This window comes from Phacochoerus africanus, chromosome X (assembly GCF_016906955.1).
Source record: "Phacochoerus africanus isolate WHEZ1 chromosome X, ROS_Pafr_v1, whole genome shotgun sequence".
In the NCBI taxonomy this organism is placed as follows: domain Eukaryota; kingdom Metazoa; phylum Chordata; class Mammalia; order Artiodactyla; family Suidae; genus Phacochoerus; species Phacochoerus africanus.
In genome coordinates, this window is record NC_062560.1 from 129,988,389 (window position 1) to 130,060,477 (window position 72,089).

The following is a 72,089-nucleotide window of genomic DNA, read 5'->3' on the forward strand; positions in this document are numbered from 1 at the left end:
CAGTAATGAGTGATAAATTGTAATAATGTGATTTTGATGCCACAGTAACAGTCACTAGACTTGCTTGTCAATTACAAGATAACACATCAAGATCCAATCCTTTCAAGCAGAATGTAAAACCAGTATCTCTCAGATATGACTGGAGTTCTGTGTGACATATGTATCTTATTTTAGCCCAACAGATATTTCTTATAAGAGAGCCAGTTTCTAATGCCAGATCCATGTCGTCTTTGCTTTGATCTCTGTCATAAGTACAACTGGAAGACTAGATTAGGTTATCTAAACAATCAATTCTATAATTCCAGGATTTGTAGCTGCAGGAATTGAAATGGAAATTTAAACCTTCATTTCACAAACTCAAACTATCTAAAATCATGTATTATAAATAGATTCAATTTTTAGTAGCTTGTTGAAATAACAGAACCCCTAAATTTGAAAATTATAAAATTATAAAGCAAACTATTTAATTAGTTCTGCATACACTCTAGTGTACACATCCAGAAGCACTTCTCTTGGAAACTACCCAACATATTTTGAAAACTGTACATATTAATTTATTACCAGGATACATAATACAATGGCATGCTAAATAAGGCCAGATAATCTTTTAAAAATACATAACACTAGATCGCTCCTCAGAGTTCCCATTGTGGCTCAGCAGACATGAATCTGACTAGCATCCACGAGGATGCAGGTTTGATCCCTGGCCTCGCTCCACGTGTTAAGGATCCGGCATTGCTGTGGTGTAGGTTGCGGACGCGGCTTGGATCCCATGTTGCAGTGGCTGTGGCATGGGCCAGCAGCTACAGTTCTGATTCGACTCCTAGCCTAGGAACCTCCATATGCCATGAGTGTGGCCCTAAAAAGACAAAAAAAAATCACTCCTCTGATTGAACATACTTCCCATTCCACTTAGAATAAAGCCCAAACTCCTTTTCTGTTTTACAGTCTTGCAAGACCCTCTGGCCACAAGAATATTGGGGGAACAAAACTCCAAGCAGAGAGAGCTGGGGCAAAGATCATAAGTGAGGAGGAGCCTGACATATTTGAGGAGCAGAAAGAAGTCCTGTGTGGTCTCTCCTGCTATGCCCCCCTCACTTCCACTACCCTCCAGTCACTCTGGCTTTATTTCTGTTCCCTCCTCTTATGACCGATTCCTTCTTGACATTTAGATTTCAGCTTAAATGTTATCATTTTAGAGAGAACTTTTCCTGGTGTCCCAATATAAAGGCTTGAGCTAGAGATGCAAAATTTGGCACACAGATGAGATTACTTTAGGAGAGAATATGAAGTAAGAAGAGGGGTTTTTTTTCTTTTCTTTGTCTTTTTTTTTTTTTTTTTTTGTCTCTTTGCCTTTTCTAGGGCCGCTCCCACGGCATATGAAGATTCTCAGGCTAGGGGTCTACGCCAGAGCCACAGCAACGTGGGATCCGAGCCGTGTCTGCGACCTACACCACAGCTCACGGCAATGCCTGATCCTTAACCCACTGAGCAAGGCCAGGCATTGAACCCGCAAATTCATGGTTCCTAGTCGGATTCATTAACCATTGAGCCACGATGGGAACTCCACGAAGAGGGGCTTTGATAGAGCTCTAAAATCTCTAAATTGAAGCAAAATTTAGAGTTCATACAGCTATTAACTCAGGACTGTCTGGCTCCAAAACTCCTCTCTTTCTAAGGTACTATGCTGTCTCTCAAAGAACAGGTGTTGAATAAAATAAAATTAATATAAAGAGAGAACCTTTGCAGAGGATGAAAAGCTGAAAAAATACTTTGCTAAAAAATGAAAAGGTGATATTTGAGATTCATCTTGAAGAATAAGAAAGATTTAGACAAGGGAGACAGCCTGTGCAAAGACACTGAGGCATGAAAAAGCATGGTATTGAAGTGTTAACTCGTGGTAGGCAAGGACATTGTCTGTCTTGTTCACTGCTATATCTCCAGAATTCAGAATAGGTCTGGCTTATAGTAGTCACTTAGCACATACTTGTTGAAGAAATGGGTAGATGGATGGATGAATGTATGACACCATACAGGAGGAGGCTTGAACACAGGATGTGTTGGTGATAGAAGCAGAATATGTAGCAGGGGAGGTAGAGAGAGGTAAGATTATGGAGGGCCTTGAACTCTCTGTCGAGAATCTTAGACTTTATCCTCCACATAATGGGGAGTCAATGAAGATTTTAAGTAGAATTTTGAACTGATCAGATTTTGTTTTAGATAGAGCAATCTCAAGTGATGAGGAGTGGGTGGAAGGAGATGGTGAACAAGATACTACAGGTACAGAGATATTAATTCTGATTTCTAGTGCCCAGATCATTTTAGTCATGATTTTGTGAATGTACTTCAGTTAGTCTATAGCCCACCTAGAGCTAATACTAGTAAATAAGGTATGGAATATGCTGTACATATTAGAGCAGAACAGTTTGTATAGTGCCTGTAAATGTAAGATCCTGCAAAGTTGAAGTATGGTTATAGTTGAAAATTGTCTTTATTTTAACAACATGGTTGAGAATTTTTTTGAATCTCAGTACTTAATTGCATTTGATTATCTTGAGATTTACATTTTCTACATACACATATTTATCATTCAATATTTATTATTCTGCAAGTTGTCTATATATGTATGTCCATTCTCTGTGTTCAATAGGATCAAAGATTATACCTTAGGAAAATTACATTTTATTAAAGTATAGTTGATTTACAATGTTGTGCCAATTTATGCTGTACAGGAAAGTGACCCAGTCATATATACATTCTTTTTCTCACATTATCTTCCATCATGTTCTATCCCAAGAGGGTCTAGAATTTTGGCTGGAAAGGAGAGGTTAAGTCTGTGTGTGGTGAGGGGTTTTGGAGGATTGGGGTTAAGAAAACTGACTTTGGAATGTTTTAGATGAGAGAAACTTTGACAATCTTTAAATGTTGAAAATAAAGAGCAAGTCATCAGGGAGCTGTTGAGTCATAAAACGGACGAATTTATTTCAGGAGCTAGACTTAGGTTGGTAAGAAATAGGGATGTAAACGGGACGGGGGAGCTTACATAAAAGAAGTTATTATTTTCATTATCATGATTATTGCAAAAGACTGGGAAAAAGGATTGCTGAGGGAATCCAAGGAGGTTACAAAAATTTCATGGCGAGAGTAGAGGGAGTTCCTGTCGGATGAATTTATCTCCTCTGTGAAGTAACGGGCTACCTTACCTGCTGAGACTCAGCAGGGAGATGGCAGGGAAAGCTCGGCTCTTCATCTATTCTGCAGACTCAGTGCCAGTGGACTCTCTGTGGCCCTGGGTCCTCTCTCTTACTCGAGGGACTAGCGCTTGATGTTGTTTGTGACAAGAGTTGTTGATGAACCGGGTGACAGATTCCGGAGATAAGCCAGAGGAAACTACCACTCCCAGAATGCAGTGTGGCTCCGGGAAGTGCGGGGGGCTGGGAACGCAGCAGGCCCCGCCCGCCTCTCGTTCCCATTGGAGGGGTGTTCGCATTCCCAGGAGGCCGAGCGCGGGCGGGGCGCTCTATGCGGAAGCCGGAGGCGTCTGGTCTATCTTCTTCTGGGAGCGGGTGGTCTGCTCCCAGTTGTTGAGCCGGGCAACTCTGTCCCAATCCTCGAGTTCTCCCAAAGGGCCCGGACAGGTAAAAGCAGCAGGGAGGGCTGGGCGGAAGGCGGGGAGACGACAGCAGAGGGAGGGAAGAGGTGTCTGTGGGAAGGTGGAATTGGGAGGCAATGCAAGGGTGACTAGGGCTTCTCTGGTGTCGACAGTTAGAATTGTCGGGCAGCTCCAGTTTTGATGAAGTGCGTTCTATGCTGTTGAAGAGGCCTCGAGTTAAAGAGTCAGAGTGCGTCACCTAAGTTGTTACAGAAAATTTAACTTTCCCTCAGTTTGTATTCTGCAAGACCTCTCTGTAGCATTGGACTATCTTGAGATTTCTTAAGTCCTCAAAAAACTCCTCTCTACGCCCTTGTTTCGATGACGTCACTTTCTGCTTTACCTCCTACTTCTGGGCTCCTTCGTGGGTTTCTAGTTTTCTGTGTGCCCTTCCTCCAAGGCCCCGTGTTGACATTCTTCTTCTTCCTCAGTTCATATTGTAAACTCTGTATCTCTGCCCAGACCTATTTCCTCAGCTTCAGATCCGCATGATGTTCTCGTTATTACTATTGACAAATATTTAACAAACTGACCATGTACTAGGCTCTTTAGTAAATGCTTTACACCTTCCTCCTTCGCAACTCTCACAATCAGTTATCAAGTCCTTTTCTTTCTGTCTTATTAATTGTTCTCAACTACCTGTACCTCCATTGTCCTACCCTTGATCCCAGAGGATACTGTCATATTTGGGACATACTTTCCCTTTGAATAGCTGTGACTTAGAGCAGACCCACTCATATGTTTAACAAACATTTATTGAGCAGCTAATATGTGTTGGACACTCTTTTAAGTGCAAGGGATATACCTGGAAACGACATAGGAGATAGCTACGCTCAGTGGCTTACTTGGCTGTGTGTGTCGGGGGGCACAAACAAGAAGACTCAAGATGATATCATATGATGGTGTTGCTTAAGGCAAAATAGAACAGGTTTTTTGTTTGACAGGGTAGTCTCCTATCCTGAGAAAGTCGGAAGGATTGGGTTGGGTCTCATAACATCACACCAAAAAGAATATTTGTAATACCAACAAGAATAATGTTGATTTGTGACCAGACTTTAGGCTTATTATAAACACCTCTTCTTTTTCTCTCTCATATTGTTTGTTCTCTGTTCTTCTGTCTCCTCCAAGGTTATTACATCAGAATTGGTGGTTTTTCAGTTACTGGCTTATTTCTTCCCTAACAAAAGTTGAGGATTGGATTACTCTCAGCTCAACTGCTCTACTTAGGAAGATAGTTTGGTAATCAAAATATCGTTCTTGCCAGGTCCTACTGATTATGAAATTATCTATCATTTATAATATATTTAAAACAAAAACATTCTCAGTGTTTTTTAATTTATTAAATATTTGAGGGAATATTATATGCCAGGCACTGTGCTGGACACTAGGAACCTAGTAAGGATAAAGTAGACACTTTGACCTCTTTTCCAAAAGGAAATAATTATATACTGAGGAAATTCCCAATACATAGACAGACACCTACATTCTTTCTTGTCTTCACCCAAGGTAAGATAATCATAAAACCTTTAAAAAAATCTTCTAAACAGTTGTGTACCTTCTTAAATCATTCACTCTTAAAATTTATTGCATTTATTTGTTTATGTCTGTCTTCCATATTGTACTATGGCTCCGTAGATGATAGACCTTAACTGGTCTTTAGTACTTCCAGTGTCTACTATATTGGGTGTCATAAAGTAAACCCTTAGAAAACATGTTGAACTGAAATAGGAAACCTGTTTGAGCAAATCCAAATTACCTAACTCATAGAAGCCTTTCTTTTCACTTATGGCCATTAGACTTATCCCTAAACATCTACATTTGCCAAATGCAGGCCATTCCATCTCATCAGGCTAGTTTAATTTATTTTCTCTAGCATGTTCTCACTTTTATGCCTTCTCTTGTCCTATGGCTCTCTCCTAAAATGAGTTCACATCTTTTCCCTGAGTACTTTCCATGCCCCCTGCTTTTAGTTTAATGGGCTGATTTAATAATATGCCCCATGATACAAGGGTGAAAAAATTTAATTTCCATAATGTATTTCCTATGAAATATTCTGCTAATGAACTGTTGCAAGGATTTAACATAGTACATCTCCTTGCAATAATACAAATGATACAGAATGCTTTTTTTTAAATTTTGCATTGGCTATTACCATTACGCATATGAAGAGTTAATTCTTCCATTTCTTTTTTCTGTTTGAACAGTTGCACAACCTTTATTCATACAGCACATTTGGTCTCATTTGGTTTCTACTTGGTGCAAACACCTTTGAGTATTATTGTCATTTTCAGTGTGGAAGAATGTTAGATACAAGTTTCAGTTTTTAAAAGGTTTTTTTTTTCCATGCAGATATCTTTCAGTTGTAAATTATTACTGCAGAAGATAAATTTTGTCTTTTTAACTGACTGAAAAACACAACAGGCGTACAAGAGTGCTTGAGTCATGATTGCATTATGACTTTGGGATGTGCCAACCTAGGAGCACCCACACATGCTTCCAATACATTAAAAATTAAGTACTGTTATTTTAGAGAATTTCTTGGCACCTATGACTTCGTGATGTAAATGCAGCACTGAATTGTGTGCCATCACTCACTTATATGATATACATGTAGATAATCCAGGATATTCATATACATTTTAATATTATAAAAATACAGAATTTAAAAATTTCTTGGAACACATGGACTTGAATGTGAGAAAGACTGACTTGTCTTTTTTCTCTGCTCAGTTCCCTGAAACTGTTCCGTTTAAAGATGCCTCCACTGAGGAGGAGCATTTATATTGTTGCTGTGGTATTTTGTTATCATTTTTTTAAATGTAGGCAGTCCCTTATGTACAAATGTATATATCCCAAATGTTCCTTTGTAAGATTGTTGTTTAAAACTCTGGATGCACTTTCTTTTATAAACAATGCTCTCCATGACATTTTGGTTATTATGTCAAACTGTAGCATCTTACATAACCTTTAATTTAATGGACTTAAAGACCTTCACCACAATTTCTAACAATTCCTCTATAAAAAAGCTACATAAAGAATTCTCACTTTGATTCTGCTGTAGTATATCTTGTTTTGAAATCCCAGCAACTGAAACAAAATTGTTCATTCTTTCCTTGGAACTTTCTAGACAGTAGAAACAGGTCTTCTAACTCCAGGCGGTTGGAGGTTGCTCTTCTGACCCATCATTCTAAGGACAGGGCTCTTAATATGATTAAGGAAAGAGATGTGATAGAGGCTTTGGAGAAGAGAGCAAGGCAAGTTGAGGTGATATGAATATGTGAAGAGGGGAGAATATAAGTGATTTGGGAGGAACGGTGAGTTGCCAAGATAGGGGTTGGTTGTGTCCTCAAAAAAGACATGTTGAATCCTGACTCCTGCTGCCTGTGAATGGGACCTTATTTGGAAATAGTCTTTGCAGATGTAATTAAGAGGCAAGTTAAAATGAGGTCATGTTAGAGTAGGTGTCCTTATAAGAAGAGATACAGAGACTGCCATGTGAAGACATGGACACACACGGAGAATGCTCTGTGACTGTGGAGGCACAGATTAAAGTGTTGCAGCTGCAAGCCAAGGAACGCCACAGTTTGCCAGCAAACCACCAGAACCTAGGAAGAGAAAAGGAAGCATTCTCCCCTAGAGATTTCAGAGGGAGCACGGACCTGCCAACATCTTGATTCTTAGCAGCAGTGAAGTAGAATTGGGATGATGGCTGTGGGACCAAGCAAGGAGTGAGTAAACAAACGGAGGAACAGTGTTAAGATAGAACTTTATATTCCGTTATCTTTTTTTTCTTCTCCCTGGCTTGTAGTTTCATTCGTTTTCCTCTTAAATATGATCTCATATAGCACTTTATCATTTATTGGACATTCACATACTGCTAATAATTAGCAGAGCCATGTTTTCTGACTTAAAATGCAGTATTCTTTTTGCCAAAGTTGTGTCTTTTATCCCAGTATGCATTATGATGTTAGAGATTCTATTACAAGAGAATTATAGTTGGAGCATGTGAGATACAATTACAGGAGGGATTTTTAGCAGTATAGGAGAGAGTAAGAAATGCTTACTAGTGAAATCTGAGAGGAAAGTATAGTTTTTGTTGCTGTGTATTCAGTGTTTAATAGTTAGGCATTTTTACCCATTCTGTAAGTTGTCTTTTTGTTTTCTTTTGGGTTTCCTTTGCTGTGCAAAAGCTTTTCAGTTTGATTAGGCCCCATGGGTTTATTTTTGCTCTAATTTCTATTGCTTTGGGAGACTGACCTGAGAAATATTCATGATGTTGATGTCAGAGAGTGTTTTGCCTATGTTCTCTTCTAGGAGTTTGATGGTGTCCTGTCGTATATTTAAGTCTTTCAGCCATTTGGAGTTTATTTGTGTGCATGGTGTGAGGGTGTGTTCTAGTTTCATTGCTTTGCATGCAGCTGTCCAGGTTTCCCAGCAATGCTTGCTGAAGAGACTTTCTTTTTCCCATTTGATGTTCTTGCCTCCCTTGTCAAAGATTAAATAGCTCCAAATGATGCAACCGACAAGGGCTTAATCTCTAGAATATATAAACAACTTATACAACCCAACAGCAAAAAAGCCAATCAATCAATGGAAAAATGGGCAAAAGACCTGAATAGACATTTCTCCAAAGAAGATATACAGATGGCCAACAAACACATGAAAAAATGCTCAACATCGCTGGTTATAAGAGAAATGCAAATCAAAACTACCATGAGATATCACCTCACACCAGTCAGAATGGCCATCATTAATAAATCCACAAATAACAAGTGCTGGAGGGGGTGTGGAGAAAAGGGAACCCTCCTACACTGTTGGTGGCAATGTAAACTGGTATAGCCACTATAGAGAACAGTTTGGAGATACCTTAGAAATCTATACATAGACCTTCCATATGACCCCGCAATCCCACTCTTGGGCATCTATCCGGACAAAACTCTACTTAAAAGAGACACGTGCACCCGCATGTTCATTGCAGCACTATTCACAATAGCCAAGACATGGAAACAACCCAAATGTCCCTCGACAGATGATTGGATTCGGAAGAGGTGGTATATATACACAATGGAATACTACTCAGCCATAAAAAGGAATGCCATAATGCCATTTGCAGCAACATGGATGGAGCTAGAGAATCTCATACTGAGTGAAATGAGCCAGAAAGACCAAGACAAATACCACATGATATCACTTATAACTGGAATCTAATACCCAGCACAAATGCACATCTCCTCAGAAAAGAAAATCATGGACTTGGAGAAGAGACTTGTGGCTGCCTGATGGGAGGGGGAGGGAGTGGGAGGGATCGGGAGCTTGGGCTTATCAGACACAACTTAGAATAGATTTACAAGGAGATCCTGCTGAATAGCATTGAGAACTTTGTCTAGATACTCATGTTGCAACAGAAGAAAGGGTGGCGGAAAAATGTAATTGTAATGTATACATGTAAGGATCACCTGACCCCCTTGCTGTACAGTGGGAAAAAAAATAGTTAGGCATTTTTAAATTGAGGACTGCATTTTTTAAATTGAGGACTGCTTTAATTGAGGACTGTTTTATTTTATTTAACACTGCTATGCAAAACTTACGTAGCTGTCCCTATAACCTATACACACTACCCCTAGTTATATTCCACATAATGTCCTCCCTGTTCTAGGTAGCTATACTTTATATAAACTTGAAGACTGTTGTCACATTCTTTCCATACTTTGCCCTTATGTCCAGTTTTAAAATACTGTACTCAGAACTGAACCCAGGGGAGTTCCCTTCGTGCCTCAGTGATTAATGAACTCAACTAGGATCCATGAGGATGCAGGTTTGATTCCCAGCCTCACTCAGTGGGTTGGGGATCTGGCGTTGCCGTGAGCTGTGGTGTAGGTTGCAGATGCAGCTCAGACTCTGCGTTGCTATGGCTGTGGTGTAGGCCGGCAGCTGCAGCTCTGGTTTGAACCCTAGCCTGGGAACTTCCATATGCCACGGGTGTGGCCCTAAAAAAAAAAAAAAAAACCCAAAAAACTGAACCCAGTATTACACTGTGTTCTGACCAGCACAGAATATAATGGCAATAGGACTTAAAAAGGTGAAGACACCCTGTTAATGTAATTTAAGATTACATCAGAATTCCCGTTGTGGCTCAGCATGTTAAGAATCTGACTAGTATCCGTGAGGATGTGAGTTTGACCCCTGGCCTCACTCAGTGTGTTAAGAATCTGGCGATGCTATGAGCTAAGGCGGAGGTCGCAGACACGGCTCAGATCTGGCATTGCTGTGGCATAGGCCTGTAGCTGCAGCTCCGATTCGACCCCTAGCCCAGGAACTTCCATATGCAGCAGGTGTAGCCCTAAAGAGAAAAAAAGAATTATGTAAGTATCTTAAGCAATTACTTCATGACACTTACTTCATAATGAACTTGTGGTCCACTAAGACACTAGGTCTATTTGTATTGTTGTTACCAAATTCAGTTTTCTTCTCAAAGCTGCTAAAGCACTGAGGCTGCTAATTCTTCACCTCTTTGTCTCAGGGACCCTGTGATTTCTCCTCTCTCTGTTTCTCTCTGTGCTTTTGTTCGGTTCCATGGCATGTCTCTTTGACCCTTACCAATGGCCTCCTTCCTTAAAATATTTTAGCAAATGTTTTACAGTCTTTACACTGTGTATCAGTGAAAGAGCTGGGAGCTGACACTTACTGAAATTTTCTTTTGCTTTGGCTTCTAAGCCACTACACTCTTCTGGCTTTCCTCTTGCTCTTCTGATTGGCCCTCCTCTGTCTTCTTTCTTTGTGGGTTTCTATTCGTCTACCTTTCCCTCAACTCTTTTGTGTACCTTGATTTTTTATCTTTGGTTTTCTCTCAACTTTGGTTGTTTTTTTTTTTCTGCATGCAATGTGTCTTCAAATAAAGCATGTTTAAAATGGCAGGTCTGGATGAGCTCATTTAGAAATAAAAGAGTGCAAAACCAATCCACATGGAAAGCCAGCATTTAGAAGTCAGCTAGAGAAGGAAGATTCAGAAGGAAGACAGAAGTAGCAGCCAGATATGTGGGAGTGTTTCAAGGAGGGTTATTCAGCTGTGATGACTGCTCCTGATAGGTCAAGTAAGGTGAGAATAGAGAAATGACCACAGAATTTTGCAGTGTAGAGGCTGTCGATGATCTTCACAAACCTGGTTTTGTGGAGTGTTGAGGGCAAAAGCCAGATTATAGGAAATTGAAGAATTAAAAGGAGATAGAGAAGCAGAGATAGTGTGTAGATGATGACTTGAAGAAATGGAGCAGTACTTAGAGCATGTTATAGAGTCATTTGAGGCTTTTAGGATCAAGGGATATAATGTATGAGAAAGTCATTTGGAAATTATAATATGCTGCTACATATATGTTTGGAGAAATCCAGAAGGAAGATGGCTGAGGACACAACACTGGCAAGCACCTTCATTTTACAGAGTGGAATGAAGATGAGATCCCAAGAGGAATTTGGCTCAAGGGACAGATAAGCACCTCTGTCTTATATGCTGTCCTTCATACCAAGGGCATTCCAAGAAGGAATTGGTGGATTACCTGACCTCAAGTACTTGATAGCTGCTATGTTTCACAAAATGTGGCCATGTGAATCACCTGCATCCAGACAGGCTTGGCTTAAATATGTATTCCAAGGCCCCACCTCAGAATCTGAATTTCAGGAGATGATACCAAGGATTTGAATTTTTTTTTTTCTTTTATGGCAGCCCCGTGGCACGTGGAGTTCCTGGGCCAGGGATCAGATCTGAGCTGCAGCTGTGACTTAAGCTGCAGTTGTGGCCACACAGGTTCCTCAACCCACTGTGCTGGGCAGGGGATCGAACCTGTGTCCCAGTGCTGCCAAGATGCTTCTGATTCCATTGTGCCACAGTGGGAACTCCAGATTTGAATTTTTAAGAAGTGACTCTCACTCTGCCACCCAAGATGACTCTGGCTGATTGAATGAAACTGAACATGTTAACAAATAACGTTAGGTTGAAGAGTTAGTTGAAGAATAAGACGACATTTGTTCTTTTATAAGATTATGCCTTTAATAAGAGAAACAGGGCTGTTCTGTGGGAAAAAATAATGCAGAGTCATAAACATGAGGGAAATACAGGCATACCTTGTTTTATTGTGCTTCACAGGTAGTAGTTTCGTGGCAACCCTTCTTCAGTCAAATCCGTTGGCACCATGTTTCCAACAGTATTTGTTCATTTCATGTCTCTGTGTCACATTTTAATAATTGTTGCAATAATTCAAACTTTTTCATTATACTTGTTATGATGGTCTGTGATGAGTGATCTCTGATGTTACTACCATGACTTGCTGAAGACTCAGATGATGGTTAGCATTTTTTAGCAATTATTTTTTAATTAAGGCAAGTACATTGTTTTTTATACATAATGCTTTTGCACACTTAATAGACTACAGTATAGTGTAAACATAACTTTTATATGCACTGGGAAACCAAAAAATTTGTGTGACTCGCTTTATTGTGATAGTTGCTTTATTATTATGGTGGTCTAGAACTGAACCTGCAGTATCTCCAAGGTATTACTGAATCTTAAACTCATGCTGTATTCTTTTAGAAATGTTTTGTTTATAATGGATCTTAGGATAACTTATAGGACCATTCCTCTCTTGCGGAAGATTTGGGTTATTTTCACTTCATTTCTGTAATGGATGATGCCTTTATAGTAGAGGCAGTGTACACTATGGGGATAAATTATGGGTTCTAGAACCATACTGCCTGGGTTTAAATCCCAACTTTTACCACTTACTAGCTCTGTAATTCTGGACAAATTATTTAAGTCGTCTATACTTCAGTTTCCTTATTTTAATGTAAATGTCATAGTAGTGTATAATTTCATTGATGTAAAGATTAAATAAGTTAATAATTATAAAGTGCTTAAAATGGCTCCTGGCACATAGTAAGTACTTAAGAAATATGAGCCATTATTAGGGTTAATTAGTGTATTTGTGAATCTAGAGTCTAATTTATGTTGAATTATTTCCCTAGGATAAATTTTCAGGATGGGATTACTTCATTAAAGGATGAAGACATTTTTATGTCCCTTTGCCACCTATAGTCCTTGCTTTTCAGGGAGTGATATAAGTTTGTGCTATACAATTTATAAATCCAGTGTATCAGTTTAATGTATGTGTGTGTATGAATGTATCACATTACATTACATTGTATATACACACATATATAAAAAATAAATATGTATATATTTGGTTTGTCTCTATATATGAACGTGGTATTAGTGTGGTTTAGGTTATAAGCTTGTAAAAGACTGTGACTTTAAGTCTGCTGTTTAGTCTGTTATATTTAACATCACAGTGCCTTGGTCAGTACTGTCTCCAGGTGGATGTTGGTAAGTGATGGTTTGAAAGATTATGTCGAAGAAATATTCTAAGTCTAGTGTGTCTTTTTTCTTTTTGACAGATTGAAGCCATGGCCATTCTTTTTGCTGTTGTTGCCAGGGGAACCACTATCCTTGCCAAACATGCTTGGTGTGGAGGAAACTTCCTGGAGGTGACAGAGCAGATTCTGGCTAAGATACCTTCTGAAAATAACAAACTAACGTACTCACATGGCAAGTGAGTTCTGCTCTGTGTGGGTAGCGGGTGAAAGAAGTGAATTACATTATTATAATCAGAACAGTAGAAAACTAGAAAAACAAGCTTCTTGGTAGATAATTTGAATAAGCTTGACAGAACAGTAATTTTTATCAGCTTAGAAAACGTCTGGTTCTATTATTTTTTAATTTAACTAGAAATTATTTTATTCTGTCATCAAAGTGATGTTTTAAGGAAAGAAAGGGAAATGTTAAACATAAAAGTGACTTTGCTATAGAGCTCTTGGATATGTAAAACTCGATATAGTTAAGATAAATGATATTTTTTGTTCATTCTTTCGGTAAATATTTACTGAGTTCTTGACTATTGCCAGGCATTTTGCTTGGTGCTGGAGATACCTCATAGAATTTATAGTTTAATGAAGGAGACAGTCAAATCCATGGATAATCACAGTAGAGGATAGAAGATACTGGATAAGGGGATGGTATTCCAGGTAGAAGGAATAGCTGGTAGAGAAGTACGGAGGCATGAGGTCATAAGGCATATTTAGCAAACTGCAGGTGGTTCTCTGTGACTGGTACCCAACGTGGTGAAAATAAAAGCTACAGAGGTTGACAGAAGAGAATTCCTATAGGGCCTCATAGGCCTGATGAGGGATTGTGCTTTAACCCTATGGGTATGAAGGCATTGAAGGTTTTCATCTGGGGTGTGACATGGTAGGGTTTTGCTTTAGAAAGATAATATTGTGGCTGGTTGGAGAATGAATTGGAAGGGGCATAGAAAGGAAATCTTAGTAATCATATTAAAATCTTCCTCCTTAGTACTTGCTCCTCAATTCTTTTTTTTTGTTTGTTTGTTTTTTGTTTTTTGTCTTTTTAGGGCTGCACCTGTGGCATATGGAGGTTCCCAGGCTAGGGGTCTAAAAGGAGCTATAGCTGCCAGCCTACGCCAGAGCCACAGCAATGCCAGATCCGAGCTGCTGTGCCTGTGACCTACACCACAGCTCATGGCAACGCCAGAGCCTTAACCCACTGAGCGAGGCGAGGGATCGAACCCGCAACCTCATAGTTCCTAGTCGGATTTGTTTCCACTGTGACACGATAGGAACTTCCCTCCTCAATTCTTAAAAACACTTTTGCTACCTAACTCATCCTAATTTTCTTAGATCCTGTCTCAGAAGGAGGTCCTTATTGTTTGCCAGGGCTACTCCTTATATAACTTAGGATCTAGTCTGAGCTACTGTAAGAAAGAGACCCCAAAATACAATGTTAACTTAAATGAGCTAGCCCAGAGATGAATACTTAGGGACTGGTGGGGTGGCTGTGCCATTTCAAATTATTGCCTTCCAACTCTGACCAAAGCAGCTCCTTCAGTTCTTTTTACCACCCTGTTCTTGCCCAGTATTTTTAAAGGCAAAGCCCGGAAGTGGCCTGACATTCTCTTGTTTACTGCATAGTTATATACCTAACCTAGCTGGAATGGAGGCTAGGATTTGTCATTTCTAGCTGTGCAGCCATATGGTCAGCCAAAACTCTGTTTCTCTGGAAGGAGTTACAGGATATTAGACATTGTGCAATCTTCCAGTGTACTCCTCTGGGCCACTAAAATATTTGGGTGTACTCTTCTTTACAAACACAGAATACATCTCCTCTCTGTAGGAGGTGGCCCCAAAGATTCATTTGATCACTGTGTCCAGCTCCAAGTCCAGAGAATCTTAGTGGTACACAATTTTTTCCATTACACCCAGAGGTGGCTCCTGTGGCCCATTGATCATAAACTAAAAGACAAATCATATGATCTCCCTGTTTCACCAGCCCAACCCAGTAGACAATGGTGGAATAAGAAGAGCATCACAGAGTGGAAGTTGTAAACTCCATTTTAAAAAAGGGAAGAATAAGAAACACATAGAAGTACCTGCTTCCTAGCAATATTCTGACAAAACTACACCACAGCAATTTCAGAGACTCCTATTCTGGTCCGGGAGTGGTTAGTGGTTCTACTTTATTGGAGGAAATTCTTCATCTCTTCTCCTTTTGTTGTTCAGGAGGCTCTTTCTGGTCCATTATCCTCTCTGGCCACCTCCAAAATGAGTGTTGGGGAGTGTTTCATCTGTGAGAACTGTACAGGTTCAGGAAAGCACATGTAATCCTTTTAGAGGCAAGTAGGGCATATACCGTCCACTCACATTTTATCAGGCAGAACTTAGTCACATAGTCCTATCTAGCTACAAGGGAAGGTAGAATATGTAATCCAATGAAAATGTGGTTGTAGTACAAGGAGACAGTGTTACCCATCTACTGTGTCTTTCTACCTGCAACCTGACCCAGTCCTATGGAGTAAGTCTCTATCTCTGAGTTGTTTTTTTCTTTCTAACCTGCTGCCTTGACTTTTTTCCTATATCATGTTCCATCAGCTAAGTCCAAAATATCTTTTATTACCGTGCATCAAAAGAAAAAGGTCCATTTTACTATATGACAATCATTTCTCCCTCAAATCTGACCTTCCTCTTGCTGTTTCTTTTTCTTTAATAGCATCACCAGTCATTCAGTTGGCTAAGCCTAAAACTTCAGAATCATGTTTGACTTCTTCACCAAATCCTTTCCATTCTCCAACAATAGTATTGTGTTCTCCTCTGTCCTCATTTGTCATAGTATTTGTTCAGGTATTCATTATTTCTCATTTCTAACTGGTTTTTCTGCTCCTAGTTGCTCCCTCATTAAATCTGTATTTCACATTCCTATGATTACAATTTCTTGCTTAAAACCCATTGCTTTTAGAATAAAGCCCGAACTCGGCCTTCACAATTTTTGTCGATTCCTGACCTATTTATCTTTCTCTCTGTAGAAATCTTTGTCATTCTCTGACTTAATCTTTGTTATTTCAAGCTTTGGTGTGTGTGTGTGTGTGTGTGTGTGTTACATGTTTTATATATATATATATTATATATGTATTATTTTTTCCTTACATTCTATACTCTAGCCATGTATATATATATTTCATGCTTTTGCAGCTTGGATTATCCTTTCCCACTTAGTCTCTCTGGTATATTTTTGCTCATTTTATAGGTACCAGATAAAATACTTTCTTAATCATTCTAATCTTTCTAAAAGGGCAGTTTTGGATCATGTCCCTTCTTTCAGCAGGTACTCCTTGCCCTTGGGGTAAAGTTCTTTAACGTGACTTGGAAGATTCTTCAAGATCTGCTCCTGTTCCCTTCTCTGGCCCTCTCTCTCTCATTATCTGAGCCCTCAATTTTGTTTTCTAGCCATACTCATTTATGTGCATTTCTAAGCTGGGTTCTTTCTCTCTTCCTAACCCTCTGCAATAGCTATTGCTTTTTAAAAATCTAAGTTTGTCTTCCTGAGCTTATATGTTTCCTCTTCTAGAAACTCCTGAACTCCAAAACTGGCCCAGGTGCCCCCTTTTTGTGTGTCTCCATGCCATCCTGTGTTTATTGTAGCACTTACGCCATTGCATTATAATTGCTATCTTTATTATTATTTTTTTTTGCCTCTGTCCCCTGACTGTAGACTCCTCGATGGCAAGGACCATACCTCATTACCTTTTGTGGTTTTTGCACCAGGTTACTCCCAAGTGTGGTTTAAGATAAACACATTTTGTGGGGAAAATGATGACTTCCATTCTTGTACCTGTTGTGTTTGAGTTGTCTATGGTACATCCAGTTGGATATTTCTAGTAGACAGTAGTGTATATAGGCATGGAGCTCAGGAAATGTCAGATTTAGATTTGGGAATCATTATAATTGCAGTAGCTGAAAATAGATATTGACAACAAAACATGAGAGTGGATGCTGTACTCCAGAGAGTGTGTGTGAGAAAAGCAGGGGGTTGAGGATGCTGGAAAACATCAACTGAGAGGGAAAGAAACTACCACATAAGCCAGGCAAGCCTGGCGTGAAGAAATCTAGCAGAGAGAAAACACTTTCTAGAGGAAGGAAGTGGTCAACACTATCAAATATGTTAGAAAGAGCCACTGGATACAGCAGTGTGGAAATCATTGGTGGAATTGATGAACAATTTCAGAGTGTGGAGAAAGACATTTGGCTTGAGTTCCCATACTTCCTTGTAATTAATATCACGCTTTTATGTGAGCATTAATAATACAGTTCAACAAGTACTTTTGTCTATCTGCTTGCCCAGGGTAGAAATCTGGGAAGCAAAATTGAGTTATCCCTGTGCATTACTTGCAGTGGCCAGTCATCAAGTTGTCTTCTCTTATTTCTTTTCTGTACCTTCTTCTTCATTGCCTATAGTGCTTTAGTTTGTTTCCCTCATTGTTTCTTACCTGTTCTACTTCAGTAATCTCCAATCTGGTCCTTCTTTTGGTCAGTTCTCCACACTCTAGCCAAACCATCCTTTTATATGGCAAATCTGATCACACTCTCCCAGGCTAAAACCCTTTGATACTTTTCCATTGTTCTTAGGATAATGCATAGTGGGATTTGGAAGTCTTATACAACCTGGTATTTACTTACTTAAAACGTTATTTGTGCAAGCAATTTTTTTTTCCCTTGCATTCTAAGACTCTAGTCATGTGAACTAATTTTTCTTTTTTTCTTTATAGGGCCTCACCTGTGGCATGTGGAAGTTCCCAGGCTAGGGGTCGAATCTGAGCTGCATCTGCAGCCTACACCACAGCTCACAGCAATGCCAGATCATTAACCCACTGAGCAAGGCCATGAATCGAACCCACATCCTCATGGATACTAGTTGGGTTCTTAACCCACTGAGCCACAATGGGAACTCCTAATTTTACTTTTTAAACCCCTTATATGCTCTTTTATCCCAAAACCCTTAAGCTTGCATATTGGTTTCTCAATGTGGAACATTCTTCACTTGTTCTTCATTTTGCCATTTCTTACTTATTCTTCAGGTCTTAGCTCAGACATCACTTGCTCCAGGATGTCTTCCTGTTACTCTTTGCTATACTCTTTTAGGTGTCTCCTGTATATCTCCAAAGTACCGTGTACTGCCTTTAACTCCTCATCATCGTGCTTTCCATGCTGTCCCATAATTCCCTGCACTTTGATCTCTGTGAAGGCAGGGACTGATGGTTTTGCTTATTTGTATCCTCAGCACCTTGCCCAGTAGCTGGCTCAAAGTAGATAACAAATAAACATTGTTGTTGAATTTTTGGTAGAAAAAGTGTTGTGAGATCTTAGGAGAAGGCAAGGAAGACTGACCCATTTAGGGGTTAATCTTAATTATGTGTTCCTCAGATATAATCTCTTGTTCAAACCTTAAGAGTCCAGTTATTCTTTTGCACGATATTGTTTTAATGGTAATGTGCATAATGCACTGTGTAGTTAAGGTAGAGACCTTGTTTTAGTTTCTTATTTCTGTCCGTTTGACTTGGAAGAAACAGGTGTATAGGGGAGAGGGAGAAGAGACAGTATCTATAAACAGCATGATCACATTGGCAGTACTAAAATTTCTTATACATAGAAGATAGACATAAAAAAGATATTGCTCATAACCACAGTAAGTTTTATATCTTTTATTCTGCAGTTATTTGTTTCATTACATCTGCCAAGACAGGATTGTATATCTTTGTATCACTGATGATGTAAGTAACTGATGAAGACATGTTGCTATTTAACTATGTGAAGTGTTAATAGAGTCAGTTCTTAATTATCTCTGTCTATGATAGGTAAAGGTAATGTGAACTGTCTGTGGCTGGAAATTTTTTCCCATACTTTGCATTTATCATATAGAGCAGCAGATCACAAGAAAAGCTGATATTTGGGCATATGCAAATCAGCTTGGTTTGTAGAGTTTTAGCTTAACCTCTTACAACTTCTATATTTATCCTATTGTGTAGTGAGAGTTGATGTTCATAATTATCCTTTGATATCAAATCCTCTCGAAATTTATTTATCTGAAATAAAATAGATCATTTCACTCCTCCCATCAGTTGTTAGTGAATTTTTTAATGTATGTGGACTTTGGGAAAACAAAATCACAGTGCATTATGATCATCTTTGTAAGCCCATAGTTCACATGAGTAGGTTGTTTTTTGAGTATTTGTAGGTTCTAGATGCAAAATGCCCAATAATTTAATGTTATAAATGCCCTTTCTCTTCTCTGCGGTTGTAATGTTGGCTTCTTCCTGGACACGTTCCTCTCATGGTTGCATGGAGCCACATGTTTATTTATTTGTGTCCAGAAAAGAGGAGTTGTGTCTTCTCAAGTCTCTAATTGTAGGAATAAGAAAACTTCCCAGAAGCATTCTTTACTCTGCCCCCACTTTCATAGTGGACTTCTTTTCATGCCTTACTGGCTAGGACTAGGTTATGTACTTATTTCTAAATTGACGTGAAATTGGCATGATTGCCATAGGTCAGGGTTCTTACCGTTTATTGTGTCACAGACCCCTTTGGCACTCAAGGGCCCCTCCAAGAATTTTTTTAAATGTATGAAATAAAATACATGGTTATAAACAAAACCAATTATATTGAAATACAGTAATCAAAACATTTAAAATATTGATCTAGTAATTATATGCTGCTTTACAAATTCATTAAATAACAAGATCTAGTCATGGATCTAAATAAAAATAATTTTGAAGTGTCAGTGAGTATAAACAATGTTTTGAGAGATGTCTGTAATTGATGGTATATGGAAAAAAACTTCTCTTGGTGACAGAATCACAGGTACTGTTTAATACTACTCTGGTTTGTTGCTGTATTCACAATCAAAATTTAAGTTAAAGATTGATGAAGATAATGATGAGATTTTTTTTTTTCTATCCAAGTACATAGGCCCCTTGAATTTGAACTTTTGAGCCCAGTTTAAGAACCCTTGGCTTAGACTAATCATTTTAGGTGAATTGAGGATGAGTGTCAACCACAGTGATTATCACAGTGATTTTTATTCCCTGGTTTCATTGTATCTTCTAAAATTATTTCAAAAATCCAGCTATATCTGAAATGACTGATGTGAAAGTGCTTGGAATGAGACATAACACTAAATTTGGGATGGTCAGAGCTGAGTCTGTATTTTTTTGAGATATATATATATGTATATTACACACCCGTACACACTTTTTGACTGTCTGGGACTAGACAAGAGTATTTACCAGCACTATTAAAAAATCAATTCAAATGTTGTATCAATAGTATTATCTTTGTGTTTTAAAGACTTTACTATTATTATGGATTTCTTAAGCATCTTCTTGTGCTGGGCTTTCTAATAGATCCTGTGAAAGATATGGATGGAGTAAAACCCAATTCCTACTCTCAAGAAGCTAACCTAGATACTGTTATCTTAGTTGGCAATAATCAAATTTATTTGGATTAGACTCTGAGCTCTTTCATTTACCAGTTGTTTCCCCACTGGAAAGTTAATTACCTTTTCAGAGTTTTTGTTCCTTTACCTATAAAATGAGGTCGCTTCCTCCTTGTAGAATCATTGCTCTAAATGTTAGCTCTTCTTATGGTTGTTAATCATCCATATCATCTTTGTTTACTTTTAATGTGGACTTTGTGTTGATGTCTTTTGAGGATTTTGAACGTTCACGAGCCTTTAACTTTCTGAATGAGATAAAGAAGAGGTTCCAGACTACATATGGTTCAAGAGCACAGACGGCACTCCCATATGCCATGAATAGTGAGTTCTCAAGTGTCTTGGCTGCACAACTGGTAAGATCTTTCTCAGGATATAGTGTTTGAGTCATATCTTCCTTATTCCTTTATAAAACACCATGAATATAGGGGACCCTGATCTGCAATGTATTTTTCTGATTATGTTATTATATGCCAAATAGGAAAACTTCCCTGATTTAAAAAATATATATATAACAAGATGGGACAAATTAAGGATGGAAAGCTAAAAATTGGTGATATTCTCTATAAATGGTGGTCAGAGTATCTCAGGGTTGGGAAGGACATTAAAGATCATATACTTCAACTACTCATTTAATGTATAAATCTACTCAACATGCCAAATGGCCTCTTAACATATATATTAACCTTCTACCCACCCCCATGAGGAAAATTTAATTTTTGAATAGCTCAATTAGTCATTTGAAAGTCTGTTCATCTGTATGAATACTTAATTGTCATATTAGTGAAGTCGTACATATGTATAGACCTGTGAAATACTACCGTTTTCAAGATACAAAACATCTCCATGACCCTAAAAGATCCCTAGGTCCCTTTGCAGTCATTTCCTTCCTCCACAGTCTGCCTGAGGCAACCACTGCTCTATTTTCTGTCACCATAGATTAGTTTTGTCTTTTCCAGAATTTCCTATGAATGGAATAATATACACTCTTTTGTATCTTGTCTTGCTTAGTGTAAGGTTTTTGATATTCAAAGATGTTGTGTAAATTAGTAGTTTCCTTTTTTGCTAAGTAGTAGTGTATGCATATACTACAATTTATCCATTTATCTGCTGCTGGATAACTTTACAGTTTTCAGCTATCACAAACAAAGCTGTTATCAAAATCCATATACAAGTCTTTGTGCAGACATGTTTTTAATTTCTCTTTGATAAATACCTAGGGATGGAATTGCTAGGTCATATGCTGAATGATGGTTTAATTTTATAATTTATCATCAAACTTTTTTCCAAAGTGGTTGTACCATTTACATTCCCACTAGCATTTCCAATGTTTCTGCATCCTTGCCAATACTTGTTATGGTCTGTATTTTTAATTTAATTTATTCTAGTGGATGTGTAATATCTCATTGTGGTCTTGATATGTATTTCCCTAATGATGTTGACACCTTAAAAAATGCTTACCTTTTATCCATGAAATTATTTGAGTGCAGAGACATAACTTTTTATCTATGATGGTGTTGTGAATGAGAAAAAAAGAGACTTACTGTAACTGAATACTTTCCTTTTAATGTCTCCTGTGAGTGTTCTTTTTAATACCCTTTATGAGTATTACATCTCTAAATATGCATCCTGTGGGGATAAAGTTCCTTTAAATAGTTATAAATCATTATTATTCAATCAGTTGGTTTGTTTCATATTTTCATTAGGAAACATTCATATATGTCAAACTATGTAAGACATCACCAACAAAATATATACTGATGCACATTTGAAAGTAAGTAAGGTCAGAGAGTTCCTGTTGCGGTGCAGTGGAAATGAATCCAACTAGTATCCGTAAGAATGTAGGTTCAATCCCTGTCGTTGCTCAGTGGATTGGGGATCCGGTGTTGCCAGAGCTGTGGTGTAGGTTGCAGACATGGCTTGGATCCCGAATTGCTGTGGCTGTGGTGTAGGCCGGCAGCTGTAGCTCCGATTCAACCCCCAGCCTGGGAACTTCCATATGCTGCAGGTGCAGCCATAAAATGCAAAAAAAAAAAAAAAAAGATAGTAAGATCAGGTTGGTGGCTAAGATGGCGGAGTAGGAAGACCCTAAGCTCACTTGCTCCCATGGGCACAATAAATTACAACTGTTTCCAGAGCAACTATTGCTGAGAAAGACCAGAAGACTAACAGAAAAGATCTTCTACAGCTAAAGATATAAAGAGGGAAGCACAATGAGACCAGTAGGAAGGGTGGAGATGGCAGTATAATCAAGACCCATACCCATGTGGGCCACCCACCAACGGGAGGGTAATTACAATGGTAGAGGTTCTGCCCAAGGAGTGAGGGTTCTGAGCCCCACTTAAGGCTCCCCAGCCCAGGGGTCCTGCACCAGGAAGACAAACCGCCAAAACATTTGGCTTTGAAGGCCAGTGGTGCTTGCTTTGAGGAGAGCCAGGGAGCTGGCGGAAATAGAGAATCTGCTCTTAAAGGGTGCTCACAAAGATCTCACATGCCATGGAACCCAGGGCAGAAGCAGTCATTTGAAAGAAGCCTGGATCAGACTTACCTGCTGATTGATCTTACAGTGTCTCCCAGAGAGGCAGGAGGCTGCTGGAGCTAACCCTGGGGACATAGATTCTGGTGGCAGCTATTTGGGGGAGTCCAATCTACCACAAGGACACTGGTGTTGGCAAGGAACATTTTGGAATCTTCCCTCTAGCATATTGACAGGACCTTGCCCTACCCACCAGCCTGTCCACACCAATACTGGGACACCTTAAACAAAGCAACTGTGGGCACAGACACAGCCCCACTCATCAGCGGGCTGGCTGCCTTAGGAGCCCCTGAGCCTAGAGACACTCCAGGACCTGGCCCTGCCCAACAGAGGGCCCAGGACCTGGCCCTGTACACCAGTGTCCCTGCACTAGGCCTGGAACCCCCAGGCCCTGTGGCCAGAGGCCCTGGGACCTACCTCCATCCAGCTATAGGCCAGCATTAGCCCTAGGACCAGCCTCACCCACCAGTGGGCAGGTACCAGCCCCAGAACCTCTGGGCCCTAGCTCTACTCATGAGTAGGCTGACACATCAACACTGGTACCTCCAGAGTCCTGCAGCCAGAGACCCCAGGAGACCTTCTGCCTACCACTGAGCTAGCAGTAACCATGGCATCTCCTGGGCCTTGGCCCTACTGACTAGCATGCCAGTACCAGTTCTAGATACCCAGGCCCTATGGCCAGAGACCTCCAGGACCCCCTGGGAACTGGCCCTGCCCACCAGTAGGCCAACACCAGCTGTGGGACACCTTGCATCCCTCAGCCAGCCACCCTAGGATCTGACCTCACCCACCAGTAGCCAAACACCAGCTTTGAGACACCCCAGACTCTCCAGCCAGCCATGTCAGAAACTAGCTCCACCCACCAGCAGGCCAGTACTAGCTTCAGGACCCCCAGAGACCCTGGAATTCCTTGGGCTCTATAGCCAGCTGCCTTGTGACCCAGCCGTGCCCATCAGCAGCTGGTAGCTTCTGCACAAGGCAGGGTCTGGCAATCAACCAGAGCAGGGACCAGCTATGCCTACCAGGCTGTTCACAGTAGTCAGCCAGCTATAATAGGAGACACCCACACAGCCCATGTAGGAGGCATTCCTGGAGCATTTAGCTCTGGTGACCAGAGAAGTACACTGCTGGGGCTCATAGGATGTCTCCTAGAAAAGACCATTCTTCAAGGTTGGGAAATGTAACCAACTTACCAAGTACATAAAAATTAAAAAAGGAAATTAGGCAAAATGAGGAGGCAGAGAAACATGCTCCAAATGAAGGAACAAGATAAATCCCAGAAGAAGAGCTAAGTGAAGTAGAGATAAGCAGTGTACCCAATAAAGAGCTCAAGGTAGTGATCACAAAGGTAATCAAAGAACCCAGTAAATGATTGGATAAACAGAGTGAGAAGTTAGAAATTTTAGCCAAGAGTTAGAAAATATAAAAATGACCAAACAGAAGACAGTATTCTTTAGTTATTGAAGAATACAATAACTAAAATAAAAAATACACTAGAAGGAATCAGCAGTGGATTGAATAATACAGAAGAATGGATCAGTGAGCTGGAAGACAAGAAAAGAGTGGAAAGAAACAAGGACAGTTTAAGAAACCTCTGAAACAGCATCACATGTACTAACATTTTCATGATATGGGTCCCAGAAGTAGAAGAAAAAGAGAGAGGGGCAGAGAACATATTTGAAAACGTAAGAGCTGAAAACTTTCTTAACCTGGGAAAAGAAAGAGACATCCAGGTCTAGGAAGCACAGAGTCCCAAACTGGATCAACCCAAAGAGGGCCACACCAAGACACATTGTAATTAAAGTGGTAACAATTAAAGACAGAATGTTTAAAGCAGTTAGGGAAAACTAAACTGTTATGTACAGGGCCCACTATCAACTGACTTTTCAGCAGAAACCCTGCAGACCAGAAGTGAGTGGCATGATATATTTAAAGTGATGAAGAAAAAAAAAAACGTATAACCAAGAATCCTCAGCAAAATTTTAATTCATATTTGATGGAAAAATCAAATGTTTTACACACATGCAAATGCTAAGAGTTCAGGAGTTCCCTGGTGGCTCAGTAGGTTAAGGATCCAGCATTGTCATTGCTGTGGCTCTGGTTGCTCCTGTGGCTCAGGTTCGATCCCTGCTGAAACTTCCAAATACTGCTACCCCAAAAAGCTAAGAGTTCAGCACTGCAAAACCAGCTTTATAGGAAATGATAAAGGGGATTCTCCAAGCAAAAAAGAAAAGGCCACAAGAAGAAGTACGAAAATTATGGAAGGAAAATATGATTGGCAAAGGCAAATATACAGTAAAGGTAGTAAATCAGCCACATATAAAGCTTGTAGGAAGATTAAAAGAAAAAGGAGTAAAACCACCTATGTCAACAATAAGGGATATACAAAAGAAAAAGATGAAAATACGACATCAAAACACTAAATGTGGGGAGTAAAAATGCAGGGTTGTTAAAATGCATTTGAACTTAGGAGATGAAAAATTTAAGATAAATACATATGTTTATATAAAAATTGCCACATATAAACCTTGCGGTAACCACAAACCAAAAATCTATACTAGATACACATAAAAGGGAAAGGAATCCAAACATGACACTAAAGACACTCATAAAATCACCAGGCAAGAGAACAAACTATCTAGGAATAAAACTACCTAAAGAGGCAAAAGACCTGTACTATGAGAACTACAAGATGCTGACGAAAGAAATCAAAGATGACACAAACAGAAGGAAAGATATACCAAGTTCTTGGATTGGAAGAATCAATATTGTCAAAATTGCTCTACTGCCCAAGGCAATCTACAGATTCAGTGCAATCCCTGTTAAACTACCAATGGCATGATTCACAGAACTAGAGCAAAATTTCTTAAATTTATATGGAAACACAAAAAACCTCCAATAGCCAAAGCACTCTTGAGAAAGAAAACTGGAACTAGAGGAATCAGGCTCTCTGACTTCAGACAATAGTATAAATCTGCAGTTATCAAAACAGTATGGTATTGGCGCCAAAACAGAAATATAGATTAATAGAACAGGATAGAAAGCCCAGAGATAAACCCCTGCACCTATGCTCATTTAATCTATGCCAAAAGAGGCAGGAATATACAGTGGGAAAAAAAGAGCCTCTTCAGTAAACGGCATTGGGAACTGGTCAGCTACATGTAAAAGAATCAAATTGGACTACTTTCTCACATCATGCACAAAAATAAATTCAAAATTAATTAAAGGAGTTCCCATTGTGGCTCAGTGGTAACAAACCCGACTAGGATCCATGAGGACACGGGTTTGATCCCTGGCCTCGCTCGGTGGGTTAAGAATCTGGCATTGCCATGAGCTATGGTGTAGGCTGCAGACGCAGCTCAGGTCCCATGTTGCTGTGGCTGTGGTGTAGGCTGGCAGCTGCAGCTCCGATTCAACCCTTAGCCTGGAAACTTCCTTATGTCGTGGGTGCGGCCCTAAAAAGAAAAAACAAAAAAACAAAAACAATTAAAGACTTAATTGCAAGATCTAAAACCATAAATCCTCTAGGAGAAAACAAAGGCAATGTGCTCTTTGACATCAGTTTTAATAATTTTTTTTTGGATATGTCTCCTCAAGCAGGGAAAACAAAAGTGAAAATAAATGGGACTACATCAAACTGAAAAGCTTTTACAGTAGCTTAAAATGAAAAGGCTGCTGATGAAATGGGAGAACATGTATGCAAACAATATATCTAATAAGGGGTTAATATCCAAAATATACAAAGAACTGATATAACTTCAACATCTGAAAAACAAACCTATTAAAAAGTGAGTAGAGGAGCTGAATAGATAGCTTTCGAAAGAAGATGTACAGATGGCCAACAGGCACATGATAAGATGTTCAACATTGCTAATCATCAAGGAAATCTAAACCACAATGAGATATCATCTCACACTTGTCAGAATGGTATTATAAAAAAGACAATAAATAGCAAGTATTGGTGAGGATGTGGAGAATAGGGAGCCCTTGTGCACTGTTGGTGGGAATGTAAATGGGTGCAGTCCTTATGGAAAACAATATGAAGTTTCCTCTAAAAATTAAAAATAGCGCTACCATATCATAAGAAATTCCACCCCTGAGTATTTATCCAAAGAAAAATGAAAGCACTAATTAGAAAAGATACATGTACCCACTATGTTAATTGCATGATTATTTACAATAGCCAAGATATGGAAGCAACACAAATGTCCATCAATGGATGAATGGATAAAGAAGATGTGTGTGTGTATGTACATACACACATACATATATATGTATAAACAATGGAATATTACTCCATTGTCATTTGCAACTGCATGGATGGATCTAGAGGGTATCATGCTTAGTAAAATAACTCAGAAAAAGACAAATGCTGTGATTTTACTTATATGTAGAATCTAAAAAATAAAACAAATGAACAAACATAGCAAAAATGAACAGAGTTATAGATGAATAAATACATGGTTGCCAGAGGGATGAGGGTTGGGGGTAGGAAAGAAGTAGGTGAAGGATTTTAAAAGTTACAAACTTCTAGTTGCAATATAAATGAGTCACAGGTATGAAACATGCAATGTTGGGAATAGAGTTATAACTATGTACTATATTTGAATTATGACATAATAACTGTTGTTTTGAAATGTATAGAAATATCCAATCACTAGTGTAACAGGAACTAACATTGTGTTATAGGTCAATTATATTTCAAAAACAACCTCATAGAGAAAGAGATCAGGGAGTTCCCATTGTGGTGCAGTGGGTTAAGAATCCAACTACAGCACCTCGGGTTGCTCTGGGGGCTCAGGTTTGATCCCTGGCCTGGCGCAGTGGGTTAAGGGATCCAGCGTTGCTGCAGCTGTGGCATAGGTTGCAGCTGTGGCTTGGACTCAGTCTCTGAATGGGGAACTTCCATATGCCATGGGTGCAGCCATAAAATTAAAAAAAAAAAAAAAGATCAGATTTGTGGTTACCAGAGGCAAGGTTTTGGGTAAGGGAAATTGGATGAAAGCAGTCAGAAAGTACAAGCTTCCAGTTATAAGTACTAGGTATGTAATGTACTACATAATAAGTACAATTAACAGTGCCTTATGATATATCTGAAAGTTAAGAGAATAAATCCTAAGAGTTAAAAAAAGGTAAATATGGTTAGCCGGCAGCAAAACTTTTAACTTAGCCTGTATGTCTTTTGCTCTAGATCTGTATGTGAACTTCTAAACAAATCTGTGCCTACATCCTTCATTATAAATGAAGATAATAATAATGGCATTTTTATCACAGTTTTTGCATGGATTAAATAATATCCCATATTTGAAGCATTTAGCACAGTAAAGTAACTGGAATATTGTGTATTAATCAGTCCATAATTGTTTGCTATAGATAATAATTTAAAAATAGGGAGTCCCCCATGTAGCTCAGTGGTTACAAACCTGATTAGTATCCATGAAGATGCAGGTTTGATCCCTGGCCTCACTCAGTGGGTTAGTGGGTTAAGGATCCGCCGTTGCTGTGAGCTGTGGTGTAGGTTGCAGATGTGGCTCAGATCCTGCATTGCTGTGGCTGTGGCACAGGCCGGCAACTGCAGCTCTGATTTGACCACTAGCCTGAGAACTTCCACATGCCGTGGGTGTGGCCCTAAAAAGCAAACACTGTCATTGGTGTCTTACATTTCTAGATTCTGTAAGAATCCAATGAATATAGGATGCATACTCTGTTCCAAACAGATACAAGAATAGATGCTCAGAAGCTTGGCCAGCCCCTGCCTCATTATATCTAAGAAATGGGGGGAAATCTAGGGTGCCCTTTCCCTGTCCTGTTCCCCCTGCCACCAGCTATAGTCATTTTTCTTCCTTGTCTGAGCATCGATTATATATAACACCCTATTTCTGCCTCACTAGTATCAGGTATTTATTTCATTTAAAATAAGGAGATCTCTTTATACTATAACACTTATATTACATGTTAGCAATTTTTATGCTTGCCTATATTTTTTCCTAGGTCTGTTATCAATTTTTGAATGATGTGACGTCTATCTTTTGTGTCAATAAAGACAATTTTACACCATTCCTCAATGTCATTCCTCTTCTTTTTGTTTTCATATTGTAAATAATGTCTGGGTATTAGAAGTTAAACCGTTTTTGTTTTGTTTTGTTTTGTTTTAATAGAAGCATCACTCCGAGAATAAGGGCCTAGACAAAGTGATGGAGACTCAAGCTCAAGTGGATGAACTGAAAGGAATCATGGTCAGAAACATAGGTATGTTTCATGGCATAGTCTGCATAACACATGTGGGCAAAAATAATAATAGATTACTTGATTGGGGTCAAATTATTCTAGAGAGGCTGAAACAGCATTTCCTTATTCTTACTATTGGAAGCTGTCAGCTGAGATACAGATATTACTTATCTGTAATCCTGGCTGCTGTATGAATGATTTCTTTTTAGCACTTCTAACTATTCTTCATTCTAAATTTGTTTGCTTAGCAAGGCTAATTCCTGAGACCCTTAAACAGTTCGGCAGTTTAGAATAATTGAGTCAGTTTTGGCTGGAAATACCCAGATAGCTGATATTATCAGTTTAGATACTTAAAGTATAGCTATTTTGACCTCCTTAGAAAGTTTGTAGCTCTTGACTGAGAGAAAGAATTGGACCCCAAACCTGACTGTTGTATTCTTGAAAAGAATGAAATATAGGAGTTTCCATCGTGGCTCGGTGGGTTGGAGATACGGCATTGCTGCAAGCTGCAGCATAGGTCGCAGGTGTGGCTCGGATCCAGTGTTGCTGTGGCCATGGCATAGGCCAGCAGCTGCAGCTCTGATTTGACCCTTAGCCTGGGAACTTCCATATGCCACAGGTGTAGCCATAGAAAGAAAAAAAAGAATGAACTATAATGTAGATTCCATTGGCCTGTGTTTTGTCAAGAACCTATTTAGCACATTAATCTGGAGTAATGCATCAAAGTTTATGATTTAATTGATTATAACAATGGTATTTAGATTTAGGATGATACTAATATTTTAAAAGCACTGGTTCTCACAATGTAGTCCCTGGGCCAGCAGCATCAGAATCCTCTGGGAACCTGTCAGAAATGCAAATTTTCAGGCCACACACCAGGCCTGTTGAGTCAGAAACTCTTGTGGTGAGGCCCAGCAATCTATGTTTTCACACATCCTTCAGTTATACTCAAGTCGTAGAACCACTCTTAAATATATCTTCTAAGAGGAATGTCTTGCAGACAATAAATTCTTTTATAAAATTGAACTAAAATGAGTATATAAATGCTTTACAAAATATTTAACTGAGACATAATTTCATAAATATCTATTTACTTATAATTTTGAATTTACTGTTTGAATTACTTTTACATTTATTATTTGAACAGTTAAAATTATGAAAAGACATTTTAAAAATTTACTCTTTGTCGCACCGTCCCAAAGATCTGTTTCCATTTTCGTTCCTTTAATTTTTATTCACATGTATACCCAATCAAAAATCATTCAGTTTTGTGGAGACAATATAATAATCAAGATTTGGAGTCTTACATGCCTGAGTTTGAGTCCTGATTTCACGTCCTTCCTGCCGTTAGGCCTTGATCAATCCTCTAACCCTTCTGACTTTTATTCCTTAATCTGTAACAAGGAGATAATAGAGCCTAAGGTTACCAGGATAAAAGAAGTGATATATGTAAAACACTTCCTTCGTACAGTGCCTGGTGTATAGTAAGAGCTGAATGATTGTTAGCTGTTGTTAGTCTACTTTATGCTCATATAGTATTTCTTGAGTTATATCACGTTACCAATTATATCCTTATTTTTGTCACTGGTTCTCAAGAGCAGTATTACTCAAGAGTGCTGTTTTATAACCAGATAAGGAGCTTGCTCCAGAATATAAATGAATGCTGAGCTTTTTTCATTGAGAGCATCTTGCTATGAAAATGTCAATTGAATTGAATAGTGTACTTGGAAGCTCATTTGAGCAGTAGCACACACTCTTAGGTAACACTGATTTAGAGGTTTGTGTCATAGTAATAGTACTATTATGAATGTTTTTGCACCTATTTTTCTTATTTTCTTGAGATGAGTTCCCAAAAGTGGGATTAGTAATCAAAAGCTGGAAACATCTTTTCATTTTTAATATGTATGTCTCTTTGTTATTTGAAGTGAGTTCCTTTTATTGATTTTCATCTTAATGATGTGTCTAGATGCAGACTAGAGAACTTATTGAAAAACTTCTAATATTTTTCTCTCGTTTTGGTCACCAAAAATATTTCTTTTGCCTGAAAGTGGAAGCAGCCAACTACTACAATATTATTTATTGCAGATGAATAAAGTTCCAGAAATGAACCTTTTAAATCAACTCCTCTTAAATGACTTATTTTTAGAATTACAGAAATAGCAAATTAAAAATGTAGCAAAAACATTTCTAGTCATCTCTTTTGACTTTTTATACAATAAACAGCTTTATTGAGATATAATTCACATACTTTTTATAAACAGCTGTATTGAGATATAATTCATATACTTTTTATAAAATAAACAGCTTTATTAAGAGATATAATTCATATACCATACAATTCACCCATTTAAAGTATGCAATCCAGTAGTTTTTATAATATCCATGAATTGTGTGTGCATCACCACAGTCAACATTACCCCCCAAAGAAATTCTATATACATTTATAGTCACTCCTCTTTTCCCCTCAACCTCCAGACCTAAGCAACAATTAATCTTTCTCTCTGTATAGATTTGCTTGTTCTGGGCATTTCATAGAAATGCAGTTGTGTAAAATTTTGTGTAAAATTGAGGTATTTTGAAATATATAGTAGTTTTTGACTATAATTAGTTTGCTGCACATTAGATTTCTAGAATTTATTAATCTTCCAGTTGCAAGTTTGTAGCCTTTCACAATCCCTCTACCTCCCAGCCCTCGGTAACCACCATTCTACTCTGGTTCTACAAGGTCTACATTTTTTGATTCCACATATAAGTAATGTCATATAGTATTTGTCTTTTTCTGACTGGCTTATCTCACTGAGCCATGGTGCCCTCAAGACCTATCCATGTTGTTGCAAATGACAAGATTTACATCTTTCTCATCTCTCAGTAGTATTCCATATCTATCTATCTATCTATCTATCTATCTATCTATCTATCTATCTATCTCATCTAATCTTCTTTATCCATTCATCCGTTGATGGATACTTAGCTTGTTTCCATATCTTTACTGTTGTGAGTAATGCTGCAGTAAACATGGGAGTACATATGTTCTTTCAGTATTCTCCTTTCATTTCCTTTAGGTATGTGCCCAAAAATGGAATTGCTTGATCATGTGGTAGTGTATTTTTAATTTTTTGTGGAACCACCATTCTGCTTTTTATAGTGATTGAACCAATTTACATTCCCATCAGGAGTGCATAACAGTTCCCTTTTCTCCATATGCTCACCAACACTATCTCTTGTCTTTTTGATGATGGCAATTCTAAGTGGTAAGAGGTTAATATCTCATTGTGGTTTTTATTTGCATGTTCCTTATGATCAGTGATGTTGAGTATCTTTTCAGGTACATACTGGCCATTTGTATATCTTCTTTGGAAAAATTCCATTCAGTTCCAATGCCCATTTTTAATCAGATTGTTTGGTTTTTGTTATTGAGTTAGATGAACTCTTTATATATTCTGGATGATAATCCCATATCTAGTATATGGTTTGTAAATATTTTCTGCCATTCTGTAGGTTTCATTTTCATTTTGTTGATTGTTTCTTTTCCTGTGCAGAAGCTTTTAGTTTGCTGTAGTCCAACTTGTTGACTTTTGCTTTTGTTGCCTGTGCGTTTGTTGTCATATCCTACATATCATTGCAAAGACAAATGTCAGGAACTTTCTTTCCTATATTTCCTTCTGAGTGTTTATTGGTTTCAAGTTTTACATTTAAGTCTTTAATCCATTTGAAGTTAATTTTCAAGTGATGTATATAGGGGTTCAGTTTCAATTTTCTGCATGTGGTTTTCCAAAGACCATTTGTTGAAGAGCCTATCCTTTCCCTGTTGAGTGTTCTTGACTACCTTGTCAAATCTTAATTGACCATATATATGGGGGTTTATTTCTGGTCTCTCTATTTTGTTCCATTGGTCCATGTATCTATTTTTGCCAGCAATGCAATTTAATACTGTAGTTTTATAGTATAATTTGAAATCAGAAAGTGTAATGCTTTTGGTCTTGTTCTTCTTTCTCAGGATTGCTTTGGCTATTTGGGGTCTTTTGTGGTTCCATACACATTTTAGGACTGTTTTTTTCTATTTCTGTGAAAGAATGCCATTGAAATTTTTATAGATGTTGTATTGAATCTATAGATGGCTTTTTAAAATTTTAACAATATTAATTCTTCTGATCCATGAACATGGGATATATTTCCATTTGTTTATGTCTTCTTCAGTTTCCTTCATCAAAGTCTTATAGTTTTTGTCACACAGATCTTTCACTTCCTTGTTTGAATTTATTCCTAAATATTGTATTATTTTTGATAGTATTGTCATCGTGATAGTTTTCTTTATTACTTTTAAAAAATATTTCGTTGCTATATAGGAGCAGTTGATTTCTGTATGTTGGTTTTATATCTTACAAATTGACTGAATTTGTTGGTTAGTTTAACAGTTTTTTGGTTGAATCTTTATGATTTTTCTATGTATAGTATATTATCTGTAAATAATGGCAATTTTACTTCTTCCTTTCCAATTTATTTTATTTTTTGTTTCGTTTTGGTCACGTTTGGAGCATGTGGGAGTTCCCACTGTGGCAGAAATCAAACCTGCGCCACAGTGGCAACAAAAAGCCACTGCAGTGACAATGCCAGATCCTTAACACACTGAGCCACGAGGGAACGTCTTCCTTTTCAATTTAGACAGCTTTTATTTCTTTGTCTTGCCTGATTGCTGTAGCTAAGATTTCTAATACTTTATGAATACCAATGATGAGAGTGGGCTTCCTTGTCCCTGATCTTAGAGGAAAAGCTTTTAATCTTTCAACATTGAGTATGGTGTTATGCCATGTGTCTAACATATATGGCCTTTATTATGTTGAAGTAAATTTTTTCAGTATTCAATTTGTTGAGGGGTTTTATCATGAAATGATGCTGCGTTTTGTCAGATATCTGTTCAGCATCTGTTGAGGTGATTATACATTTTTATCTTTCATTCTGTTAATGTGGTATATCATATGCATTGATTTGTGTATGTTGAACTATCCTTGCATCCCAGGGATGAATCCTACTTGGTCATGGTGTTTGATTGTTTTGCTATGTTGTTGAATTCGATTTGCTAATTTTTTAAAGAATTTTTACAGCAGAATTTATCAGGAATATTGGTCTGGTTTTCTTTTCTCATGGTGTCCTTATCTGGCTTTGGTATCAGGGTAATGCTGGCCTCATAAAATGAGTTTGGAAGTATTTCCTCCTCTTCAGTTTTCTGGAAGAGTTTGAGATGAGTTGGTATTAATTTTCCTTTAAATGTTTGGTAGATTTCACCAGTGAAGCTATTTGGTACTGGGCTTTTTAGTATTGGGAGGCTTTTGATTACTGATTCAGTCTCCTTATTCATTATTGCAGTGTTCAGAGTTTCTATTTCTGATTCAGTCTTGGTAGGTTATATGTTTCTAGGAATATATTCATTTATTCTAGGTTATACAGTTTATTGGCATATAACTTTTCATAGTAGCCTCTTATGCTCCTTTGTATTTCTGAGCTATCAGTTGTAATGTCTCATATTTCATTTCTGATTTTATTTTATTTCTTTGGACCTTCTCTCTTGTTTTCTTAGTCTAGCCAAAGGTTTATCAGTTTGTTTCTTTTCAGAAAACCAGCTCTTAGTTTCATTGGTATTTTCTGTTGTTTTTCTGATCTCTATTTCAGTTATTCTGACCCTGATATTTGTTATTTCCTTTCTTCTGTTAGCTTTGGGCTCAATTTGTTCTTTTTCAGTTTCTTGAAGTGTAAAGTTGTGTTTTTTGTTTGAGATCTATTTTCTTAATATATGCATATATCACTATAAATTTCCCTTTCAGACTGCTTTTGTAGCACCCCACAAGTTTTAGAGTCATAACATCTATCCTGGAGAGTGTTCTGTGTGCACCTGAGAAGAATGCATATTCTGCTGCTGTTTGATGGGATGTTTTGTATATGTCTCTTAGGTTCACTTGGTCTAATGTATGGTTCAAGTCCAATGTTTCTGTTTCTGATTTTCTGTCTGGATGATCTATCCATTGCTGAAAGTGGGGTATTGAAGTCCCCTAAAATTACTGTATTTATTTATCCCTTCAGATCTCTTAGTATTTCCCTAAGATATTTAGGTGCTCTGATGTTGTGTGAGTATATCATTATGGTTATTATATCTTCCTAATGAATTGACTGCTTTAGTATTTTATAATGACCTTATTTATCTCGTGTTACCATTTTTGGTATGCAGGCTTATTTTGTGTGGTATAGGTATAGTTATCCCCACTTTATTCGGATTACCGCTTGCATGGAATGTCTTGGTCCATCCTTTCACTTTGATCCCGTGTGTGTACTTCAGTCTGAAGTCAGTCTCTTGTAGGCAGTATGTAGTTGGGTCTTGTTTTTATCTTTCCAACACTTGGTACCTTTTCTTTGGTGAATTCAATCCATTTACAGTTTGAGTAATTATTGGTATGTGAGGACTTACTAATTCCATATAATTATGCTTTCTGTCTGTTTTATAGTTTTATTGTTCTTTTTTCATCTGTTTCTGCCTACCTTTTAAAATTGATGATTTTCTGTGGTTGTGTCCTCTATTTCCCCCTTTTTTTTGTCTTTTGCAAATCTACTATAGATTTTTGCTTTGTGGTTTCCATTGGGCTTACATAAAACATCTTTATAGATAAAATAGTCCATTTTAGGCTGATAGAAACTTAAATTTAATTGCATACAAAAGCTCTACCCATTTACTCTCCCTCTTATATTTTTGATATCACACTTGACCTCTTTTTATATTGTGCATTCATTAACAAACTATAGTAGCTGTAGTTATTTTTAATACTTTTTTGCTTTAACCTTTATACTATAGTTAAGTGTTTAACATACTACCCTATTACAGAATTAGAGTTTTGTAAATCTGCATATTTTCTTTTACCAGTGTATTATATACTTTCATATGTTTTCATATTACTAATTAGCATCTTTTCCTTTGAGCATTTCTTGCATTGTAGGTCTGGTGCCAATGAACTCCCTCAGCTTTTGTCGGGGAGTATCTTTATTTCTCTTTTATATGTGAAGGATAACTTTGCCATATAGGGTATTCTTGGCTACTGTTTTTTTCCTTTCAACATTTTGAATATGTCATTCTACTCCTGGCATTTAGGGTTTCTGCTGAGAAAACTGCTGGTAACCTAATGAGGGTTCTTTTTTAGGTCACAATCTTTTTTTTTTTCTGGTTGCTTTTAGGAATTAAACTGTGATTTTTGACATTTTCGTCATGATTTATCTTAAGACAGTCTTTGCATTCGGATAATAGGGTGATTTATTAGCTTCATAAGTTTGGATATCCAAGTCTCAAGTTTGAGAGGTTCTTAGCTATTATTTCTTTAATAAACTTTCTGCCTTTTATCCCTGTCTTTTCCATTTGGAACCCCAGTTACTCTAATATTTGTATGTTTGATAAAGTCCTTTCTTTACTCTTTTCATTATTTTTTGTTATTGTATGATTGGATTATTTCAAAGTTTCTATCCTCTAGCTCATCTATTTTATCTTTCACTCAGTCTACTTGAGATAGATGATTTCTATTGCATTTTTCATTTCATTCATTGAATTCTTCAACTCCAGAATTTCTGTTGGGTTCATTTCCATTATTTCTGTCTCTTTGTTAAATTTTAGATTTTGTTCATGTGGTATTTTCCTGATTTTTTAAAAATTGTCTTTATGTGTTTTCTTGTTGCTCTTTTGGTTTCCTCAAAACTGCCATTTTGAAATCTTTATCAGCTAGATCACAAAATTTCATTTCTTTGGTTTTGTTTATTGGTGGATAATTGTTACCTTTTGGTGATGATATGGTCCCTTGTTTCTTCATGTTCTTTGGAGTTTTGTATTGCTGCTCTCACATACACCTCCTCAGATCTTTACTAGTTGCCTTCAGAAGGGAAATGCTGTTTATAAGTTGTGTTATATCTGGGGTTTTTCTGACCTCGTATATACCTGCTCCATGTGTCTTGCTCCCTCTTGTGGCATAATTATTAAGCTTTTATGTCTTCTCTGGTTTTATAGCTCACCAGGCTACGTGCTGGAAACTTTTATTTTTCAGAAGATAACTTTACAGCTCAAGTTTATGGGCCTTTTTTCCATTGCCCACAGGCCCTGGTCTGATACTGTGAGAGGTCTCCTTTTACTGGAGTTTGCTCATGTCAGTGAACTCAGGAGCATGTTTAAGGAGCTGGCCATAGAGAAGGGGGAAGTGTGGCTTTTGCACTCTAGGCATTGAGGGTGACTGTGGGACTGATGACAGGATTATCAGGTGAGGGTTTCTCACAAGCTTGTCGATGGACTTTCTGCTGAAATCCTGAACAAGGTCATCAGGAACCACATCCTTTTAATATTGTTTGATAGTCTTACCTGCTTCTTTTCTGATCTTCTCCCTTCCCCTTCTCCCTTCCCCCAGTCATGGCAGTCCAGCCTCAAATTTGTTTTGTTTTGTTTTTTGCTCCAGTGGCATGTTGAAATCTCCTCTCAGCAAATCTGGATTTCTACAAATTATCTCTTGTCCTTGGGTGCCTGCCCAAGTCAGCACTCTTCAGGTTTTCTCTGATCATGACCAAGAGGGGTTGGGGTGGTTCACTGGTCCTGCTGATTCCACAGCTTATACCATAGTCTGTCTGCCTGTTACTGATGCATAGGTGGATGAGACTCCTCCCAGGTCCCTTGGCATATGGTGCCGGATCCCAGAACTCCTGTAGAGACACTTTTGTTCATGGATGGATGTCTAACTAGTTGTTTAAAAGGGGGGGCAAAAAGAAGGAATGTCTTATGCCACTATGATACCAGCTTGTACTTGTTATATTCAGAGTTGAGCTCAGTCTCTTTCCCCTATTGCGATAGCCTTGACCCCCATTGCAATAGTCTTGAATAAAGTCTGCCATTTTTGATGAGTATCAGAATAATTTATTTTTAATAGTATATATCTTCCAAAATTTTTCTTGCTTTGTTCCCAAGTTGTTTTTTTATGCTATTTTAAATGGAATTTTCCATTCTTAGATTGTTTGATTGCTCATGTATAATAATACGCTTGATTTTTGTATATTGATCTTTTTTTTTTTGCTCCCACGGCATATGGAGATTCCTGGGCTAGGGGTCGAATCGGAGCTGTAGCCACCGGCCTATGCCAGAGCCACAGCAACGCGGGATCCGAGCCGCGTCTGCAACCTACACCACAGCTCATGGCAACGCCGGATCGTTAACCCACTGAGCAAGGGCAGGGACCGAACCCGCAACCTCATGGTTCCTAGTCGGATTCGCTAACCACTGCGCCACGACGGGAACTCCTGTATATTGATCTTATACAACCTTGTTGAACTCATTTATTAGTCCTAACAGTTCTTTATGATTTTCTGTATGTAGGATCATGCTGTCTGAAAATAGAATTTTAATTCTTCCTTTCCAATCTGAATACCTTTCATTTCTTTCTCCTGCCTGATGTCCTGGCTAGAACCTCCAGTACAGTGTTGAATAAAAGTAGCAAGAATGGACATCCTTGTCTTATTCCTGATCTTAGGGAGATTTTCACAATTACATGTAATATTAGCTGTGGTTCTTTCATAATGCCATTTATCAGGTTCAGGAAGTTCCTTTCTGTTTGTTGAATTATCATGAAAGAGTGTTGGATATTGTCAGGTGCTTTTTTGCATCTATTGATATGATCATATTGTTTTTGTCCTTTATTCTGTTAATATAGTACATTATAATAATTGATTTTTGGATATTAAAGCAACCTTGCATTTCTGAAACAAATGCCACTTCATCATGATATATAATCCTTTTTACATATTGGTGAATTAACTCTGCCAGTACTTCATTGAGGACTGTTTATGTCCGAATTCTTAAGGGATGATGATTTATGGTTTTCTTGTGATGCCTTTATCTGGTTTTGATACCAGAATAATACTGACCTCATAGGATGAGCTGAGAATGTTCCTTCTTCTATTTTTCTAAGAATTTGTGAAAATTGGTATTAATTCTTCTTGAAATGTTTGAGAAGGTAGAGTTTACCCTTGAAGCCATCTGTGCCTGGGCTCCCTTTGTGCAAAATTTTAAAATTACTGATTCTGGGGAGTTCCTGTCATGGTGCAGCGGAAACAAATCCGACTAGGAACCATGAGGTTGCGGATTCAATCCCTGACCTCGCTCATTAGGTTAAGGATCCGGCATTGCTGTGAGCTGTTGTATAGGTTGCAGACACTGCTCGGATCTGGCATTGCTGTGCCTCTGGCATAGGCCGGCAGCAACAGCTCCGATTCAGCCCCTAGCCTGGGAACCTCCGTATGCCACAGGTGCAGCCCTAAAAAGACAACAGACAATCAATCAATCAATCAATCAATACATAAAAATTACTCATTCAATCTCTTTATTTGTTGTAGCTCTATTCAGATAAATATTCTCTTCTTGAGTCTGTTTTGGTGGTTTGTGTCTTTCTAGGAATTTATCCATTTTATTTAAGTTATATGATATGTTGACATACTCTTGTTCATAGTATTCTCTTAGGATCCCTTTCATTTCTGTGAAGTTCGTAGTGATGATTTTAGTAATTTGAGTATTCTCTTTTTCTTGATCTCTTTTTCTTATGCAAAGATTTGTCAATTTTGTTGCTCTTTTCAAACCTATTTTTGGTTTCATTGATTTTCTCTATTGTTTTTCTGATCTGTATTTTTTTTCTGCTCTAATCTTTATTATCTACTTTCTTCTGTTAGCTTTGAATTTAGTTTGTTCTTATTTTTACAGTTTCTTAAGGTGGAAAGTTAGGTTACTAATTGGGTCTTTTGTCTCCACTTAGGCTATTGTGAAAAATCACCATAGACTGGGTGGCTTAAACAACAGAAATTTATTTTTTGACAGTTCTGGATTATGCCTGCCTGCATGGTTGGGTTAGGGTTGTGCTGGGAACTTTCTTCCCAGTTTGCAGATGGTGACTTTTCACCGTGTCCTCACATGGCTGGAAGTAAGACAGGGAGAGAGCTCTCTGGTGTCTCTTAGGGCACTAATGCCTTCATAAGCCTTCATGGCCTCATCTAAACCTAATAACCTCCCAAAGGCCTTATCTCCAAATAATGTCACATTCAGGATTAGGGCTACAGTATACGAATTTGTGGGGACTCAATTCAGTGCATAACATTTTCCTTCTCTTTTATGTTGGTGTTTCTGCTATAAATTTCCTGCTATGCACTCCTCACCCCATAAGTTTTCCTCCTGTTACTGATTTCTAATTTCATTCCATTGTTGAGTCCAACAGCTGAGCTCCTCCTCCCCAAGTAAGTGTCTAATTCTGTTATTTTTCCCATGTATGGACCACACTTTCATGTTTCTTTACATATCGTATTTTTTTTTTGAAAATTGGACATTTTAGATAATATGTTGTAGAAACTCTGGGTACTGATTCCCAACCCCCAAGGTTTGTTGTCTACTCATTTATTTGTTTAGTGACTTGGCTAGACTTTTTCTTTGAAGTCTATTTCTCCTACAGTGTGGGGCCTCTAATGTCACTTCTCAGAGGAAACAGCCTTGGGCATGCACATAGTCATCCTGAAATGGCATAGCTCTCTTTGAGTGCTTCTTTTCCTGCTTTCCCTATTAAGCCTGCCTCTGTGGTATCTCACCCAGCTGTTAGCCTCTACTGATTGCAGGCTAATTGCTCTATTTTTATTTTTCTGACAGTTCCCCAGACATAAGTTACTCTAGTCTGATCTAATTAGATTTGGGTTCTCTTGTCTTTGAAGCCAGTCTTAGGTGTTTTTCTGACCTCAGAAGTGTTCTTCTTAGCTTTTTCTTCCCCAGGTGCTGTTAAAATTCTAACTCTGCCAGCTTCATTGTAATCACTTACCTCTAAAATCTCCATTGTTTTTGACAACACCGTTAGGCTTGAACTTCCCTGTACTCTGTTCAAAATAAAGTCTGTCCTCTTAGGAGAGCTCTTTGTTCTAATTCCTGCCTCTCCCCCTGGGAATAATCTATGAGCCACTGCTCTGGACCTGTGAATAGGGGCAGTGGACTGCTTCTCTTGGAGTGACACAGCTTTGCCAGTGTGGAGCCTCTGCTCTATGAGTTATATCAGAACAGGGGCACTCAGGCCTACCTGCTACCTGGGTAGACTTTCTGCCCTATGTATGAGGGCTAGGTAGAGGAAGGGAACCTCACACCTATCAGCCATGGCATGCTGGAATAGAGCTTCTACTTCGTGGACCTTGGGATGGGGTTAGGTAGGAGAAATGCTGATGACTTGCCCCTCCTGAGGAGAAATCATAGCCTTTGAATGGGACCTGGTGGGAAAGATAGCTCCTAAGCTTTACTTGAAGTAAAGCTTAGGAGCTATCCATCTGACTGAACTCCAGGATGGAGAAGTAGAGCTTCCATCTCACTGAACTCCAGGATGGAGCAAGTCATGGCTCAGATGTTATAGATTCTCACTCTTCTTACTGAGGATTTACTGATTTTCTTGTATAAAGCATGCCCTTAGAACATTCAGTTTCCAAAGACTTCAAATGGTTGGTTTTGTTTGTTTTTATAATTTTTACCAGTTTATGGTGGTTTTGTTGGAGAGAGGGTCTGTGGAGCTCCTCACACTGCAATTCTAGAAATGTCTAACTCTCATTCATTTTGAAGGTTTTTTTTTTTTATTTTACTCTCAGATTATAACCTTAATTTAGGGGCCTGCAAACTATAGCCCTTGGATCAAATCTGGCCTGTTTTTCTACATAAAGTTTCATTTTAACACAATCATGCCCACTCATGTATGTATTGTTTATGTCTGATAGAGTTGAATGATTGCAGCCAACATCATTTGGCCCACAGAACCTAAAATATTTAGTATCTGGTCCTATACAGAAAAAAAACTGCCAGCACCTATTTTAGTTGATAAACTTCACTAAAGTCTTTTATTACTTAAAGATATAAGTGCTTCTGTCTTAAATATGAGTTGTCAAGAATACCAGCCTTATAATTAAAATCATATTTGGCTTAAAGACAAAAGTAACCGATTTGTAATATAAACATGCTATTTTTTGTTTTTCCAACATTTTCAGATTTGGTAGCTCAGCGAGGTGAAAGATTGGAATTATTGATAGATAAAACAGAAAATCTCGTGGATTCGGTAAGTATGAGATATGATGATGTTTTTTAGGATATAAAGTATAAGAAACTGTGATTGATGGCTAATATAATAGAAAAATGTCTTAAATTCAGTATTTAGTGGGTATTTTTTCCTTCCTAACCTCCAGTATGTGATTAAATTGTGTTGATGAGGATAACAATGAGGCATAGATAAAAAGCTACAACCTGTTAATAGCTATTAAAGAAGCTTTTATTTGGAAAACATTTTCAATATAAGGAAGCAATTTTTTTTAAAGCCATGCAGTGATGCCTACGTAATTTAGCACTTCAGCTGTACATACCGGTCTGTTCTCTATACATTTTGTAAAACACCAAACAAAAGTGCATTCCCAGTAGGGAAGGAAGTGTCCCTGTAACCTACTTATGCTATAATTATGTGTGTCTCTGCATTTTCTTTTTATTGCTTTTTAGGGTCACACCCTTGGCATATGGAAATTCCCAGGCCAAGGGTTCAAATCAGAGCTACAGCTGCCCGCCTACACCACAGCCACAGCAGTGCAGGATCCAAGCCATGTCTGCAACCTACACCTCGGCTCATGGCAACGCCGGATCCCTGACACACTGAGCAAGGCTAGGGATCAAACCTGCATCCTCATGGATACTGGTCAGATTCATTTCCGCTGAGCCACAATGGGAACTCCCATCTCTGCATTTTTCCATCTGGTTAGTGGGTGAAAGTTTTGAGGGAAGATGATAGATACATGGTGAATAGAAGGAAGGCAGAAATCTGTTACAATTTGGATCTACACAATTACAAATTTACAGAAAAAGTAGAAGTTTACAGCTTGAAATGGATCAATGAGTGATCAGGTTCATTCTTACTAAATTGTAGTGGTTAAGAGCACAAACTCTAGAGTCAGGGTGACTGGGATTGAATCCCATCTCTGCCACTAGTTGTGTGACCTTAGGCAAGTTACTTAACCTCTCTACGTCTCAGTCATCATCATCTGTAAAATGGAGATATATTTTCTTCATAGTGTTTGAGGGTTAAAGCACACAGTGCATACAAAGTCCCTAACAGTGTCTGATATATATTGAGAGCTATTTAAATGTTTATTCTTATATTAGTTTTACAGGGGCATCCAGTAGATCTTAGGAAGATCATAATAGTTTTTTCTATAAAGTACGTGGAAATTTGGAAGAAGGGTAGCACCATATAGGAAGTCAAAAGACTAGGTTTCTATAATGGCTCACTTTGTAAACCATTGCTTGGGAACAAAGAGGGAAAATAGGGTCTAATTCTAGTTCTGCTGACAATTTCTTTGGTACGTCCAGGCCATCTCTTAGTTATTTTTTTTTTTTTTCCCAAGTCATGTTTCTTTTATTTTTTTTTATTTTATTTTTTTTATTTTCCCACTGTACAGCCAAGGGGATCAAGTTATCCTTACATGTATACATTACAATTACATTTTTGTCCCCACCCTTTGTTCTGTTGCAACATGAGTATCTAGACATAGTTCTCAATGCTACTCAGCAGGATCTCCTTGTAAATCTATTCTAAGTTGACTCTGATATCTTAGTTATTCTTAATCCCTAAAGATGACCCTATATAGACAGAGTGATCTGTGTTTGACCAGTACTAGTATAGTATGCACTTTCCAAATAGAAGTCTTAATTTTGTTGATTGTATGACCCAGAGTAACAGAGGTACTGCTGAACTAACTACTAACCTCTTTTTAGGGAGGAATAACATAAATACAATAAAGTGCAGCAAGTGTACTATTTTTAATAAGTGTGCAGCTCAGTTATCTTTTACATATGTTTATGACCATGTAACTACCACCTAAATCAAGATATGAAACACTGTAATACTTCAGAAAGCTGCCTCCTGCCCCTTCCAGTTAGTAACCATTAACAGAGGTAATTTTTCTGACTTAATCACCCTAGATGTTTTTCCTGTTCTTAAAATGCATAAAACAATGGAATCTGTGTTACGGACTCTTTTGCATCTGGCCTCTTTCACTCACCATTATGCCTGTGAGATTCATCCACGTTGTTGAATGTAGTAATTATTTTTCTATTGTTTTGTACTGCATATTCCATTTTGTAACCTATCTACTGCAATTTGTTTATCCATTCTCCTCTGTGGGGCTTTAATTCTGGATTCTTTATTTTGTTCCATTGTTCTATTTGTCTGCCTTTATGCCAACATCACACTGTATTTAAAGCTGGAGCTTTATAGAATTACCTAAGTCCTTCACTATGTTCTTCTCCAAGATTGTCTTCACCGTTTTAGGTTCTTTACATTTCTATTTATGTTTCAGAATGAGCTTGTTATTTTCTGTCCTTTAAAAAAAATCTTTGTGATTGCATTTAATCTATAGATCAATTTAGGGAGAATTGGTAATCTTGTCAGGATTGAGTCTTCCTGTCCCTAAACCTGGCAGCATTATCTCTTCTTTTGCATAGCGTTTCTTTAATTTTTCTCAACAGTGGGTTTTTGTTTTTTTGTTTTTGTTTTTGTTTTTTTGCTGTTTGCTGTATAGGTCTTGGACATATTTTGTGAAATTTACCTTTGAGAATTTCATGTTTTTGTGTTCTGTAAATTTTAAATTTCATTTTCTAATTTTTTATTCCTGATATATAGAAATGAAATTGATTTTTGTATATTGACCTTGTTTGTATCCTGCAACTTTGCAAAATTCCCTTATTCTGCTAGCTTTTTTGTATATTGTTGCCTTTTATTTCTTTTCCTTGTCTTATTGCACTGGCTAGAACCTTCTCTACAATAGTGAAGACAAATTATGACAGTGGACATTCTTGCATGGAGCATATATTATGTGGAAGAATTCGTTATCTTTGGAATTATGTTGTTAGCTGTAGATTTTTTTATAGGCACCCTTTATCAAGTGGAAGAAGTTCCTTTTAATTCCTCATTTGAGATTTTTTTTATTCAAAAATTTTATCAAATATTTTTTTCTCTATCTATTGGGAAGATTGTATGTTTATTCTCCTTTAGTTAGTTACTATGGCTAAACATAGCTTACCAAATTAACATTTATTTATGAAATTTAAACAAATCTTGCATTCCTGCAGGGTCATAATAGATTATGCTTTTTATAAAATACCTTATTGGATCTGTTATTGATTTATTCAGGAATTTTGTATCTCTGCCAATGAGGGATGTTGGTCTATAATTTATTTTTCCTTTTGTGCTTTTTTATCAGGGATTTGCTGACCCCATCAAACAAGTTGGGAAGTGTTATTATCTCTCTTTCTCCCTCTCTCTCCCTCTCTCTCCCTTCTCCAAAAGAGTTTAGGCACTATCGACATTATTTGTTCCTTAGCTGTTTGGAAGAATTCACCAGGGAAGCCATCTCAGCCTTGTGTCTTCTTGTGGGAAGGTTTTAAATCTACCATTTTACTTTTTATTTTCTATCTGTACTATCTGTTCTTTGTTCCCTTCACCCTCTTTTTCTGCCTTCTGTTCAATTAATGAATATTTTTTAAATTCCATTTTTATTGTTTTGTAACTTATCATAGTCTACTTTTAAGTGGGTATTATCCCACTTCACAAATAATACAAGAACCTTGTAATAGTATACCTCCAATTTAACCTTCCTGGACTTGATGCTAATTTTTTATACTTTTATTTTCACATAAAACTTTAAAATACATTGTAATTATTTTTGTGTTTTTCTTGGGGGGGTGTCTTTTTAGGGCCACACCCATGGCATATGGAGGTTCTCAGGCTAGGGGTCCAATCGGAGCTATAGCTGCCAGCCTGCGCCAAAGCCACAGCAATGCCAGATCTGAGCCATGTTTGTGATCTACACCACAGCTCACAGCAATGCCAGATTCCTAACCCCCTGAGCGAGGCCAGGGATGGAACCTGCATCCTCATGGATAATAGTTGGGTTCATTAAACTGCTGAGCCACGACGGGAACTCCTGTAATTATTTTTCTTTAAGCAGTTGATTATCTTTTAAAGAGATTTAAATAATGAGGAAAAAATCTTTTCTATTTATCCATGTAGTTAATATTTCTGGTAAGTCTCTTCATTCTTCTCTGTAGATCCAAATTTCCTTCTGGTGTAAGACATTTTCTTTCTGCGTGTAAGACATCTTTTAACATTTCTTGGTTGGTACACCTGCTAGTAATGACTTTCAGTATTTGTATATCTGAAAAGTCTTTATTTCACTTCGTTTTTAAAAAGATTGTTTTTTGGTTTCGTTTTTTTGTTTTTTTAGGGCCACACTCATGGCATATGGAAGTTCCCAGGCTAGGGGTCTAATCAGAGCTGTAGTTGCCGGCCTATACCACAGCCACAGCAACGTGGGAACCAGGCTGCATCTGCAACCCATACCACAGCTCATGGCAATGCCAGATCCTTAACCCACTGAGTGATGCTGGGACTCGAACTACATCCTCATGGATATTGATTGGATTCATTTCTCCCAAACTCCCAAAAGATATTTTCACAGTATAAAATTCTATATTAATTTTTTTCTTTCAATAGTTTAAAGATGTTTCATCACTGTCTTTTATATTGTTTCTGACAAAAATTGCACCATTGTTTTTACATATATAATGTGTCTTTTTTTTCCTCTGGGTGCTTTTAGGATTTTTTTCTCTATCACTGGTTTTAAGAAATTTGATTATAATTTGCCGTGGAGTAATTTTCTTCGTGTTTCTTTTTTTTTTTTTGTCTCTTTATCTTTTCTGGGGCCATACCCACGGCATATGGAGGTTCCCAGGCTAGGGGTCTAATCAGAGCTGTTGCTGCTGGCCTATGCCAGAGCCACAGCAATGCCAGATCTGCACTGCGTCTGCGACCTACACCACAGCTCACAGCAACGCCAGACCCTTAACCCACTGAGCGAGGCCGGGGATTGAACCCGCAACCTCATAGTCAGATTTGTTAACCACTGAGCCACAACAGGAGCTCCTCTTCATGTTTCTTTATTTAGCTTTGGGTTTGTTGAGCTGTGGGTTTGTAGTTTCCATCAAATTATGACAACAGCCATTATTTCTTCAAATATTTTTCTGTCCTTCTTTCCTTCTAGGACTCCAATTATGTGTACATTAAACCAGTTGACTCTGTTCATTTTTTTCCAGTCATTTTTCTTTGTGTTGCATTTACTTATCTCTTCTTCTGCAGTTTATAATCTATTAATCCCATTTGGTGTATTTTTCATCCCTATAAGTTTGATGGAACTTTTTTGTGTCTTTCATGTTGCTCCTTAACATTTGCATGCTTTCCTCTACCTTCCTGAATATATAAAGTATATTTGTTATTTAAATGTTTATTCTATTTACATGTAATATAAATATTGATAGTTGGGAATTAAGTAAGCTATGTTGCTCTTTGGTGTTAATTTGCTCCATCCTCTTTGTTCCTCTTATTTTAAATTTTGTTTATTCAAATATTGTAAAAGTTGTTTCATCTATCATCTCGTTTTTTAACAGCTTTAATTATTCCTTTATTAATAAATGACAGACCATCCAGCTGACCCATTTCTTTTTTCTTTTTTTTAATTTTTCCCACTGTACAGCATGGGGACCAAGTTACACATGCATGTATACACACTTTTTCCTCCCATTGTTGTGTTGCGATGTAAGTATCCTGACATAGTTCTCAATGCTACACAGCAGGATCTCATTGTAAATCCATTCCAAGAGTAATAGTTTGCATCTATTAACCCCAAGCTCCCAATCCCTCCCACTCCTCCCCACCCCCCGGCAGCCACAAGTCTATTCTCCAAGTCTATGATTTTCTTTTCTGTGGAAATATTCATTTGTGCTGTATATTAGATTCCAGTTATAAGTGATATCATATGGTATTTGTCTTTCTCTTTCTGACTGATATCACTCAGGATGAGAGTCTCTAGTTCCATCCATGTTGCTGCAAATGGCATTATGTCATTCTTTTTATGGCTGAGTAGTATTCCCTTGTGTATATATACCACATCTTCCTAATCCAATCATCTGTCGATGGACATTTGGGTTGTTTCCATGTCCTGGCTATTGTGAATAGTGCCTCAATGAACATGTGGGTACATATGTCTTTTTTAAGGAAAGTTTTGTCTGGATGTATGCCCAAGAGTGGGATTGCTGGGTCATATGGTAGTTCTATGTATAGATTTCTAAGGTACCTCCATACTGTTCTCCATAGTGGCTGTACCAGCTTATATTCCCACCAACAATGCAGGAGGGTTCCCTTTTCTCCACAGCCCCTCCAGCACTTGTTATTTGTGGACTTATTAATGATGGCTGTTCTTACTGGTGTGAGGTGGTATCTCATGGTAGTTTTGATTTGCATTTCTCTTATAATCAGTGATATTGAGCATTTCTTCATGTGCCTGTTGGCCGTTTTTATATCTTCCTTGGAGAATGGTCTATTCAGGTCTTTTGCCTATTTTTCCATTGGGTGGTTGGCTTTTTGCTGTTGAGTTGTATAAGTTGTTTGTATATCCTAGAGATTAAGCCCTTGTCCATTGCATCATTTGGAACTATTTTCTCCCATTCTGTAAGTTGTCTTTTTGTTTTCTTTTTGGTTTCCTTTGCTGTGCAGAAGTGTGTCAGTTTGATTAGGTCCCATGGGTTTATTTTTGCTCTTATTTCTGGTGCCTTGGGAGACTGACCTGAGAAAATATTCATGATGTTGATGTCAGAGAGTGTTTTGCCTATGTTCTCTTCCAGGAGTTTGATGGTATCTTGTCTTATATTTAAGTCTTTCAGCCATTTTGAGTTTATTTTTGTGCATGATGTGAGGGTGTGTTCTAGTTTCATTGCTTTGCATGCAGCTGTTCAGGTTTCCCAGCAATGCTTGCTGAATAGACTTTCTTTTCCCCAAGTCCTTAGGGTTTTCTATGTATAGTATCATGTTGTCTGCATACACTGACAGTTTTATCTCTTCTCTTCCTATTTGGATGCCTTTTATTTCTTTCATTTGTCTAATTGCTGTGGCTAGGACTTCCAAAACTATGTTGAAGAGCAGTGGTGAGAGTGGTCATCCCTGTCTTGGTCCAGATTTGAGTGAGAAGGCTTTCAGTTTTTCTCCATTGAGTATTATATTTGCTGTGGGTTTCTCATAAATGGCTTTGATTATATTCAGGAATGTTCCCTCTATACCCACTTTGGCGAGAGTTTTTATCATAAGTGGATGTTGGACTTTGTCAAATGCCTTTTCTGCATCTATTGAGATGATCATGTGGTTTTTGACTTTTCTTTTGTTAATGTGGTGTATGACGTTGATTTATTTGCATATGTTGAACCATCTTTGTGAACCTAGGATGAATCCCACCTGGTCATGGTGTACGATCTTTTTGATATGTTGTTGGATTGGGTTGGCTAAAATTTTGTTGAGAATTTTTGCGTCTATATTCATCAAAGATATTGGCCAGTAGGTTTTTTTTTTTTTTTTTGGTGGTATCTTTGTCTGGTTTTGGAATTCAGTTGACCCATTTCAAATAAACATTTCCATGGGTTTTGGCATATTACAGTATGATTTTCTAATTGTGAAATATACATAATAAATTTGACATTTTAACCATTTTTAATGTGTAATTCAGTGACATGATTGCATTCACAATGTTGTACAACCATCATCATCTGTGTCCAGAACTTTGTCATTATCCCAAGTAGAAATTCTATACCTATTAATAAGCTCCCATTCCCACTCTGCCCAGCCCCTGGTAACCTCTTACCTACTTTCTGTCTATGAATTTGCCTATTCTAGGTACCTGTAATTGGAATCCTACAATTGTTTGTCCATTTGTGTATGGCTTATTTCACTTAGCATTGTGTTTTCATGTATCAGAACTTAATTTATTTTTATGGGTGAGTAATATTCCATTGTATAGATATACCACATCTTATTTATCTGTTCATCTGTTAATGGACCCATGAGTTATTTCGATCTTTGGGCTATTGTGAATAATGCTGCTGTGAACATTGACATACAAGTATCTGTTCAGGTCCCTGTTTTTAGTTCCTTTGGATATATACCTAGGAGTAGAATTGCCAGGTCATATGGTAATCCTGTTTAGCTTCTTTGAGAGACTGTCATTTTCCCATGGCTGCTGCACCATCTTACATTCCCACCATCAATGTGCAAGGGTAACAGTTTTTCCATATTCTCACCAATACTTACTATTTTCCATGTTTTTATTATAGCCGTCCTGGTGGGTATGAAGTGGTATGTCATTGTGGTTTTGATTTGCATTTCCCTGATGACTAATGATATTTACCATCTTTTCATGTGCTTATTGGCCATTTGTGTATCTTCTTAGGAGAAATTGTTCAAGTCCTTTACCCATTTTTAGGGTATCACCAGCTGCTAATGAAACCATTTACATGGAGTGGAGTGGCCATCAGACTGGTCAGCTTGCCCTTGTCATTCTCATGGGGATTTTTAATATCATCTTCTTTGCTCTTTTCTACCTACACCTACCCCCACCCATCCCCAAGGGAAGCTTTGATAAAACATAGCAGTTATCCTTTATAGCTGAACTGGTTTTAAATAGGTGAAGTATCAATGTTCAAATATTGACCTGAGGACTGTGGAGGAATGTCCACTCCAACCTATTAAATCACATAATTATATTTAGGTTTATTAAGTTTCATTGCTAACTACTTTTTCTTATATTACCTTCCTCCTTCTTGGATTCTTTATTGTGACTTTGTGAGTAATTGGAAAGAGTTTAGGCAGCTGAGAAGTTCCTCAGCTATATACAGTTTAGAGGGCACAGTCCCCAAGCTACCCTCAATTCTCACACCAAATTCAAGTTTGTTCCCCAAACCTCCCTCAGGTTTGATAATTCACTGGAAGGACTCACAAAATTCCATGAAAGCTACTATACTTACAGTTATGTTTTTTTTACAGGCAAAGGTTACAGATTAAGCTCAGCCAAGGAAAGGAGTACATAAGGTGGAGTTTGAAGAAGTATCAGACCCAGAGCTTCTATTATTCTCTCCACATGGAGTCAGGACACTTTATTCTCCCAGCATAATGTGTGATGAGAGTTCAATAAAAAATTAATCTGTCAGAGTTCCAGTCGTGGTGCAGCGGAAACGAATCCGACTAGGAACCATGAGGTTGCGGGTTTGATCCCTGGCCTCGCTCAGTGGGTTAAGGATCCGGCATTGCCGTGATCTGTGGTGTAGGTCACAGACGTGGCTCTGATCCGGCATTGCTATGGCTGTGGTGTAGGCCAGCAGCTACAGCTCTGATTAGACCCCTAGCCTGGGAACCTCCATATGCTGCAGGTGTAGCCCTCAAAAGACAAATGACAAAACAAAAAAAAATTAATCTGTCAATCTAAGAAAGAAATGAATAATGTTAGCCAAATTTGAGGATTATAATCAGGAAAGAGTATCTTAGAAAGGTCTAAGAACTGTTCTGCCTGTTAAAAGTCCAGGAACAGTTATATGTGTTTTGAGATAAGAGACTGCATGTTAAATGACATATTATTGACAATTTGCACAATCCAGATATATATGTCATCATGGCCCTTTAGAAGATCAAGAAGGGCTATTATCTTTAAGGAGTTATATCATAGATGCGAAGAGAAAGTTGCTCTTTATGTTGAGCAGGTATTTTCACTGATGGGGAAGGTTAGGTCCATGCATAATGTAGGTACACAATGCACAGTGTGGGGAGAGAGGAGGCCAAAAGACAAATAATTTTTACATTTAACTTTTTGTCTTCCCATAAAATATGAATTTTATTCTACAATATACACAGAGTATTGTACAACAGGGACGCTTGCCCAAGCTTCACTGTTTAGTCATTTTTTTAAATTGAAGTATAGTTGATTTATAATGTTTAGTTTCTGTTACACAGAATGATACAGTTACATATATATATATTCTTTTTTCATATTCTTTGCCATTATGGTTTATCATAGGATATTGAATATAGTTCTCTGTATTATACAGTAGGACCTCGTTAGCATTTTTCAGTTTTCGAGATTTCATTACATAAGCATGGCTGACTTGATTGCCCACTTGCTTAATCTCACTCTCCAGTCTCTAGCAACTCTAGGTATGACTCAGAATCCCTATCCTAAATCATATAGTTGGTTTTTCTGGAGTGACTAGTCCCTGCACTAAATCACATTGTTACTATTTGGATAGCCCATGGCCTCCAGGCAAGAAAAGGTTACCTTCTGGGAGTTGAAAGCAAATGTCAGACCCCTTTGGGGACAAAGTTAAGTTCTTTACCATACAGCACAGTTGGTAGGCATTCGGGTTGTTTCGTTTTGAGATGAGACAAATAGTACAGTTAGAAACATTTTTGTATATGTCTTTAGGTGAACTCATGCAAATATCTCTGTTGGGTATATATCTAGGAATGGAAATGCTGGGCTATTAGGGATTTTTTGGTTTGTTTGTTTTAAACTGATTTTGTCCTGGAGGGAATGGTTCAGTAGATATTGAGAAATTGATGTTGCAAAAGAAAATGAGTAACTGAAGGAATGAAGTTCTTTGGGTTTGGGCCCTCATACTAGTAAATATATATCTTCTTATGGAAAATGAACAGGTTCATATGGTTCAAAATCCCAGGGTTCTACTGGGCAGGATGGGCAAATGTGTTTGCAGCCAATTGGCTCGTAAAGAGCCTTTCTTATTGGAACCATAGAGAGGAAAACATTTTCTACTAGCAGGAAGAACTATTGAACAGTGCTCAACATCATGTGCATTGCTATGGTGGAGAAGAAAAGGGAAAGAAATCTTTCCATTGGGCTCATACTGCTTACTGTATACATAGCAGAGTCCTGCTTGGGGAACTAGTGACCAGTCTCTACCTGTGAAGAGAGGGAAGGAGTAAAGAACATTGGAGCACATTTAATGAAAGTAAAAGTTTTGCATGTATTATTGCAAATTAATCATGTAGTCAATACCAGAGATCAAACAATTCATGTTTTTTCCTAGTCTGTCACCTTCAAAACAACCAGCAGAAATCTTGCCCGAGCCATGTGTATGAAGAATCTCAAGCTCACAATCATCATCATCATCATATCAGTTGTAAGTTTTTGTCCTTTTAGTGTATGATTTATATTTCAGTCTCTAATAAATTAGGTGCTGAAATTCTTTCTCAGTGATTAGCACTCTGAATGAGCTACATATAACTTTTAATGGTGAAACATATGACCATGCATTGGCTTTCCTATGAAGTTACTATGACATATCATCTCTACTTAAATAAACCAAGTCTCCCTGTTGAGAATTCTTTTATGTAAGCAGTCATTCAAGGCATTCCAAATATTCCTGGTTAATCAGTGGTTTTCTCACTACTGAAATGAGATTTGTTTAAAATTACATTTTCTAATTGAGCACTCATTTTCTAATTATATTCCTAATTTTTAGCTAATTCTCTTTTGTATTTCTGTTTTTTCTAATCTGTTTTGTTTCTTGCAACCTTGCATAACTTTTATTAGTTGTAACAGTTTGTCAGTTGACTCTTCTGTGTGCTATAGATCAGTAGTCAGCAAACATTCTGTGCAGTCCAAATAGTAAATATTTTAGGCTTTGCAGGTCACATACAGTCTCTGTCACATATTTTTTAAACAACCCTTGAAAAATATCAAAACCATTCTTAGCTCACAGTCCATGGCTATAGTTCACTGATTCCAGCTATAGGTAAATTATGATCCTAGCAGTGGTATCAGTGGGAATCTTTATTTGGTTCCTGGTTTCAATTGGAATGCTTCCAATATTTCATTTAAACTTTTATTGTGAAGTTAAAGAACCTTTTATTTTCTATATTACTAAAAGTTTTTATCAGGAATAGGCATTTCACTTTAAGGAATTATATTTTGCTACCCAATGAATTGATAATATAACTATTTACATTTAATATTAATATATTGAATGATATCAATAAAAGCATAAACAATTATTCTTTTATTTCTGAGATAAATACTGAGGTCATTATATAGTATTCTTTTAATAGATGGTGAGTTCAGTTTTCTATTATTTAGTAGTTCTCTTGTCTTTAACTATAAAGCAGTCTATGCTGCTCTTCTTTTGGAATCCCAATATAAGCATATATTGGACCTCTTTGAGTATCCTGCTTGTGTGGTAACCTTTTTAATATGTTTAAACTCCTCTTTTGTATCATATTCTGAGCGAATCATTCAGCTAACTCTTCCAACTCTGTTCATTCTGCTATCCAATTCTTCTTTTTAAACATCAATCTTAAAATGTTTAAAATGTTTTTTATAGCCATATTTTAAATTTCTAAGAACTCCTATTATTCTTATTTTAACATTTTTTTCATGGAACTTGTTAACAGATGTACTCTCTCCTTGAATTTCTCTGGATATATAGGGAATTAGTTTACCCAATGCCAAGAGCTGGCTAGGCAAGTCCAAAATCCTCAGGGCAAGCCATCAGGAAGGGCTGGCTGGACCTGTGGAGCAAGAGCAAAGTTGTATTCACAGGCAGAATTTCTTCTTCATCAAGGAACCTTGGTTCCACTTTTAAGGCCTTTTAACTGATTGAATCAGTCTCATTATTATGTAGGATAATCTCCCTTACTTAAAGTCAGCTTTAATCATATCTTCAAATTACAGCAACACTTAGATTAGCATTTGATTGGATTACAGCACACTGTAGCCTCCCCAAGTTGACACACAAAAGTGACCCTGACAGTACTATAGTTATGTTTATATGTGATGGGTATTTTTAAAAATTTATTTCTAATGTGGTAAATGTTGATAATTATAACCCCCCCCCCAAAAAAAAAGAAGAGCTCTTTGGGCTCCACACTAATTTTTAAGAATGTAAAGAAGTCCTAAACCAAAAGTTTGACAGTTGCTAAGGAGTAGGGGAAGAATGCCCTACTTTGGGGGTAGTTTGTGTCTAGGCAAAGCAGCCTTTCCTCCTCTTCCTCTTGTCATTTACAGAGGCCCAAAGTTAACTCCAAGCAGATATGTCTGACTCATCTCCACTTCTTCTCGACCCCTATTAAAGGTCCTCCATCTTAGACAGCTGGACCTATCTTACAGAAAAGGGCAGCCATAGATCTTTTAATGTTATACTAGAAATAGTGTCATGGCTGAATGTCTCCTTGCTCGAGGTCCTCAGGTGTCACATTCTAAGCTTTTTAGCTTAGGTTCTTCCTCCTTCTTTGGGAATTTAGATTGATTTATTAAGCTGGATTATTGTTAAATTCAGATTATATTTATTGGTTGCTTATTGCATGCAGAGTGCTTTGCCAGCTCTGCTAAAAAATATTATGACCTGATGTTGTACTTCAGTTTTTAAAATCCTTATATTTTAGCTGTGGCAAATAATCTACTTTATATCAAATTGGAATATGTTTGTGTATGAATATGATATGAGTAGTTTAGCCTATTCATTAATAACTATAATTTTCTGTAACCCCCACCCCCAACATTTACAGGGAAGTAAGGAAAAACACTGCTAACTTTAGGGAGGGGGCATGAATTCATTATGTTTTTTTTTTTTTTCTAAGCATGTGAGTAATGAAGTCAGTCACTTAAAGGTCTTAAAAGTTGTAATTAATTAATTAATTAATTAATTTTGTCTTTTTGCCTTTTCCAGGGCCACTTCCACGGCATATGGAGATTCCCAGGCTAGGGGTCTAATCGGAGCCGTAGCCACCAGCCTACGCCAGAGCCACAGCAACGCGGGATCCGAGCCGCGTCTGCGACCTACACCACAGCTCACGGCAAAAGTTGTAATTTAAAAGCAAAACAGGAAGTTCCCGTCGTGGCGCAGTGGTTAACGAATCCGACTAGGAACCATGAGGTTACGGGTTCGGTCCCTGCCCTTGCTCAGTGGGGTAACGATCCGGTGTTGCCGTGAGCTGTGGTGTAGGCCGCAGACGCGGCTCGGATCCCGCGTTGCTGTGGCTCTGGCGTAGGCTGGTGGCTACAGTTCCGATTCGACCCCTAGCCTGGGAACCTCCATATGCCGCGAGAGCGGCCCAAAGAAATAGCAAAAAGACAAAAAAAAAAAAAAAAGGCAAAACAAAACGACTGATTTAATATAGTGAACCTAGTACTTACATTAAATCTATTTTTGGAATGTAGTAATATGAACAAGCATATACCATTAAAAAATGTCATAATTTAAAATACAATACCACAATTAAAAAGCTAATACATCTTTAATAGGACTAGCATTTTTGTTGGGTCAGTTATGATTGGGTAATTATAATTATTGTGTCATTATACACTGAAAGGTTCATAGCAACATTCTTGCTCATAGGTGATATAGATGTAGCGTCTACTCATGCTTTTTAATATTTTTAATCATCCTAATAAGGAAAAATTAATCCATGTGCAAAACCCCAAAATGTACTTAATTATAAAATCATACTTCAAGGGAGTTATGTTAATTTGTGATCCTTATAACAATGATATATCAGTAAGAGTTGCTTATATAGTTCAATTCTGCCTGCTTCCCAGTGAAGAGAAACAACCCCACTCCTTTCTTTCTCAATAAAGAAAATATAGTGGAATTCAAGTGGGTGTGAGTTATATGAGAAAAGAGCATTATAATTCAATCTATCTTTTAAAATACTTGATTATTATATTATTACACAACTGCTGCTCTAATGAAACCAATATTTATTAATAGGTCTTTATATAATATTTAGGAGCCTATGATAGATTCAAGAAAATAAAACTGCCTTCCCCCTCCCTCCAGGTATTCATCTATATTATTGTGTCACCTCTCTGTGGTGGATTTACATGGCCAAGCTGTGTGAAGAAATAAAAAAGTTATTAACCAAGGATATGAGAGAACAAGGAGTTAAAAGCAATCTGTGTGATTCAAGCCTTTTAATACTGACAGATGGTGTCTGCCAGTCTCTTCAACCCTCTTCTTTCTCTTTTTTAAGTCTTGTTCTATGCCTCCAGATTTATCTTTGTCCTACCAACCATTTTATTCCAGATTGAACTATTGCAGCAGTAGCCTTAAAAAGGCATTTTGTTTCTTTGGTTTATTAACTAATGTCATCTACTTACAGAAACATTTTTGTCGGTAATTGCACAAAGCAAGGTGGAAACCACTTGTCTTATGAGCTGTCTACTAAAGTTATGCATGACCTTTGTGCAAACAAAAGTTCAAGAGACAGGATTGCTAACATCTCATCTTAGTGTCTTTTGATTTTGAAGGGTTTTAGGTGCTTGAAAACAATATACATGGAGAATTGTTATTATTTGGGGAATTGTAAATAAATTGCTGGTGCTGCTTGTTTCTAGGAGCCCAAGCAGGTAAAGTATTAAACATTTTATCTCAGCCAGATGGGGAACATTTTGCTAGCCTGTTAGAAGCACACAGAAATTATTCTTGTCTGCCTATTATTCACTTGTAGGAAGAAACTTTTGATCATTTTCAAACCTTACAGAGCTTGATATCCTCTATTTTCCCATTGCAGTTGATTTAAGAAGAGGGTGGTTTAAATGTTATTGAAGGTTGTGGATTTTTATATATTCCCTTTCCTTTGGTGGATATTTAAGGCAATTGTATAGATAATAGAATGGGTAGTGGAGGGAGTAGGGAGGCATATTCCTGTGGCTCACCAAAGAAAAAGAAGAGAACCACAGTGGATGTGCTATCATTTTAGCTGTATGAAGGGAAATAGTGTGGGAAATTTTTCCCAGCCTGGGAAAAGCCCAAACTGAATATAGTCAACAGTCAACTCCAGGGTTTGGGTTTGACTGGTGTTGAATAAAATAGTTCAAGCATCCTTTCTGGTTTAATAAGTTCTTTAAACTGCCTAGTTTTGACGAATTCTTTTGTGAAACTTGAGAGTAGACAGTATGGTAATAGAAACAATACAAGACAGATTTGCTAGCATCCATGTAACTGTAGTGTGACAAAAAACTGAAGTGTAAGCATACTGCTTTGGCTACTCTGGCATCTGTTAGCTAGTGTGTACCTTTGGTGTGTATCTGAAAGGACCACATTTGCTGCCCTAGATCTAATTGCATCATTTATTAATAAATGCCAGTAAATGGAAATTATATTATATTTGACTATTTTCCCAATGAAAGAAAAAATTGGTCTATAAAACCTAACCACCTATTTAGCCTAGTAATGTGCCTTGAATATATGTGTCTCACAGAATCTGGCTCCTGCTATCTGTTCTTCCTTCTAAACCTTTTGATTCATGCTGATTCATTTATTTGACATATATTTTTGACCCATCAGAACTCTTTTCCTGGTGATCATGCGGAGTGTAAATGTTTTTTCATTCTTCTTCATCAACACTAATGCCTTTTAATTATATCAGCACTTCTATTGGTGTTTACATTTGTTCCATGAAAACATTTGGCATTCCTGAATAATAATTTCCAAATATTGTTAATCCAAAGAAAAAGACTTAAAGCTTATTTCCCTTTCTTATACACACCTGAATAAAAATGATGTGCATGTTTTAGGGATAAATTACTAAACACCCCCTTGGTCTATTTATGTATAAGAATGCTTTTAAAGCACATATCTTGTTTTAAATGATGCACAAACTGAAGGCATTAATAAAATGTAAGAGTAATACGAGTTGCTTGTTTTAGAATTTATTCTTAGAATCTAATTTGTTCTGATGATATTTTGCCATAGTTTACAGAACAGAAATATTTTACTTATGCTGAAAATATATTTAAAAGTGTGGCCTGGAGCCTTTTAGTAAAGAGCTCAGGTATATAAAATTTCTTCAAAACCAAAAGACACAATAGAAGTTTAAAAATATGTAGGCTATACTGAAACCAATGAAAGATCCTGAAATGACCACACAGCCTCTACAGTCATCATCCTGAAACCATGGTTGAGACAGAACAGAAAAAGAACCCCAGGGATTGTGCTCCAGTTCAACACAGCTCTGACTGGTTCTGAAAGAAATGGCTCAAAGGAAGGCGTAAGAGAGTGGGAGAGAATGATTTGTTGTAGCAAACAGGTTTAGGTAAAGAGAAGAAGAGTGGCACCGATCAAATGTACAAAAAGCTGGGCCACAATAAAACAATAATCAGTCACTTGGGGGCCTTTGAATACTTTTTTGTATAGGCTAGGGTGACTCAAAAACAGCCCTTTCAACTCTCCCCACAGGCCTCCTCTAAGTTTCAACTGACGTATGCATTCCTTAACCATACATGGTGGGGCGAGGATGGCTATTTCTTTGGTTGTTATGAACAAAGAAAGAAGTGGCACAAGCTAATTATTTTTCTTTACTTCAAACCCTTGGCCACAAGGTCAAATAATGTCACAGTCCATAAATTTCCTTCAGCAGCACATCTGACCTCAACCCATGCGATGCCAGGAGCACTCTCTCTCCAATTGTGACAACCAAAAATGCCCCAAATGTTTCTGCAAAGTTGGGGTGGGAGAGCAAAATCATCCTTGGTTGAGAACCAATGCCCTAGACTAAACAGTATAATCCAGGATAATAAATTTTAAAATCCAGACCTTAGGAGCTGTTTCCAAGTAACTGTCCTAGAAAAAAAGCTTAAGAATATATAGGAATACAAATAAGGTAACAGGTTACCCGTCACACAAAGAAGCAGGAAAATATGACCAATAATAAGGGGAAAACCATTAAATTAAAAGAAATGTGGCTCTGACACAGGTGTTAGAATTAGCAAAGACATAAAAAAGTTAATACTGCATTTCACACCCAGCAAAGAGATAAGTAAAAATGTGAAATTTGAAGAGGCCCATTGAATTTCTAGAGATGAAACCTGTTTTCTGAGATGAAAAATACACTGGATAGAATTAGCGATAGCATAGGCACTTCAGAAGAAAAGATTACTGACCTTGAAGACAGCAATACAAACTATCCAAATGAAACAGACCAATTGAAGACATTGTTAAATGTCAGAACGAATTTTTTTAAAGGAGTCCGTCTAAATGCCTATAATAAATCACTGTAAGCATTAATGAGTTAAAGTAAAAACATGGAACAATATATTATGTTGACACCACTCAAGAAAACTGGAATGGCTGTTGTATTAGATGAAGTAAATTTCAGAGCAAAGAGTATCCAGGGATAAAAGAGGTTATATGTCAATTCACCAGAGGCCAGGGTGTAGGGATTAGTGTTGGAGGATAGGTTTGGGGCTACCTGTGACTGCAGCCCCATAATATGGGAGGAAGAAATAAATACTAGAGGTTTGTTTGTAGTTCAGACTCTAGCCTTCAGCCTGCCTAAATTTCAGTCTTCAAATTAGCTGCCCCCTAAATTTTGTCCAGTGATTATATTCAGTGTGAAAAACATTGAGGATGGCACTTTATAAATCTTACCTAGAAACTAACCCTAGTGAAGAATTGTAACTGGAGATGTAGTGAGGCATGAGAAACAAATCAAAAGCATACCTTTATCAATTGTATGTTACTGCTTAAGTACAATCCTAAAGATGAGTGCCATAAAAAAAAAATCAGGGATGTTTTCCAATCTTCACATTCATGATCAGGTTAAGGACTCCAGAGGAGTCAAGGTAAGGGTCAGAATCAAGTATTGGTAGTAGGGGTCAGGGTGAGGGTCAGAATCAGGGGTCAGGGTTAGGGACATTCCAGATGCTCGTGATTGTGCATAAATAAAGCTCAGATAAATCCATGTTAAAGGTTACATTGTAGAGGTATTGACTTTAATTTATTTACTTTATGATCTGCAAATATTTGCTATAGGTAAAACATACACAAAAGTCCTGAGGAAAATGAACATTGGGTTTCTGATTAGAGATAAGATTTCCAAAAGCCACATTTTCTCTAATGGCTCCATGTGGCTTTTGAAGTAAATAACCTGAGTACACGAAGATCAACTTTGACCTACACCCCAGTAAAATAAGCAAAGCTGGTAAAAACTATAAAAAACAAAACCAACGATTGCAGGTCCTGGAAATTGACCTAAGGGCAGATAGCACATGAAGAAACATTCACTCAGGAAAGTCTGCTATGTATACCTAAGAACAGCAAGATTCTGTGGCACTTTAACCCTGACCTACTCCCTTTCTCCACTTCCAAACTCAGCGTGATGGAGGCTCTACTCCAGCTGGGTGTGATTAAAAAGATGGGGATCCCTCCTCTTCTAGCTCCAGTCAAGAGATATGGAATCTTCCTGGGAGAGTGAGACTGTTAACCCTTCTCATGTCCCCAGATACATGTTACAGAGATTCAATTTTAGGTCAGCACAGCCAAGAATCAATGCTCCCTTCTTCCACCCAGTCTCCACACATAGGTGCAGCATGATGGAAATATTGAGACCCAAATCTCTCTCACACCTGGTCAGTTATAGAGTATAGATTCTACACCAGGGAAGACAAGTTGCTTCTCCAGGTCAGCACCCTGTGAGAAAGCAGAGGTGTCACTTTGAGGGAAGTAAGTAAATGTCCCTTCTCCAAGTCCAGAGGAGTGGATTAGATATTATACCCAGGGAGAGAGACAAGACATAGAGTCTGAAACTATCCCTAAAGGAACAGATGGTATTTAGAACATGGTGGATAAGGACAAAGCCTACATTGTAGCTAATGGAGCAAAACAAGTGCAGACAGGAAATCAAAATGTTGGAGTAGAAGGACATGGAACTCACCACCTCCCATAAATACATGAAAAATATATCTGAATATATATATATATATATATATATATGCAGAATATCTACTGAATGCTGGCAGAAGATCTCATACAACCAAAGCTGCAAGAAAGATCACCTCATAACCAGGTAGGATTGGGGAGTGGGGGGGAAATAGGGACAAGACCTGTGCCCCTAGGAGGGGACTGTGAAAGGGAAAATTTCCCTTACCCTGGAAACCCCCTCACCAGTAGGGAAATCAGCAGGACAGATACGGAGCTTCAGAGACTCAGAGGAGAGCTCAGCAGCTAGCTTGTGGCAGGCAAAACAGAGAAATCAACACAGATGGTCTTTGCCACCTTGGCTGCACTTCCCAGCCCAGGATGCATCCCTGCTAGTGTGTGCAGTGGCTGGGTGCTGAAACTCAGCATATAGACCTGGGGAGGGTATTCAGTTTGGCTGTGCAGAGACAGCCCAAAGTGTGGTCCAAGTTGCAACTGGTGTGTGCAGGACTGAGCCCAAGTCCACCATAAGAGCCCCATCATAAATGTGCATGTGAAGGGAAGGGTGTGGCCCCACCCCAGCATCCTCATTCTCAGTGTGTTCACAGCAAACGTGGCTCTGCCACTGTGAGCTCTGGGAGTGTACAAGCACCAGAGAGGAGCAGTTGCCCACACGTGGAGGCAGGGCTGAAATCTGAGCAGATTCCTGGTGAGTAGGTGACTTGGGCAGATTTATGCCAGTGGCTTTGTAGGCGCAGCATGTAGGGGATATGCAAGCTGGTTACTGGTGCTCCCATAGCTGAGGCGGATCCAGTATCAGTAGTAGCAGGCTTTATGGGAGTGCAGAGGTAGGGCTGAAGTGTGCCAATTCCCAGTGTTCCCACAGGCACAGGTGGGGCTGAGGGCAGCACCAACAACAATGTACTTGAGGAACATGCACAATGGGTGATGACTGATGTTACAGCACACGTCCCAGTGGACAGCCTCTGGGGAGGAACACCCTAGTTCCATTTACCTCATACTCACCTTTGAACTGGATCTGGTGGCTTCTACTCCAGAAATGGGGGAGCAGACTCTGCCCCTGACAGGGCTGTGACAATCACAGAGCAAAGAGGAGGCCCTGTCCAAAATCCAGTTCGGGCTTCAGTCATCACAACAGCAACTACACCCTCCATCAAAGGGACAACAGCCAGTACACCTTGGGGAAAAATATGGCAGGCATCCATACCAAAAACAGCCCTTGCACCAAAAATATCAGACTCATGTAGGCTACATAGGGATGCTCCTTCATAAAAACAGCCCTTCAAGACCACAGTAGGTAACTTTCTCCAAAGTTCATAGAGACAGAGAAATATAAATAAAATGAAGAAGCAGAGAAACTACTCCCAATTAAAAGAACAAGAGAAATCCACTGAAAGAAAAAGCAATGAAACAGACCTCTTCAGTCTACCAGACCCTGAGTTCAAAAAGGAGGTACTGAAAATGCTGAAGGAATTAAGAAAGACTATCAATAGAAATGCAGATAACTGCAAACTATAAAGCAGAGCCAATCAAAATTAGACAACCTAATTGCCAAGATAAAAACCAAGCTGTAGGTGATAAATAGCAAACTAAATAATGCGGAAGAATGAATACGTGATCTGGAACATAGACTAATGGAAGTCACCCAATCAGAAGAGCAGACAGAAAGACAAATGGAAAAAAAAAAATGAAAGCAGCATATGAGACCTATGGGATAATATAAAGTGTGCCAGTGGGGATCCCACAAGAAGAAAGAGGAAAGAGCCTCAGAAATCTATTTGAAGAAATTCTGACTGAAAATTTCCCAAACCTAAAGAAGGAAACAGGTACAGGAAGCACAGAAGGTCCCAAACAAGATGAACCCAAACAGACCTACATCAAGATATATCAAGATTCTAAAGGCAGCAAGAGAAAAACAAAGAGTTAGTTACAAGGGAACCCCCATAAGGCTATCACCTGATTTCTCTGCAGAAACTTTGCAGGCCAGAAGGGAGTGGCAAGATATATTCAAAGTCCTAAAAGGGGAGGAAAAAAACCCTGCAACCTAGGATACTCTTAAAATTATCACTTAATAGAAGGAGAGAGAAGGAATTTCTCAGACAAGCAAAAACTGAAAGAATACAGCAATATTAAACCTATCCTTAGAGAAATATTGAAAGGTCTTCTCTGAATAGAAATAAAGCAAGAATCTATAGGAAGTGGAAAATTACAATAGGAAAAAATAAATGTATAAAAAGATTGTATAGATCACTTAAGCTAGTATATAGATTTTTTTAAACCAAAGTTTGTGAAAGCAATTATAACTACAGTGAACATCAATAGGATAAAAATGAACATGTAAGTAAGATAGGGCATCAAAATCATAATGTGGAGTTTCCGTCATGGAAGGGTAGTAAGAAAATGTAGATTTTTTTTTTCTAGAATATATTTGAGCTTATATGACTACCAGTCTAAAGCAAGTAGACACAGTAATATGTTCACGTACTTGAAAACCAGAGTAACCAAAAATCAAAAACATACAATAGATTCACAAAAACCAAAAGGAAGGGAACTCAAGCATAATAAAAAAGAAAATCGGAATTCCCATTGTGGTGCAGTGGAAATGAATCCGACTAGGAACCTTGAGGTTGTGGGTTCGATCCCTGGCCTCGCTCAGTGAGTTAAGGATCTGGTGTTGCCGTGAGCTGTGGTGTAGGTCACAGATGTGGCTTGGGTCCCATGTTGCTGTGGCTCTGGCATAGGCCGGCAGCTACAGCTTCGAATGGACCCCTAGCATGGGAACCCCCATATGCTGCAGGTACAGTCCCAAAAAGACAAAACAAAAACAAAAACAACCAAAAAAAAAAAACCCATCAAATCACATACACACACACACACACACAAAAGAAAGGAACAAAGAAATAATACAAAATCAATTGGAAAATAAGGTTTAAAATGGCAATAAATACATACCTATCAATAATTACTTTAAATCTCAATGGACTAAGTGCTCTAATCAAAAGACATATAGTGGTAGATTAGATTTTTTTTAAAAAAGAACTTACAATATGCTGTCTACAAGAGACCCACTTTGGGGCTAAGGACACACATGGATTGAAAGTGAAGGGATGGAAAATGATTTTTCATATAAATGGAAATGACAAGAAAGTGGAAGTAGCAATACTCATATCAGACAAAATAAACTTTAAAACAAAGACCATATAGAAGGATATTACATAATGATAAAAGGATCAATACATGAAGAGGATATTACGCTCATTAATATGTATGCACCCAATACAGGAGTACATAAATATATAAAATAGATACTAACAGACATAGAGGGAGAAAGTTGATGGGAATACAATAGTAGTAGGAGACTTTAACACCCCACTGGCATCAATGGACAGATGTTTGAGACAAAAAATCAATAAGGCAACAGATACTAAATGACACAATAGAACAGACTTAATTGATATCTTTAGGGCATTACATCCAAAAAAGCCATAACACATTCTTTTCAAGTGCACATGGAACATTCTCTAGTATGGACCACAGATTAGGACACAAAACTAAGCCTCAACGAATTAAGAGGATAGAAATTATTTCAAGCATCTTTTCTGACTACAAGAGCATGGAACTAGAAATCAACCACAAAAAGAGAAACAAGTAAAAACAAAAACAAAAAAACGACTACATGGAGACTTAACAACATGCTATTTAAAAAAACAATGGGTGAACAATTAAAACAAAGATGAAATTAAAACATACCTTGAGACAAACAACAATGAAAACACAACCATACAAAGTATATGGGATGCAGCAAAAGCAGTCTTAAGAGGGAAGTTCATAGCAACAGAGGCCTTCCTCAAAAAAGCAAAAATTTCAAGTAAACCATCTAGCCTACCACCTAAAAGAACAGAAAAAGAAGAACAAGCAAAACCTAAAGTCAGCAGAAGGAAGGAAATAATAAAGATCAGAGAGGAAATAAATAGTTTTTAAAGGGTGGGAAAAAAATAAAAGCAAGGGCTGGTATTTCGAAAGGATAAACAAAATCAACAAACCTCTGGCCAGGTTCAAAGAAAAGAAAATAGAACCCAAATAAAATAAAAAGTAAAAGAGGAGATAAAAACCAACACCATAAAATACAAAACATTGTGACAGAATACTATGAACAATTATATGCCAACAAATTGGACAACCTAGAAGAAATGGACAAGTTTCCAGAAACATACAGCCCACCAAAACTGAATAAAAGAGAAATAGATAATTTGAACAGACCAATCAGCAGAAATGAAAGAGGATCTGTAATTTAAAAGCTCCTTGCAAACAAAAGTCCAGGACCAGATAGATTTGGTGGGGAATTCTCCCAAAAATAAAAAGATGAACTTATACCCATCCTTCTCAAATTCTCCTAAAATATTGAAGAGGAAGGCACACTCCCAAAGTCATGCTATGAAACCACCATCATCCTGATACCAAAGCCAGATAAATACACTACAAAAAGGAAAATTACAAGCCAATACATTTGATGAATAGAGATGAAAAAAATCAATAAAATATTAGCAAACCGAATCCAACAACACATAAAAAGGATCATATACCATGATCAAGTTTCAGTCCAGGGTATTAAGGATGATTCAACACACACAAGTCAATTAATGTGATACACCGCATCAACAAAAGAAAAGATAGAAATCACATGATCACCTAAATAGATGCAGAAAAGGCATTTGACTAAATTCAACATCCATTCATGATAATGCTTTTTCTGCACTAATATGATCACACGTTTTTATTTCATACAATTCTTGTGGTTTAATACATTGCTTAGTTTTGATATGTTGAACAAGCAGAATTTTCTGGCATAGAGCCACTTGCTTATGGTGCATAAATCTTTAAATGTGCTGTTGGTTTCATGTTGCGATAATTTTTTGGCTGTGCCCATGGCATGAAGAAGTTCTCAGGTCAGGGATCAAACTTGCACCACAGCTAATCAGAACTACAGCAGTGACAATGCTGAACACACTTGAGCCACCAGGTAACTCATTGCAGAGGATTTTAAAATTCATATTTATAAGGGATATTGGTCTATTTTTTTATGATGTATTTGTGTGATTTGATTTGATTGGGCTTAGTGTTTAGTGGTTTGGAGTGCTAGTGCTGGGGCTGGACTTGGTTATGGTTATGGTTTAAGTTTTATGATTATGACTTAATGGATATATTTGTGGGATATAGTTTATGATTTTGGTTTTGGTTATAGTTTAGTTTTGATTATTGGTTAAGTTTTATGGTTTTGGTTTTGTTTGGGTTAGCATGCTAGATTATGGGTGTTAATTAGGGTTAGAATTAAGGAATGGGTATGGGTATGGGTATGAATATAGATTAGGGTATGTGTATAGGTTGAAGTATAGGTACAGGTTATGGTATGGGTTAGAGTATGTCTTAGAGCTAGGGTTAGGTTAGGGTCAGAGTCAGTGTTTAGGGTCAGGGTCAATGTCCAGGTGAAGGTTTACCTGGGCCATCATATTTCTGCCTCTTTAGTCCTGATAAAATATGAATGAAATGTCTTCTCTGGCCAATGACTATTTCAAGTCCAATTAACCTCAGTCATGTTGTTAGGGCCTCAGAGGTCCTGCAGTGTTATCTTGTATATGCCTGCCTGAGGACAGTGATGTGTCCCCACTCTGTGCACACCCAGGTCCAACACAGCCCTGATACTAATTGGATTCATTACCTCTGAGCCATGACGGGCATTCCACAACTTATCACTGTTATTCCTAACTTTGGTCTCTTAGCTAAGTTAATTTTGTCAGGTTTCCCCACTGTGAAGGTACTTTTTTCCATGTATAAACTGTCTCCTTAAAGGGAAAGTCACTAAGCAGAACGCATGCATCAGGAGAGGGAAGTTAGTTCCAACTCCTTGAGATATGGCTGTTGGTGTCAACATCAGTTATTTGGATTCAACTGCATAGAAGATTCCTATACAATTCCATTTATATTAAAAATTATAATTTATTTTTACCAGCGTGGACTCCCGCATAGTTATTTTAAGCTTTTTGTTATAGTCAAGCACCACAGTATTTGGTTGTTCAATTCATTCTTGTGTTGGGTTAGGCTTAGGGTACGGATTCGGGTTTAGGGTGAGGGTTAGAGGGTTAGGGTTAGGGTTTCAGGGTTAGGGTGAGGGGATAGGGTTAGGGTTGGGGTTAGAGTTATGGCTGGGGTTGGGGTAGGGTTAGGGTTCGGGTGCGGGTTATAAGGTTGGGGTTAGAGGGTTGGGTTAGGGTTAGCATTATGATTTCAGGCTTAGGATTAGGGTTACAGGATTAGGGTTAGGGACAGAAGGTTAAGGTTAGGGTTAGAGGGTTAGGGTTATGGGGGCTAGGGTTAGTGGGTTAGGGTGAGGGTTATGGTTTGGATTACGGTTAGGGCTAGGTAGATCTCAGTGATCTGAAAGACTTTGAGAGAGACATAGCCCACTTTGGCAGGCACTTCGTGTATTTAAAGAAAGAGGAGGAAGAAACAACCACTTTGTGAGGAAAACCTGAGAGTTGTTGTTAGAGTAGATGTCCACACGAGGGCGCCAGAGTACCTTCTGGACTCCTGTGCAGCTCCCAGGCTGCATACCCAGGCTCAGAAGTGGGGTTGATGGTGGGTTGGGCAGAACCCGTAGCAAGCACCTGGAGGTCTGGCATTGTTCTCCAGTCTCCTGTGACTCTGCTCCAGGATGCCTGATGTCAGGCAGAAGACACAGGTGTCCCTTCAGGCTTGGATGTGGATTTGCAGCCTGGTCCGCTAGCAGAGCGTTTCGAACACTTGAGGGTTTCACTGGGTTTCGGATTGCCTTCTGTTCCTCCAGAGGCAGGACCCGGACCCACACAGCATCTGTTTTCCATCGTGACTGGGCAATTTTCAAGCCCCTCCCTGTCGAGGGTTTAGGTATCACGGTAGAGGCTGGTGCTGATGCATGGATGGTTGAATTCGGTTGCATTTTGGTGGGCGGCTGTGCTAATCCTTGTGCTTTTCTCTCTCAAGAGACCTAGTGAAACTCCCTTCTTGCCTTTCCACGTGAGTCTTTCTTTTCAGTACTGCGCCAGGCTATGGAGGCCTGACCGAAACCAGGTCTGATGAATTAAGCTATCAAGAAAGCTCTCGTGGAGTTCCCTCATGGCTTCCTGGCTTAAGAGCCTGCTTCTCCCTCTGCTGTGGCTGTGGTAAGAACTGCCTTGGGAGATCAGAACCTGGCCATAAAAATTCCCAGGGTTGGAGTTCCCGTCGTGGTGCAGTGGTGAACGAATCCGACTAGGAACCATGAGGTTGCGGGTTCGATCCCTGCCCTTGCTCAGTGGGTTAACGATCCGGCGTTGCCGTGAGCTGTGATGTAGGTTGCAGACGCGGCTCGGATCCCGCGTTGCTGTGGCTGTGGCGTAGGCTGGTGGCTATGGCTCTGACTGGACCCCTAGCCTGGGAACCTCCATATGCCGCGGGAGCGGCCCAAGAAATAGCAAAAAAAAAAAAAAAAAAAAAAATCCCAGGGTCGCAGGTGGCACCCAAAGAAATGAATACACATAAGAAAATTGTCAAAAGAAGATCAAATGATCAAGAAGTCTATAAATACATAGTAGCGAAGTGAATTGATAGATAAAGCAATTCAAAAGACTCTCCTGACATTATACACGGACATTGAGTTTGTTTCCATGTCTTGCTATGGTGAAGAGTGCTGCCTGAGCATAGCGAGGCACCTACCATGTTCTGAAAGAAGGTTTTCCACATCAATGCTCAAGAGTGGGTTTGCTGGGTCATGAGGTCTTTCCAGATGTATTTGTTCGGACTTGTCCCGATCCCGTGGTCCATAGGGGATGTACCAAGTTACAGACCCAGCCTTACTGGAGGAGGGCCCCCTCCTCTCCACAGCCCCTCCCGGTTCTGTCACTGGCGGGCTTCCAAACGTTGGCTGCTCTGGACAGGGGTGGGGTAGGACCTCCCTCAGTGTCGATGGCATTTGCTTATCCCTCCTAAGGAGCCATGGTGATGTTTTTTGGGTTTGTTTTTTTCCCTGGTGCCTGCGGCCCTCGGTGTACCTGGCTCAGGGAAAGGTCTACTCATTTCATTTGCCCATCCTTCCATTGGGTTGTTGGTTTTTCTTGGTTCGTGTGGGTGGCATCCGCTGCCGCGGGGCTCATTTGGAAGCGGAAGCCTGACCTGCGCTTTGGGACCCGGATAAAGGGCCTGCGCGTTGTGCGTGGGAGGTGGTCCCACGGGGATATTTTGGTCGGCAGCTGCGCGAATCCCTGTGCTTTTTCTCTCAGGAGGTCTCCTGCAACTCCGTCCTTTTCTTTCCACGTGAGACTCTGTGTTCTCTCTATGAACCCGGTAGGAAGGAAGACCTGATCGAAAGCCAGGTGCAGGGAATGAAGGCTGGGGGACGGATATAAAGCAAGCTCTCCCCGCGAACCCTCCCGCCTCCCAGGGCGGAAGATCTGTCTTGGGCAGTCTGGTGGTTTTGGCAACGGCTGTGGCTCGAAGCCACTGATGGGCAGAGCCGTCACGCACGCCTCAGGTGGGGTCAATAAAGGAAGAGAGAAAGAAAGGGGAGAGAGAGAGAGAGAGAGAGAGAGCGCCAAAGGAGGCGGGGGGGGGGGGAGCGGGGCGGGGGGGGGGATAAAGTAAAGAAGCAAGACTTGCCCGAACGAATGAAGTAATAACCGTTGGCCAGGGGAGAAAAAACCCAAGAGTTCCGTCCAGACGTACCTATCTTCATCACTCCCTACGTGCAGGGATATGTATAAATAAGGAAGAAGGCTGGGTCGGGAGCTGAGTGTCTGCCCAGTGTGGCAGGGCGTGGGTTGGCCTCAGGGCTCGGCCCTGGAAGCCTTTGCGAGAGAAGTCGCCCACTGGGAAGTGCATTTCTTTGTCTCCCTAGGGAGCGGCGGAAGGCAATCCACGCAGCAGCGCAGTGACCCGCAGCCAGGGCAGCAGCGCGAGGGGCTGCTGAGCCAGAGAGAGAGAGAGGGGAGGAAAACCCGAGCGTTGCTGTTAGAGCAGACATCCGCAAGACGGCGCCAGAGGGCCTTCTGGAGCCAGGTGCCGCCGCTCCAGGGCTGCAGGTGCAGGCGGCGTGGTGGGGTTGATGGGTGTGTTGGGCGGGACCCACAGCAAGCCCCGGGAGGTCTGGGGTGGTATTCTGGGCCCGTGGAGCGCTCCGCTCCCAGACGCCTCATGGCAGGCAGAGGACACAGCAGTCCCTTGAGCGTGTTGAGGCGGACTGGCAGTCTGGTTGGATGGCAGTGTGCTTAGAAGGCTTGAGGGGTTCCCTGGGGGCTCAGAAGGCCTTGTGTTCCTGCGGAGGCAGGAGCCGAGACCCACCCGGCGTCTGTGTTGACTCGTGAGAGAGAGGCTGCGGCTGATGAAGGAGGCAAGGAAGCAAGTAAGGAAGGGGGGGCATCGGTGGCATAGTGTCGGGAAGCTGGGCTCAATCCCTGTGCTGTTATTCGCTGAAGGGGCCGAATGAAGGTTGCCTCTTGCCTTTCCAGGCGAGCCTCTCTTTTGAGGATGGCGCCAGGGGATGGAGGCCTGACCGTAAACCAGCTCGGATGAAATTAGTGGGGTTCGGCTAGGGTTAGGGTTTTGGGTTTAGGGTTAGGGGTGAGAGTTAGGGGTGAGGGCTAGAGGTTATGGTTTAGGGTTAGGGGTTAGGGTTAGACTTAGGGGTTAGGGTTAGGGGGTAGGGGTTTAGGTGTAGGGGAAGGCGTAAGGCTTTTTTGGTTTTGTTTGTTTTTTTTCCCCGGTGCCTGCGGCCATCGGTGTACCTGGCTCAGGGAAAGGTCTACTCATTTCATTTGCCCATCCTTCCATTGGGTTGTTGGTTTTTCTTGGTTCGTGTGGGTGGCATCCGCTGCCGCGGGGCTCATTTGGAAGCGGAAGCCTGACCTGCGCTTTTGGACCCGGATAAAGGGCCTGCGCGTTGTGCGTGGGAGGTGGTCCCACGGGGATATTTTGGTCGGCAGCTGCGCGAATCCCTGTGCTTTTTCTCTCAGGAGGTCTCCTGCAACTCCGTCCTTTTCTTTCCACGTGAGACTCTGTGTTCTCTCTATGAACCCGGTAGGAAGGAAGACCTGATCGAAAGCCAGGTGCAGGGAATGAAGGCTGGGGGACGGATATAAAGCAA

The 72,089-nt window shown here is 38.8% G+C and overlaps 1 protein-coding gene across 1 annotated transcript; it reads left to right on the forward strand.

Moving 5' to 3' along the window:
• Window positions 1-3,502: 3,502 nt before the first annotated feature.
• VAMP7 (vesicle associated membrane protein 7) lies at window positions 3,503-58,915 on the forward strand. Its single transcript, XM_047765165.1, has 8 exons — window positions 3,503-3,638; window positions 13,094-13,248; window positions 18,756-18,813; window positions 20,750-20,887; window positions 29,226-29,316; window positions 42,346-42,413; window positions 53,312-53,404; window positions 57,059-58,915. Exons 2-8 carry the CDS (start codon window positions 13,103-13,105, stop codon window positions 57,125-57,127), a joined length of 663 nt encoding a protein of 220 aa, XP_047621121.1. The 5' UTR covers window positions 3,503-3,638; window positions 13,094-13,102; the 3' UTR covers window positions 57,128-58,915.
• The last annotated feature ends 13,174 nt before the right edge of the window (window positions 58,916-72,089 follow it).

Coding starts and splice junctions, on each gene's coding strand:
- VAMP7 (XM_047765165.1), top strand. CDS start 13,103: ATGGCCATTCTTTTTGCTGTTGTTGCCAGGGGAACCACTATCCTTGCC. Junction 29,317..42,345: donor AATCATGGTCAGAAACATAG/GTATGTTTCATG, acceptor CAACATTTTCAG/ATTTGGTAGCTCAGCGAGGT. Junction 42,414..53,311: donor CAGAAAATCTCGTGGATTCG/GTAAGTATGAGA, acceptor GTTTTTTCCTAG/TCTGTCACCTTCAAAACAAC.